General features: G+C 38.5%; 1 protein-coding gene across 6 annotated transcripts; it reads left to right on the plus strand.

Moving 5' to 3' along the window:
* The first annotated feature begins 13,226 nt into the window (after window positions 1-13,226).
* On the plus strand, window positions 13,227-53,106 carry KDM5D (lysine demethylase 5D). Of its 6 annotated transcripts, none has more exons than XR_004181079.1 (27): window positions 13,227-14,122; window positions 14,240-14,408; window positions 15,578-15,655; window positions 16,929-17,051; window positions 17,300-17,470; window positions 19,107-19,241; window positions 23,073-23,202; window positions 23,326-23,471; window positions 26,077-26,235; window positions 26,654-26,773; window positions 26,896-27,054; window positions 37,207-37,388; window positions 37,484-37,646; window positions 41,483-41,602; window positions 41,725-41,919; window positions 42,195-42,376; window positions 42,460-42,584; window positions 42,703-42,850; window positions 48,078-48,174; window positions 48,743-49,101; window positions 49,534-49,672; window positions 50,108-50,287; window positions 50,460-50,597; window positions 50,782-51,381; window positions 51,667-51,736; window positions 51,922-52,089; window positions 52,185-52,263. XR_004181079.1 is itself a non-coding variant. In XM_031661096.1 (27 exons), exons 2-27 carry the CDS (start codon window positions 14,259-14,261, stop codon window positions 52,533-52,535), a joined length of 4,620 nt encoding a protein of 1,539 aa, XP_031516956.1. In that variant the 5' UTR covers window positions 13,227-14,122; window positions 14,240-14,258; the 3' UTR covers window positions 52,536-53,106. The 6 variants fall into 6 exon arrangements, 5 of the variants coding, with proteins under 5 accessions (XP_031516956.1, XP_031516957.1, XP_031516958.1 ...); XM_031661096.1 differs by having other exon boundaries at window positions 51,890-52,089; window positions 52,185-53,106; XM_031661097.1 differs by having other exon boundaries at window positions 19,110-19,241; window positions 51,890-52,089; window positions 52,185-52,535.
* Window positions 53,107-72,089: the final 18,983 nt, after the last annotated feature.

Consider the following 72,089-nt stretch of genomic DNA (forward strand, 5'->3'; position numbering starts at 1 on the left):
ATGTTAGTAGTAAATACACAAGTATAAAATAATGTTATAATCGTGTTGTCCAAACCACTCAAATCTTTACTAGAAAGACAAAGAAGCAATATGTTAAAACTGATGATTACCTTTAAGAGACAGGTAATATACAAACACAACAAAAAGACATAAAGCAGAGGATAATATAAAGTGTAGAGATTTTTAGTTTTCTGTTTTCAAATTTTGATTATACTTGTTTTTATTTAAAATAATTGGTTATAACATGTTATATGTAAGCAAACTAGTAAGCATATACCAAAAACCTACCATTGATAAATAACACATAAAAATAAAAAAATTAAACCCTAGAAGCAGGAAAAAAATCACATATATAAAATGACAGGAAGACAAGAAAAAAAATGACTAATAAAAAAACACACAAATAAATGTCAGTAGTAAGTCCCTGCTCATCTACAATAATGAATGTAAATAAACTTAAATGTTTTAACCAAAAGATGTAGAGTAGCTGAATAAATGAAAAGGGAAGACAACTACATGCTGTCTACAAGATAATTTACCTCACCTTGTAAGGACACAAATATGTGGCAATGGAAACCAAAATAGTGGGGCAGCAGCTATACTTCTATCAGATAAAATAGATTTTGAGATAAAAACAAGGCCATTAAATGATGATAAGGGGATCAATTCAGCAAAAAGATACAACATTTTAAAATTTACATGCACCCAATGCTGGAGAATCAAGATTTATAAAGCAAAGATTATTAAGCTAATGAGAGAGATAGACCCCAATAAAATAATTGTTGACTTCAAAACCCCACTTTAGGCATTTAATGGATCATCTAAATAAATACTTAAACAACAATAACAGCATGAGTAACAAGCGGCCAAGTGAACCGCCTCTAACTAACACAGAGAAATGCTGACTGAATGTGCACCCTGGGAAAAAATGCTTGATGCTTCCCCTAAGGATCTTTGTAACACTCCAGTTAAGAGATCCTCTCCTGATTCCACTTCACCAAGGCCTTGAGTTTCACCTACAGAGCTGTGTGAAGTCTTGGCAGAATAGCTGCTCAGGCATACACAAAGTATCAGGAGAGGTTTGCACACTTTCAGTTCAGGATCACCAGCAAAGGTAGATGCAACTCACCTGAAGGTAAGAGGTGAAATTTTTGTACTAACCTTAAGAAGACGGCTGAACCCAGGAAGTTGTGCAGCACCCTTCTATGTGCCCCACTTTCATGGCACCTCACAGGATAAGACTCACCAGCTTGGAATTCCAGCCAGCCCCTGGCAACAGTGTTGTGCCAAGCTTGAATGGGGTAGAGTTCTTAGGGGAAAGGGCAGGTTGTCGTCCTTGCTGTTTGGATGGCTCAGCTGTTCCAGTCTGTGGGTATAGGAGAGTCCAAACAAAACTCACCAGGGGATGAAAGGGACTCCCTGGCACACCACAGCTGCTCTACCAAAATGTGGCTAGACTGCTTCTTTAAGTGGGACATTGATCTGCTTCTTATCTCTACGGAGGGTCCTCCCAACTGGGGTCTCTAGTCACCCCCACCTATATTCTCCAACAGTTTTGATTTCTCCCTAGGATGGAGGGCCCAGGGGGAGGGGTGGAAAATGATCTTTGTTGTTTGGAAAACTCAGCCCTTCCAGCCTGCTGTCTTAGCAGAGTACAAACCATGCAGGGGCAGACAGTACCCCAGTACAGCACAGTATCTGTACAAAAGCATGGCCAGAATTCTTCTTTAAGCAAGTTCTTGATACGTTCCTCCTTACTTGGCGGGACTTCCCATCCAAGGCCTCCAATCACTCCCACTGATGTTATCTGGCCAAAAGAGGTTTGAAAACTTCCTGGGACAGACTTCCCAGAGAAAGGAGAAGTCGGCTCTCTTTGCTTTTTTGTCAACTTAGCAGTTCCAGCCTGCAGGCTTCACAGGGCCCAACCTGATGGATTCTGCAGAACCCTGCATCAAAACAGAATATACATTCTTCTCATTGTCACATAGCACTTCATCTAAAATTGATAAGATAATTGGAAATAAAATACTCCCTAGCAAATTCAAAACAACTGAAAACATAAAAACAGTCTGTTAGATTACAGCACAAATTAGAACTTAAGACTAAAAAATTCACTCAAAACCACACAATTGCATAGACATTGAATGGCCTGCTTCTGCATGACTTTTGGGTAAATAATGAAATTAAGGCAGAAATCAAAAAATTATTTGAAATTCATGACAACAAAGATACAATGTTCCAGAATCTTTGGGATGCAGCAAAGGCAGTGTTAAGAGGGAAATTTATAGCACTAAATGCCCACTTCAAAAAAAAAAAAAAAGAAAAAAAGAGAAAAGGCTCTCAAGTTAATAACCTAACTTCATAACTAAAGGAACTAGAAAACCAAAAGCCAACAAACCCCAAAATTCGCAGAAGACAAGAACTAACCAAAATCAGAGCTGAACTAAAGCAGATAGACACACACACACACACACACACACACAAAACATGCAAAAGGTCAACAAATACAGAAATTGCTTTTTTTGGAAAAAATTAACAGACTGCTAGCTAGACTAATAAAGAAAAAAAGAGAGAAAAATCAAATAAACACAGTCAGAAATAATAATGAGGATATTATCATTGATCCCACAAAAATACAAACAACCATGAAAGAATACTTTAAACACCTCTATGCGCATGCATTAGAAAACCTAAAATAGATACATTCCTGGTCACATAAACCCTCCAAAGACTGAATCAGAAGGAAGCTGAATCCCGGAACAGACCAAATAATGAGCTCTCAAACTGCAGCAGTAATAAATGGGTTACCAAGAAAAAAAGTCTCAGGACCAGATGGATTAATAGCTGAATTCTATCAGAGGTACAAAGAAGAGCTGGTGCCATTTCTACTGCAGCTATTTTTAAAAATTGGAAGAAAGAATCCCTTCCCTAACCCATTCCATAAGACCAGCGTCATCCCGATACCAAAAGCAGGCAGAGACGCAACCACGACCACCACCACCTCCGGCCAGTACCTTTGATGAACATCTACACAAAAATCCCAAACAAAATACTGACAAATCAAATCCAGCAGCATGCCAAAAAACTTACCTACCACAATCAAGTAGGGCTCAGGCCCAGGATGCAAGGTTGATTCAACATACGGAAATCAATAAATGTGTTTCATTGCATAAATGGAACTAAAGACTCAAACTACATCAATAGATGCTGGAAAGACTAAAGCAGATAGAGACACAAAAAAATTCAGTATCACTCCATGCTAAAAACTCTCAATAAACTAGTTATGGAAGGAATGTTGTAGGAGTTATTAAAAAATTACTTTAAGCAGATAGAGAGGGAAAGGGTCCTTGAGAAGTTTTGTTTCTATTAAGGCAGCTCCAGAAATGTTTCTTGTCTACCTGGATAGCCCCTGCTCAGAGAGCCTGGCAGGAAGTTATGATATGTAAATGCTGGCCATCAGAAACTGGGTCCACCCAAACATAATGATTCCCACCCTTTTCTTCCTTGCCCCTATATGTGCCTGGCAAAATGGCCTCCCCCACATATCCCACATGGGTAGAACATCATGGTACCCTACATTTGCATATTAAAAGGCTAGGGCGGAAAGACCAGGATTTTTCTGGGCTATATGAATGGCATGCCTGGTCAAACCAATCCCCTGAGTCCTATGCAAATCAGACACCACCTCCTCCAGCCTTCCCATATAAGCAGCCACTTTTCTCCGCACACAGGATTTTCTTTGTTGGAATCCCCCCTCCCCAACTCCATCTCTGTAAGGGGACCTGTTTGATTCTTCCTTGCTTCTTTCTTGACTATTAAAGTATCCACTCCTTAAAACCACTCACGTGTGTCCATGTCATTTTATCCAATTCACTGCAAGACTAACGATCCTAGTGCTACTCCACTCATTGGGGTCATATCAGGAACATACCTCAAAATAATGTCATAAAATTCACGTATGACAAACCCACTGCAAACATCATACTGACTAGGCAAAAGCTGGAATCATTTTCCTTGAAAACTGGCACAAGACAAAGATGTCCTCTGTCACCACTTGTATCCAATACAGTATTGAAAGTTCTGGGCAATCAGGCCAGAGAAAGGAACAAAAGACATTGAAATAGGAAGAGAGGAAGTCAAATTATCCCTGTTTGCAAGCAATATGATCCTATATGTACACAAATCCATCATTTCAGCCGCAAAGCTTTTTAAGCCGATAAACAACTCGAGCAAAATCTCAAGATACAAAATCAATGTGCAAAAATCATTAGTGTTCTTATACACTATCAATAGTAAAGCCAAGAGCCAAGTCATGAACAAACTCTCATTTACAGTAGCCACAAAAAGAATAAAATACCTACAAGTACAGCTAACTAGGGAAGTGAAAGACCTGTATAGGAAGAAGTATTAATACAAATCACTGCTCAAATAATTAAGAGATGACACAAACAAATGGAAAACATTCCATACTCACAGATAGGTGGAATCAATATCACTAAATGGCCACTCTGCCCAAAGCAACTTTATAGATCCAATGCTATACCCATTAAATTACCATTAACATTCTTCACAGAACAGAAAAATCTATTTTAAAATTCATGTGAAACCAAAAAAGAGCCAGTATATCCAGGGCAATTTTGAGCAACATAATCAATACTAAATGCATCATGCTACCCACCTTCAAACTATACTACAGAACTACAATAACCCAAACAGCATGGTACTGATAAAAGTACAGACATATAGACCAAAGGCATAGAATAGAAAACCCAAACATAAGACTACACACTTACAACTATCTGATTTTCAAGAAAATTTGCAAAAACAAGCAATGGTGAAAAGACGCCCTATTTAATAAATGGTGCTGATAACTAGATAGCTCTATAGAGAAAATTGAAACTGGAACTTTTTATTATACTATATACAAAAATTAACTCAAGATAGATTAAAGATTTAAATATAAAATCCAAAACTATAAGAATCCTAGAAAGAAATCTAGGCAAAACCATTCAGAACATAGGCACAAGTAAAGATTTCTTGAAGATATCAAAAGTAATTGTGACAAAAGAAAAAATTGACAAATGACATCTAATTAAACTAAAGAGCTTCTGCACTAGCAAATAAACCATCAACAAATTAAACAGACAACATACAGAACGCGAAAAAATTGTAAACTATGCATCTGACAAAGGTCTAACATCTAGCATCCACCAGGAACTTAAACAAATTTACAAAGAAAAAACAAAGAACCTCATTAACAAGTGGGCAAAGGACATGAACAGACAATTCTCAAAAGAAGACATACACATGTAGGCAACAAACATTTTAAAAACCTCAACATCACTGATCCTTACAGAAATGTGCATCAAAACCAAAAATGAGATACTATCCCAAACCTGTCAGAATACCTATTATTAAAAAGTCAAAAAACAACAGAGTCAGGTGAGGTTTTGGATAAACAGAAATTCTTTTACACTGTTTGTGGGAGTGTAAATTAGTTCACTATTATGGAAGACAGTGTGGCAATTCCTCAAAGACCTAAAGATAAGATTATCATTCAACCCCACCAATCCCATTACTGGGTATATAATTCATTCTATTATAAAGAAACATGTATATGTATGTTCACTGCAGGTATTCATAATAGCGTATGTATGTTCACTGCAGCTATTCACAAAAGACAAGACATGGAATCAGCCCAAATGCTCATCAGTGATAGACTGGATAAAGAAAATGTGGTAAATATACACCATAGAACACTATGCAGCCATAAAAAAATGACGGATCATGTCTCCGCAGGAACACAGCTGGGAACCATTATCCTTAGCAAACAAATGCCAGAACCGAAAACCAAATACTGCATGCTTTCATTTATAAGTGGGTGGGTGGTGTCATGTGCATCCGTGTGAAGAGACCACCAAACAGGCTTTGTGTGACCAACAAGGCTGTTTATTTCACCTGGGTGCAGGCAGGCTGAGTCCAAAAAGAGAGTCAGTGAAGGGAGGTGGGGTGGGGCCATTTTAAAACATTTTGGTAGATAAAGGAAAATTACAGTCAAAGGTCATTGTTCTCTGGAGGACAGGGGTTGGGGTCATGAGGTGCTCAGTGGGGAAGCTTTTGAATCAGGATGAGCCAGGAAAGGAATTTCACAAGGTAATGTCATCAGTTAAGGCAGGAACCAGCCATCTGGATGTGTATGTGAAGGTCACACGGGATATGATGGCTTAGCTTTGGCTCAGAGGCCTGACATTCCTGTTTTCTTATATTAATAAGAAAAATAAAACAAAATAGTGTTGAAGTGTTGGGCGGCAAAAATTTGGGGGGGTGGTGTAGTACGGAGAAATAATGGGCGATGTTTCTCAAGACTGCTTTGAGCAGGCTTAGGGGTCGTATGGTAACCTTGAGTTGGAAAGATTAAGCTGAAGAAAGATTTTGTGGTAAGGAGTGATACTGTCGGGTTGTTAGATGAAACATTTATCATACAGAATTATTGGTGATGACCTGGATACAGTTTTGTATGAACTGAAAAACTAAATGGAATAAGAGAAGAAGAAAAACAGGTATTAAAGGACTACGAATTGGGAGGACCCAGGACATCTAATTAGTGTCTAAGGAGGTTCACCATATCCCTGCCAGCAAAGATTATTTATTTACTTTAAAAGGGAGTAAAGAGTGGCAGTTTGGGATAGCACCAGGAGTTATTAGCTGTGATGTCTTGGAGAAACAGTGTAAACTGGCAATGTAAATAAGAGTAAGGCATTTATGAGTAGTTGAGAACAGTAAATAGGAGTATGACTAGAACAGAAGATAGTAGGGCTAAGTTTTTTGAGGCACAGTCCAAGTTGGTCCAGTGTCAGAATGAGACTGGGGCCTAATAAAAAGGAGCATCTATACAGGAACTGAAATGGGCTATACACTGTAGCATTCTGAGGACAGGCCTGAATTCTGAGAAGGCAAGTAATAAAAGTCTTGTCCAGTCCTTTTTAACTTAGTAGCTGAGCTTGGTGAGGTGTGTTTTTAAAAGACTATTAGTCTATTCTACTTTTCTTGAAGATTAAGAACTGTAAGGGGTATGAAAGTTTTACTGAATACTAAGAGCCTGAGAAACCGCTTGCATGATTTAACTAGTAAAGGCTGGTCTGTTACCAGACTGTAGAGAGGTGGGAAGGCCTAACCAAGGAATTATGTCCAACAGAAAGGAAGAAATGACCGCAGTGGTCTTCTCAGACCCTGTGGGAAAGGCCTCTACCCATCCAGTGAAACTGTCTACCTAGACTAAGAGGTATTTTAGTTTTCTGACTCAATTTCTCAGTCCTGGGTAGAGGCAAATCTTCGAGCTTGAAATCTAGGAAAGGGAGGCGGCCTGAACAGTCCCTGAGGGGTAGTAGAATAGGAGATAGAACACTGAAAAGTGATTTCCTTGAGGATAGATTTCCAGGATGGAAAGGAAATGAGAGGTTCTAAGAGACAGGCTAGTGGCTTGTAACCTACATGGAAGAGGTTATGAAATGACGACAGAATAGAATGGGCCTGTGAGGCTGGAAGGAGATATTTTCCTTGATCTAAAACCATTTGCTTTGTGTGGGAAGAGATTGATAGGTGGAAGTTTCAGTCGGGGTAGTAGATGGGAGTGACCAATGTGAAGGAGAAAAACTGGCCATGAAGGCACAGAAGTTGGAATGCTAGCTCCTTGTCTAGCCACCTTATCAGCATAAGCATTGCCTAGAGCAATGGGTTTTGATGCCTTTTGATGACCCTTGCAGTGAATAACTCCAGTTTCCTTTGGAAGTAAAGTTTTTATTAAAGAGTTTTTATTAAAGAGGCATTAATGATGGAGGACTGTTGCATAGTGGGGAAATCTCTTTCGGCCTATATAACAGCATGGTGGTGCAGAACATGGAAGGCATATTTAGAATCAATATAAACATTGACAAGTAGTCCTTTTGCAAGAGTGAGGGCCTGAGTTAAGGCGATTACTTTGGCTTGCTGAGAGGTAGTGGAGGGTGGCAGAAGGGCAGCCTCAATGATAGGTGTGGAAGATACTATAGCATAGCCTGCCTTTGCTGGTGAGTGGGGATTAGGCCTGGTGGAAGTGCCATCAAAAACTGTGTTCAGGGTGAGGAACATGAAAGAACATGGAGTGAATGTTAGGTGGATCATAGAGATACAGTCATAGGGGTCAGGAGTGGCATCAGGAATAATGTGGGAGGCTGGATTGAAGTCCGGGCCAGGAACAATGGTAATTGTGAGAGACTTAACCAGTGAAGGAGCTGGTGAGCAGAAAGCATATGTGTCAGGTGGGAAGAAAATAGATTTTGGAAGTTATGAGAACTGTAGAGAGTGAGTTTAGCACTGTTTGTGATTTTTAGGGCCTCTAAAAGTATTAAGGCAGCAGCAGCTGCTGCACACAGACATGAGGGCTAGGCTAAAACAGTAAAGTCAAGCTGTCTGGACAGAAAGGGATGTGGTCCTGGCTCTTGTGTAAGATTTCTGACCTTACTAACCATGCCTAGGAAGGAAAGGAGTAGTTGTTTTGTAGAAGGGATTGGGGTTTGGGAGATTCGACAAACACAATCAGCAGGCAGAGCATGTGTTTTTATAGAATTATACCGAGATAGGTAACAGATGGGGAAGAAATTTGGACTTGACTGAAGTAATGGGGGCTGTGAAGCCTTGCAGCAGTACAGCCCCGGTAATTTGCTGAGCCTGATGGGTGTCAGAGTCAGTCCAAGTGAGAGTGAAAAGAGGTTGGGATGAAGGGTGCAAAGGAATAGTAAAGAAAGTATGTTTGAGATCCAGAACAGGATAATGGGTTGTGGAGGGAGGTACAGAGGATAGGAGACTATATGGGTTTGGCAGGCACCACAGGGTGGATTGGCAAAACAATTTGGTTGATAAGGCACACATCCTGAACTAACATGTAAGCCTTGTCTGGTTTTAGGACAAGTAAAATGGGGGAACTATAAGGGGAATATACAGGCTTTAAAAGGCCATCCTGTAGCAGGCTATTGATAACAGGCTTTAATCGTTTTAAAGTGTGCTGTGGGATGAGATATTGGCATTGAGTGGGGTAAGGGTGATTAGGTTTTAAGGGGATGGTAAGGGGTGCATGATTTGTCACTAAGGAGGGAGCAGAGGTATCCTATACTTGTGGGTTACGGTGGGGAGATACAAGGGAAGGATGTGAAGGAGGCTTTGAACTGGGGGAAAAGACAGCAATGAGGTATGGCTGTAGCCCAGGAATAGTCAGGGAAGCATATAATTTAGTTAAAATGTCTCAGCCTAATAAGGGAACTGGGCAGCTGGGCATAACTAAAAAGGAGTGCTTAAAAGAGTATTGTCTAAGTTGGCACCAGAGTTGGGGAGTTTTAAGAGGTTTAGAAGCCTGGCTATCAATACTTACAACAGTTATGGAGGCAAGGGAAACAGGCCCTTGAAAAGAAGGTAATGTGGAGTGGGTAGCCTCTGTGTTAAGAAGGGGATGGACTTACCTTCCACTGTGAGAGTCAGCTAAATCATCTGTGATGGTCCTGTAGGCTTCCAAGATGATCAGGCAGTGTCAGTCTTCAGCAGCTAAGCTGAGAAGATCTGGGAAGGAGTCAGTCAGACTTGGGCCATAGTTCCAGGGGCTCTGAGAGTGGCTCCAGGGCAAGTTGAACAGTCCGATTTTTCGTCAGGTCCCGCAGAGATGCGACAAGGCTTAGGAGGAATGCAGGGCTGCAGGCATTCCTTGGCCTAGTGGCCAGATTTCCAGCACTTGAAGCAAGTTCCTGGAACACCTCGCTGCTGGGGTTCAGGCATTTGGAAGTTCTTGTGCGCTGGAGATATGACTGGGGTTTGTCTCAGAAATATGTTGCTACTTGGCTGCCTTTACTCTATTATTACACACCTTGAAGACGAGGTTAATTAGGTCCTGTTATGCAGTTTGAGGGCCAGAATCTAATTTTTGGAGTTTTATTTAATGTTGAGAGTGGATTGGGTAATAAAATGTATATTGAGAATAAGACCACCTTTTGACCTTTTCCGGCCGAGAGCTGTAAAGCGTTTCAGTGTTGATGCCAAATGAGCTAGGAACTTGGCTTGGTTTTTCATATTTGATGAAAAAGAGCCTAAACTAAATGCTAACTAATTTGGGAGAGATCAGATAAAGAAAAAGGAGCATAAACCTTGACTATGTCTTTAGCTCCAGTCACCTTTTTAAGAGGAAATTGCTGGGCAGGTGGGGGAGGGCTCATCAGAGAACGAAACTGCAAGCCAGACCAGGTGTGAGGAGGGGAGGTGATAAAAGGATTATAGGGTGAGGGAGAAGAGGCTGAGAAAAATTGGGACCTAGCTCAGCCTGGCAAGGAGCAGCCTGGAAGGAGGACAGAGGTCAGATGGTTCTGTAGAAAAGGAAGATTAGAAAGACTCAGCGATGCTTGGGGTTGGGACTGAGGGGATAGGTGGGAGGGAAAGAAGGAAGATTTGGGACAAGTTGCATTGCAGACAGAGACTAGAGAGAGACCCACGTGTTAAAGAATGCCTGGACGTCAGGCACGTCAGACTGTTTGCCCATTTTACGACAAGAATTATTTAGATCTTGTACCATGAAAAAATTGAAAGTGCCGTTTTCTGGCTATTTGAAACACTGTCGAGTTTGTACTGGGGTCAAGCAGCATTGTAGAAGAAAATAAGGCATTTAGGTTTTAGGTCAGGTGTGAGTTAAAGAGGTTTTAAGTTCTTGAGAACACAGGCTAAGGGAGAAGAGGGAGGAATGGAGGATGGAAGGTTGCCCATAGTGAAGGAGGCAAGCCCAGAGAAAAGAGAGGGTAGTGACACGGAGAGAAGGGGTCAGTGGGTTCTTGCCCCTCAGAAAAGCAGAGAAGCGGTAGAGACATGGAGAGAAGGGGTCGGGCGTTCTTGCACCCCAGAAAAGTGGAGAAAGGGTAGAGACACGGAGAGAAGGGGTCAGGGTGGTTCTTGCTCCCCAGAAAAGAGAAAGGGTAGAGACACGGAGAGAAAGCAGTGGGGTGTTGGATGTGTATGTGCACGACACAGGGGATATGATGGCTTAGCTTTGGCTCAGAGGCCTGACACGTGCAGCATAGGAGGAAGCAAGACACATAACTAATGGATATTAGGCTTAATATTTGGGTGATGAAATAATCTGTACAACCAACCTTATGACACAGGCTAACTTATAAAATAAACCATCATATCCTGTACATGTACCTCTGAACTTAAAAGTTAAAAATATATATATTACAATAAACAAAGTTAGAAAGGTGGCAGAACACAAGATAAACATACAAAAATCAATCATATTTTTGTACATCACTAACAAACACTTAACGGGAAATATTCAAAAAATTTGATTCATAGTAGCAGAAATAGAATAAAATAAGATGAAGTAAATTAATTTCAAATATATAAATAATATATACATATTAAATACTAACATATATAATATACTAAAAACTATAAAACTTTGTTGCAGGAAACCAAAGACCTAAATAAATTGAAATACATGCTTTGACCATGTATACGAAACTAGACGGAAATATTTCCTAAATTTGTCATGGATTCAACATTTCTGTCTCAATCCCAGCTTGCTAGTCTGTAGAAACCCCAACTTGTTTCTCTGTAGAAATAGGCAAGCTAATAAAAATACAAGAAACAAATAATAGCCAACCAGTCTCAAAAAAAAAAAAAACAAGAACAAAGTTGGATTACTCACTTCCCCCAATTCAAACCTTCTACAAACTACAGCAATACAAACAACATGGCATTAGAATTTATACATACACAAAAATACAGAATGGAATTGAAAATCCAAGAATGAACCCACACATTTATGGCCAATGGAAAGTTATCAGAAGGGCCAAGAATAATTAATGAAGCAATAATAATGTTTCCAACAAATTCTAGGACAACTAGATGGCAACAGGCAAAAATATTGAGTTGGATCATTACTTCACAGTGTTTACAAAAGTTAACCCAAAATGTATCAAAAACGTTAATGTAAAAGCTAATACTATAAAGGTCCCAGAATAGAGTATAAGACTACATCTTTGTGATTTTGGGTTAGACAAAAATCCCCTCAGAGGCAACACTGAAAGTACAAGCGACAACACAAAAAAGTAAACTGGATAAACATCAAACTAAAAACCTTTCTGTTTAAAGTTTACTACTAGGAAACAGAGAAGCCAGCTCACAGAATTAATTATTTTCAAATCAAACATCTGATAAGAGAATCAGATAAGAATAATTACAACTAAACAAAAAAAGGCAAACCAATGTGAAAAGAGCGAAAAATCTTGAATAGACATTTCTCCAAAGAAGGTATATAAAGCACATGAACAAGCCAACAAGCTTACAAAAACATGCTCAACACTATTGTGTCATTAGTAATTCAGGAAGTACAACTCAAAACTCAATGAGACCTCATACACATTGTGATGGTCAAATCAGTAAGTCATGTAATTACAGTATTGGTTAGGATATGGAGAAATTAGAACGGTCTTCCACTTTTGATGGAAATTAAATGATACAGATGCCTCGGAGAAAAAAGTTTAAACCGAAAGTTCCCATATAACCCAATTCTACTAGTAGGTGTGTATACACACAAGAAATGAAACTAAGCATGCACATAAAAACCGGTACACAAATGTTAATACCAACATTATTTATAACAGCTAAATGTAGAAATTGAAATATCTACTTATGAATAAAATATAAATCTGTTTTATAGTGAATTATTTTGAATTGTGAAAAAAATAGATCTAATCATTTGAAATAATACAGGATAAATTATAAGCCTAATTTTATTAAATAGAAAAAAGTGTGTAGATAAAACTGGTAAAATTAGAGCAGAAAATTAAGTAACGTAACTTTCGAAACAGGAATATATATGTAATGCAGGATAATAAAGTAACGAAGCCGATAATCTACATGAAATGGATAAATTGTTTAAAAACAAAAAAGGAAATGCCAAGAATTGTACAATACGAAACAATTACCAAACTGTCAAACTTTAAGGCATTTCCGGCAGTCCCCCTTCAAAATGAGATCCACCAGATAATTTTTAAAACTTACCTTTTGCATATTTTTCAAAAATACACAGAGAACAAGATACTACAATAGTGAATTGATTCTTAAAAAAATAGAATGGCAATGTAGGGTGATTTTTGCTCAACAGGGGTGTAAAATATTGTAAATAAAATTAGAAGCAACGAAGTATAACATTTTGTTTTGAAATAAAACCTCGCAATAAATTGTAACTTCCCTAAAAACAGTATAGATAATTCCACATCAAAAAATAGATCACTAGCAGTGTGCTTCTTTTAATTTATGGTACGTATGGTTAGCGATGTTGAAGGTTTACTGTCATCTGTCCAGGTCTTTGTGATCATTTTAAAATTTAGGGAGATCCTAGGTAATTTTTAAGGGATGTTTATCATGGGCGGTAAAGGTTTTATTTAAAAACATTTAGCACTTCTTTTCCCCGTCCTAAAGTCGAAGCTCGAGTTGGTAAAAAAAAAAAAAATCCAACGACAAATGTGCCCACTTGAAGTGCACTGTTAACGCAAGTTTACAAGAACATAAACATATCGTACCGGGGTCGTGTCTCCTAAACGTCTTACGATAGGAAAGTGCTCCAACAGAGAACCTAGTGAGTCTTCATAAAATGTTAGTAAATCCTTTCACATTAACGGAGATCGCCGGCGGTTTGTATCGGCAGAGAAAAAAAGATGCATTTCTACCAATATTTCCGCAAAGGAGGAATTTTCTCTGAGAAATCCTTCGTTGAACTTCACCAGACCCTTTTACGGTCCTTCCCTGTAATACGCAGGCGTAACTTGCGCAGTGGTCCCATTTTAAAAAAAGATCCGGTTATACTATTTTTATCTTGCTCTTTTGTTCAGTCGGAGTAATGTTTAATATCAGTCCAGCTACTGGTGTGTGGCTGTTTTCTTCTGGTAAAATCGCTCTTGCGTCCTCAGCTTTTATCTAAGGTGCAGAAGATATCACAGGTTTGGAAATAGCGCCGGAAAAATCGATCCGCGGAGTGAGACGGTTCGTACCACACAGCAAGGCTCGGAGGTCAAGATGGTGGTTGTAAAACTAGGGGTCGTGGCGATTGGTAAGCGGCTACGGGATTAAACTAACCCTGAAATTCTCAAGAAAATGAAATTTCCCTAGGCCTTTTAGGAGGAGGAACCAGTTCGTCATTAAAGACAATGTGATTCTTATTTTACAGTTTAGCATTGAGGCCCGACATGGAACCGGGGTGTGACGAGTTCCTGCCGCCGCCTGAGTGCCCGGTTTTTGAGCCTAGCTGGGCTGAATTCCAAGACCCGCTAGGCTACATTGCGAAAATAAGGCCTATAGCTGAAAAGGCTGGTATCTGCAAAATCCGCCCACCCGCGGTAAGTCTTTGAAACAAAACTAGGAGTAGGCAGCTTCGGTTTGAACGTTGGGGCAGTTTACCTTTTGGCGAGGCTTTATTTACGTTTATGACCAGAAACCCTTAGCACCAAATTTCTCATTTAACTTTTCTGACCAGAACAAGTTGGCATCAGAAAATTGGTACCAGATCGCCACATTCCACGGGGTTCTAAAGATCTGACTGCTGTAGGGACAAAAATGTACGATTCATGTATTTTTACGTTGTGCTGTTACTAAATATAGCTTAGACACACACAAGCATTTTTTATACTTAACCGCAAAAAAAAAAAAAAAAAAAAAAAAAAAAAAAAAAGCTTAATCAGAAGTGTTTAATCTATGACAGGAGCAAATTATATAAACTTGTGGTGTTAACCACTTGGACTGGTGTTTTCATTCTTTGATGTGACCTTGGATGTATGTAACAAATACAGCAAAGAATGGGAGTGATGTGGTATTCTTTGCCATCTACGTAAACGTAGACCATCTTGGTTTGCTATACTGAAAACTACTAAATGAACCTTGTAGAAGTTTGACCGAATTAAGAAGGTATACTGAAATGAGCCTGTGCTGTCGTCGTAAACAACTAACAAAATATTGAGAAAAGTCAAAAAGTTTTCTCAGAGCGTACAGCTTTTTTCTCATATATTGAGCCAGGTTGCAACGTTATTTGTATTTAGATGTTTGCACTTATCAGCATTCGCAATGAAACTTTTTCATACTGCTCTGAGTGGGAGGACATAATGGCTTAGGTTTGAAAAGACGAAATAATTTTTTATCTGCGCTACATTTATCTTCTTTTTAGTAAGGAATCAAACCCAAATAGCATAGTGTTTGTTCAGATGTGCGTCATTCTTGGAAGTCGCTTTCTAGGCTTGAGATTATAAAGGTTTTGTGTGTGTGTGTGTGTGTGTGTGTGTGTGTGTGTGTCTATTGCGAAGGACAGATATCAAGGAGAGTTGTGGATTTGCAGTTTTTCCTTTTTTTTTTTTTTTCAGTTAATCTTAATGATGAAGAAGGAATCATTTGAGGCTTTTGTGTACAAAAAATGGTTACCAGAAGACTTTAAAAGAGTGGGAACAAATGATTGTGGTTTTCGCTATCTTCATCCTTAACTGTGCCATAGTTATGAGGTTCTTACACTTTCTTCTAGGACTGGCAGCCTCCCTTTGCAGTAGAAGTTGACAATTTCAGATTTACTCCTCGCATCCAAAGGCTAAATGAACTGGAGGTAAGATTGGGAGGCACACTTTTGTTAAAGGAGTCTGATCTCTAATCTTGCCGTTGTAGTTTCATAACGATGTATAATTTAGGTTTTGAAATCTAATGTGTTAAATTTGAATATTGATCCAGAATATTGATCTTGGAGAAAGTTTTCTATAAAGTACATAATTTGTGTCCACTAAAATGCTGGAACACAAAGAAGGCTTTAAATTTCTGAGGATGAATGATGCATTCTTTTGTTGTACAATAGTTTCAGGTTAGAACTATCAAAATGGCAGTACCTTTCCCATTTTGTCTTCTCATATTCACATAATGACTGAAATTTTTTTTTGAAGCTAAATTTCACCTTCTCCCAGGCTGCAGTGCAGTGGCACGATCTCCACTCACTGCAACCTCCGCCTTCTGGGCTCAGCCTCCCAAGTGCCTGGAATTACAGGTGCACACCAGCACGCCTGGCTAATTTTTGTATTTTTGGTAGAGATGGAGTTTCACCGTTTTGGCCATCCTGGTTTCCAACTCCTGACAGTAGGTGATCTGCCTGCCTTGGCCTCCCAAAGTGCTGGGATTACGGGCATGAGCCACTGCATCCAGTGTGACTAAACTTTTTTTAGTTCTTTAACAGAAGCAGAGTTCAGAGAAGAAATAGGATCTTTTAAATATCCAGCAACAGGCTGATGGTATTACATATGTTCTGCTTTAATAAAATGTCAGAGGCAGAGCTTGCTTTTTAAAGCAGTCAACTCAGTGTTCATAGTTTAGTATTCAATATAGAAAGTATATGAATGATTTGTCATTTTTTTTTACTATTAGAATTTTGACTATGATCAGTAGCTAGAAGCTGCATGTGAGTTAGGGTAAGAAAGCAATAATTCAGAAACTGGTTTCATGTCCAAATTTTTGACATGAACTAGAAAAATATTTTAGTTCTTTCAGTTATATATCAGTACGTTCTAAGTTTACATTAAGACTAATGGTGATACTGAGTCTAAATACTCTTGGAGCCTACATATTTTTGGTCAAGCCACCTTTAAGTCCAGGAATAATTCCTTAAATTTAGATATGATTTCGATTCTAAGACAGCAAATTCATAGCTCCTTGTAGGTTAAAGAATCAGCGAACTTTGTGTGGACACCATTGGTGAGATAAGACAGGGAAGCTGGGGCTCCGGCACATTAGTAGAGAAGTGTAGATAGCATAGAATAATACTTGTTCATTTACTTCATACTCAGTGAAGTCCTATTAAGGAGTATGCCAATCTTACAAGGCCTTCTCTTTCCCAGGCCCAGACTAGAGTGAAATTGAACTATTTGGATCAGATTGCAAAATTCTGGGAAATTCAAGGCTCCTCATTAAAGATTCCCAATGTGGAGCGGAGGATCTTGGACCTTTACAGCCTTAGTAAGGTAAGAGTAGTCTACTTTCTAAAGGAGAAACAAATAAAAAGTGTTACATCAAAGATCTTCTGTGGTAGAAACACTAGGCAGGAAAGGAAAGAACACAGAGCCTGGCAGCATTTCTTGACATAATCTTTGAGTCTTAGAATGATTGGTGTTAGGGGAAGGGCACAGCCCCCTATAGTCAAGTTTCATTGATGTGTTTAGCCCTTTCCAGCCTGTTTACAGTTCATCCATATTGTTTCTTATACTTTCAGATTGTGATGGAGGAAGGTGGGTATGAAGCCATTTGCAAGGATCGTCGGTGGGCTCGAGTTGCCCAGCGTCTCCACTATCCACCAGGCAGAAACATTGGTTCCCTGCTACGATCACATTATGAACGCATTATTTACCCCTATGAAATGTTTCAGTCTGGAGCCAACCATGTGGTGAGGGCCCTTAAATTAGTTCGTGGCCTGATGTCATTTTGTTTTCTTTTGTTATTTTCTCTTTGGATTGGACTTTTCTCCTGAGTAGTCAGGGTCTATAGATTATAAAACTCTGGAGTGAAGATGTTCCAAGAATTGGCCCTGGAACACATTTTGCAGCCTCTTTATGTGGCATAGTTTTATTCCTGCTATACATCAGTAAGAACTAGAGTGACCTTTCTAATGGGTTCCCAAGATTTTTTTATGGAGAAGATCTTAAACTAGAAGTTAGAGGTAACCATTTCCTACCTTTAAGTATCTTACATGAAAAAGATAATCTTTTTTTTTTTTTGAAACGGAGTCTTGCTTTGTTGCCCAGGCACAATCTCGGCTCACTGCAAGCTCCTCCCGGGTTCACGCCATTCTCCTTCCTCAACTTCCCCAGTAGCTGGAACTACAGGTGCCCACCACCACGCCTGGCTAATTTTTTTGTATTTTTAGTAAAGACAGGGTTTCACTGTGTTAGCCAGGATGGTCTTGATCTCCTGACCTCATGATCTGCCTGCCTTGGCCTCCAAAAGTGCTGGGGTTACAGGCATGAGCCACCATGCCTGGCTGAAAAAGATAATCTTAATGAAGTTCCTAAGTTTTCATGAGGCTGGGTAACTTAAAGACAGTTTAGGTTAAAAGCTTGGTATGACTTAGATTTAACTCAGGGTGGGGGAACTGATTTATCAGGGTGTTTTTATGTAATAAGTTTTTAATTTTTTTTTTTTTTTTTGAGGCAGTGTCTCAGTCTCCAGGCAGGAGTGCAATCTCGGCTCATTGCAGCCTCCACCTCCTAGGTTCAAGTGATTCTCCTGCCTCAGCCTCCCAAGTAGCTGGGAGTACAGGGGAGTGACCATGCCCAGCTAATTTTTGTTTTTTTCGTAGAGATGGTGTTTGTCCATGTTAGCCAGGATGGTCTCAATCCTTTGACCTCGTGATCCGCCTGCCTCAGCCTCCCAAAATGTTGGGATTACAGGCGTGTGCCACCACGACTGGCCAGTTTTTAGGTTTTATTATCCATAAAACTTTAAAATGTTTTATAAAAACTGTGTATTTATGTTTATAAACACGTTTCACTTAGTGTACATAATTCTGCTAAAGATTCAGTATTTTTATTTTGTTTTGTTTTGTTTTTTGAGACGGTGTCTCACTCTGTCATTCAGGCTCTACTAATTTTTGTGTTTTACTGAGATAGGGATTCACCATTTGGCCAGAATGGTCTTGGTCTCTTGACCCCATGATTCACCTGCCTCGACCTCCCAAAGTTCTGGGATTACAGGTTTGAGCCACCACACCCAGCCTGATTGAGTATTTTTGTTACTCATTTTTCATCCGGGAGATTCAAGCACAAGGAGAGAAGTTCAGTATGTTTGCTGAAAGTGTTAAAACCCAGATTGATATCAAGACAGTCCAAAGACCATGTTCTTTCATGTTCTGTGCTGCTCATTCCTAAGCAAAGGCATGGGAATTTTTAGGGTATGTGTTCTATCCAAAGAACAAGAGTGGACCTGTGTAATTTAGAAAGAACTACAGCTTTATTTGCTGGAGTTGTAATTGAAGGCATCACTAATTACTGTCAATTTCTGATTCTACATTTTTTTCTCTCTAGCAGTGTAACACACACCCGTTTGACAATGAGGTAAAAGATAAGGAATACAAGCCCCACAGCATCCCCCTTAGACAGTCTGTGCAGCCTTCAAAGTTCAGCAGCTATAGTCGACGGGCAAAAAGACTACAGACTGATGTGAGTGACTGTTATTCCTCTTATTCTTTCTATAGCTGAGAAGTTTCATCTAGACCTTGATGTTGGGGAAAATTCATTACTAAAAGCATTGTTTTGTATGTGCCTGGTTCAAGATTAATTGAAATGAATTATGGGTTATTTTGTTGAAAGATACGATTTATAATGTTTTATCTTTGTAGTTTTGCTTTTATATGCTTTGAAAGAAAATGTATTGCTATTGTTTTAAGCGATGGGGTCTTGCTGTGTTGCCAAGCTGGTCTTGAACTTCCAGGCTTAAATGATTCTGCCTCCACAGCCTTTGGAGTAACTGGGGTTATAGAGGTTAGCCACTATGCCAGCTTATAAGGTATTGTTAATTTCTATGAACCTTGGAATGATTTTTGCAAAGCATACCATACAAGTTAGTTATTGTTAACCGTTTGTTTTATCCTATGGTCTTCCATGTGGTGGTTAGTAGCTATGACCACAGAGACTCAGGAAAGCAAAGTTTATTATCATCACAGGCCTTAGTGAGGTAGTCACTATATGCTACACAGTGGTAGAGGGGAAAACCCATCTTGGACATGCAGAAGTAGCAGGAACAAGGAAAGAACCTAGGCCATAGCCTATATTGAGTTTACCAAGGGAAAGGCAAGACAGAGCAGGATAAGCAGTATAGAATTGGCTAGTTTGAATACTTTTGGCAGTCTCTAGGCTACAGCAGTATTCCCTAGTTGCCTGACCCTAGAATTAAGGCGGAGGAACTTTGCCTTCTTAATTGTATGGGCTGAATTGATGAAGATTAGCTTTGGATTTGTCAGTGAACATATTAAAGACACATTAAGGCATACTCCTGGGTGAGCCGTTGGGTATTTGCAGGAGTAGCTAACCCTGGGAGGGCAGTCTCTCCTAGCCGGAAATATTTAAGATATTAAAACATTATAATATTCAGAAAATGAAAAATATAAACTATACTTTTAATAACTTCTAAGTAAGTCTGTTTTTACTGCTCCATATTCAAGATTTTCATAACATTTGGATATTTTTATTTCTGAAGTACCTTAAAATAAATTAAGACAATGTTGTGTACCCCTGGGTGCTTTCTGGATAATTCTAACAATATTTAAATTTTGAGATACCGTAATATTAGATACTAGACCGAAGTGAGAAATTTTATCTAGTTAAGATTATTGAAATGCAGATGGATTCTGTATTAGTACTTTAGTTCTTTATAGTAAGAACTATGTCTGGAAAAAAACTGAATAAGAAAAATGAACATGTAATAACTAGGAAACCGGTAAAATTTGTTTCAAGTTGTAAGTACCAGCAAAGGGTCTAAAAATTTTTCCAGATAAAATGGATCCTTAGACACTTTTTTGGCAGAGGGAGTTCATTGTCCACTTTGCAGGAAAGGTTTTAAAAATTGTTGGGCCAGGCACAGCGGCTCATGCCTATAATCGCAGAATTTTGGGAGGCTGGAGTGGGTGGATTACCTGAGGTCTGTAGTTCGAGACCAGCCTGGCCAATGTGGTGAAACCCCATCTCTACTAAAAATAGGAAAATTAGGTGGGTGTGGTGGCAGGCAATTGTAATCCTAGCTTCTTGGGAGACTGAGACATGAGAATCACTTGAGCCTGGAAGACAGAGGTTGGAGTGAGCCAAAATCATGCCACTGCCCTCCAGCCTGGGTGACTGAGCAAGACTCTCTCAAAAACAAAACAAAACAAACAAAAATTGAAAACTGTATGGTTTACAAAAATTGGTAGTATTTCCAAAATATAAAGAAAAAAAGTTACAAATTCTGCATAAAGCAAGGAAGGAGACATGAGAACTAACACATCTTTTCCATTTAATGTGTGTTTGTAATTCAAGAACCGGTAGTAGACTGTCCGAAATGTACAGTAGTGTGGTATTACTTTATTCTAAAACAAGCAGATATTAATTCTTTTAAAAAGTATTTACTGGCTAGAAATAATTTATGTAACATTAATGTAAAATATATAATGTATATTAGCTCTTTTAAAGAGTGATGATTAGAAATTATGTAACATTAATGTAAAATATATAATGTACATAATATAATATTTTGTGTGTAAACTTACATATTGCGTCTATAAGTTGTAGAAGCACAAAACTGATGGACTCTTTATTTTTTATCATAGCTTATGTTCAAGTTTCCTTTTCTAGCGGCCATGATGAATAATAAATCCAAAGTGTTTCACCTTACTTACAAATTGAAAATATACGAAGTAACCACATATCCCTTTCACATAACTGGTTAGGAAAAGGTCAAAATGTGTCAAGGATATGAGGAACTAGGCATTATGTGCACTGTTTGTAGTAGTGAAGGATTTTATTAAAATTAAAATTTGAAGTTACTAAAATTTTAAATGTTTATGTCCTCCTGCTTAACTTCTGTTAATTATCTTTTGAGAAGAATAATGCAGCAAGTACATGAGTACTAATGATTTGTGCCTGAGTCTTAATTTATAGACGTGATTCAGTAACAATGAGATGGAGAGGTCAATGCTAAAAATTTAACGCTGCTGACTGTTTCTTTCCAAATGAGATGTATGGCATACCACACAGAGCCGCAGTAGTCAGTCAGGAGGTGAAAGGTAAGGTGAAAGGCACAGATCACAGCCTTTGTTTGTATTTCTGTGAGACAGGCAAGGCAGGGCAGTGTAAATGTCAGAATTGGCTAGCTTATTGGAATAATTCCAGTGCTCTGTGGGGCACAGTGGATGCCAGTAGGTTTCTGGTACACGGCTCTGAGTTGGTTTACAGCAGGGGCAATACTGGCTGTATATGATACTTAAATAAAGCAAATAGTTAGAGGTTTGGACTTGGGATAGTTTGGTGTGTATGGTAAAGTTACGGTTTAGTTTAGCCAGCTCTGAAAGAGCTGGGCTCCCTAGCCAACAGTGTCCCCCAGAAATGTCAAAACAATGTAAGGTGTATAAAATAAAAGTTAGATTAATACAGTTAGTTACTTAGCTCTTCAGAAGGTCAAAAAGTTGGAAATGGCCTCAATGTATAATTAAATGATTTCTGGAACAGTATTTTAATAAGCTATGTATACTCATAGACATAACACAATATACGTTTCTACTTGCAGAAATTGCTGTGGGAATAAAAGAAAAGCATAAAATACGTTACTGTGTCTCTCTGTGTGTATATATGTGTGTGTTTATATAAATAGAAGAAAAGTAATCTCTATATAGAAGAAAATTTGTAAGAGTAAAGCTTTAAAATAAATGGAAAATGTAATTGAGCCCAATTTCAAAATATAACAAACTATTTTAAACATTCATAAAACATATTTTACAGTGTCATCTAAGAAAAATGCTGAAAATGGTATATAATATATATATAGCATATGATTTGTATTTTGATACTTACTTGGTTTCCATTTTCCTAGGTTTGTGATTACATTGTGGTCCGAAAGCCGTTATGGTTCTAATGATACCAGCCTAAATGGAATAGAATTTTTCCTCTCGTACTGTTTGCATCTTCAACTCAGTTGGAGAGGGGGGCTTATTTATAATTACATTCTTTACTATAAGGTATAAATTTCTGACATTTAAGCTTCACTAGCCTTGCAAGCCCAGGAGTAGTCATTTTTTTCCTAACATGAAAAAAGTTGAGAAACTTCATTACTTTCCAGATTTGTCCATTTGCTCCTACCTGACCATACCGTACTCACAGTAAAAATGTGATTAATAACCATTCAAAATTGGGTAAAGGCTGTTAGTTGATTTTAGTCCATGTGACTTGTCTAGACTTCGCCTGTAAAGTATTTATGCCTGTATAGGTAAAACTAACTTCATTGTTTGAATCTTCTTTGAACAGCCAGAGCCTACAGAGGAGGACATTGAGAAGAATCCAGAGCTAAAGAAGTTACAGATCTATGGGCCAGGTCCCAAAATGATGGGCTTGGGCCTTATGGCTAAGGATAAGGATAAGACTGTGCGTAAGAAAGGTGAGGAACTTTAATAGGCTGGGTAAGTGAGAGGGGTAAAATAGCAAAGTTTCATGTGAGAAGTAGTTTGGTAATCTTGATGCAGGAGAGAATTGTTTTCAGAGTTGTTTTTCACGTCCCTAGTCACATGCACCCCGGCTGTTACGGTGAAGGACCAGCGAAGTGGAGATGGGAACATGTCATCAGCATTGCTCAAGCAGCACTATAGCCTAGAGCCCTGCACTAAGACGACCATGCAGCTACGAAAGAATCACAGCAGTGCCCAGTTTGTAAGGACTCATGATTTTGTAATACTCTACTTTGAACTGTCAAGATTAGATTGAACCTAAAATTATTTCATCATACTTTTCTTTTTTCTTTCCTTCTTTCTACTTGTTTATGAGCCCTTTTATCTGAAGAGACAGGTGACTAGAAAGGGGAGGAAACTTATTCAAGATACTGAAGTCAAAAGCAAATTTTTTATCTTTTTAGATAAAACTTTTCACAAAACTATATTCTGTTTTTCAACTCTATCAGCATTTTCTGAACTTCTACAGCTTAATATAGGAGATAACGTGATCGGGTATAAATTATGTCAAAGAGCTATTTGTTTATGGCGAATTCCTCCAGACTCTCAAAGCGTCACATTTCATACAGCAGTGACAGTTTTCTATTATCTTGTTTTACTTTTGTCCCTTGTATGTTTACATCTTCTTTTACTCTTTCTACATCTCACTTGGAAGATTTTTATAATGTCTTACATATTTAGATCTGCACTACAAGAAAAAAAAAAAAGACTAAAATTCCTACCTTCCTCCTTACTCTTTAACTAATTTCACCGTTTTGATAATTTTTGTTTGCCTTTCCTTTATGTAAATGCTGTTTTCAGAAATTTTGTTCTCAGACTTCTGTTTTGAGCTGCAAATTCTTGTGTTTCTTTTAGTCATTTCCACCGAATGATTGGGAGATCATCTTTACCACCCCTGTCCTATTCCTACTTGTCTCTCTATTTTTCATTTTATGGACACAAGGTAGACCTATCATCAAGATTGAAGTCTGGGAGTTTTTGATCACTGCTTTCTAACCCTTACAGCTAGTTGTTCACTTAGTTCTATTGCTTTTGTTTTTATTTTGGTATATCACGCATACACAAAAATATCTGGGTTAGTTTTCCTTGTTTGTGTACTTTTAATTACCCCTTTTATATTGACTTCTTCGTTCAGTGGTTCAAAAAATTCGTTTGTGTGGTTCTATTAATATTCACTCTTGTATTCTATTAAGTGTAATTTTGTTAGGCATAGCTTTTTTTCCATCTGTTTTACCATTCAACTTTTGGTAGTTACCAATTTTTGGCTATTTCAAATAATTCTGTGAATATTAAAGTATATGTTTCTAGGTAGCATATGTAGACATTTCTGTTAACTAGATACACAGGATTGAATTGCTGTGATTGAGACTGTATATTTTCAGTATTGGATTATTGTCAGACTATTTTTAAAAATAGTTGACTAGTTATCAGCTAGTATTGGATACCAGTTCTGGTTACATGTCCTCACTAACACTTAAAATTGACAGTTTTGTTTTCATTTCAGCCATTCTGGAAGATGTCTAGTATTTCATTGTAATTTTTATTTGCATTTCCCTGGTTTACAATTTTTTATATTGAGCATCTTTCATAAGTTTAAAAGTTTTTTATTTTATGAAATCTTTTCCTGATAATTCTGTTGAATTTTCTTTTTTTTTTTTTTTTGAGACGGAGTCTCACCGTCACCCAGGCTGAAGTGCACTGGCACGCTCTCAGCTCACTGCAACCTCCGCCTCCAGGGTTCAAGCAATTCTTCTGCCTCAGCCTCCCAAGTAACTGGGACTATAGGTGCACACCGGCACACACTGCTAATTTTTTTTTTATTTTAGTAGAGATGAGGTTTTACCTTGTTGCCCAGGCTGGTCATGAACTCCTGAGCTCTGGCAGTCCTCCTGCCTTGGCCTCCCAAAGTGCTGGGATTACAAGCCTGAGCCACCCCACCTGGTCTCTCATATTTATAAATATTCTGATTTGTAATATGCGTGTGTGTAGATGCATGCATATATATGTGTATATATGCATGTGTATATACACATATATAATTTGTGTGTGTATGTTTATGTGTATGTATTTAAAAATATATACTTTCATAGTTTCTTCTGCTCTTGAGTTATCTTTATTTTCTCTTTATTGATCAGTTTACCTCTAGATTCTTGTTGAAAAGCCCATCCTACTTGTTGAAGGTAATTTTTGCAAAATACGACTGTACCCTGCTAAAAACTTTTTCACTGCATTTTCTTTTTAAACTGTTAATTATTACTATTTTTTTTTCAATTGTATCTAAGAATCTAGTTATTTAGCCTTTGCTTCATGTTTCTCTTCTGTGACATACTACTTGGGTGGCTATTTAATTCATCACCTAATCTAAGATACCGTTTAGAATGAAAGTAGACATCTCCCAAACTTTTCACGAGAGGAACAAGTGTAACTGGATACTCGGTCAGTTGACCTTTTTATGTTCCACTTGCCCTCTGTGCCAGTCAAATTTTTAACTGTATGTAATTCTTTGAATTACATACAATTCAATTACATACAATACATACAATCAATGCTGCTTTATACCTTTATGATTTTTGTTTATGCCATTGAACCTGTATAAAAAGTCTACTTTGCACCCGTGGTTTCTTTGTTAACTTACTGTGTTACACTGTAATTGTTTCTTGTCATAGTTTGCACTAGGTAGTAAACTCATAAATACAACATTGTATAGTTACTGACTAATGATATGTGTTCATCAATGGTCTAGAAACCTGGGATAAGGTATCATAGAACAAGCAACTAATCTTTTTACTTTCCTATTTTTTTGGTAGATTGACTCGTATATTTGCCAGATATGCTCCCGTGGGGATGAAGATGATAAGCTGCTTTTCTGTGATGGCTGCGATGACAATTACCACATCTTCTGCTTGTTGCCACCCCTTCCTGAAATCCCCAGAGGCATCTGGAGGTGCCCAAAATGTATCTTGGCGGTAAGATCTGTCTGTCACTGATGATTCATTTTTGGTTCTTGGTGATTTTCTGCAGTGTAACCTTCTGGATCTTAGGGAGGTAGTTTCTACCCTTTTAGAAGTTAATACTTTTGTTAGGTTTTGATTAAGCTATCAGTGAGCTACTATGCAAGAATGATTGGACACACTAACTGTAGAATGATATAGACTTGAGTGAACCAGAGGCAAGGGGACATAATCCAAATGGCATGAAATATATTAGGAAAGATTAGGAAATAATGTTTAATACCTACTGATGAAACAAACCTATTTGGAAATAGGAAAATGAGGAATTATCACTTGAGATATTGAATGTAACATGAAAAATTTATCTCTCCTTAGCTTTCTGTTTTTTTGGATCTTTATTCCCTTTGACTTGCTGAAATATATTTTATTTCAGGAGTGTAAACAGCCTCCTGAAGCTTTCGGATTTGAACAGGCTACCCAGGAGTACACTTTGCAGAGTTTTGGTGAAATGGCTGATTCCTTCAAGTCTGACTACTTCAACATGCCTGTACATGTATGTGATCTGAGGGCTGGACTGTAGCGATTCTGTTGTGATGGTCTTAGTTCTCTGGCTCGTGGAGACATGGGTCCAAAGTATAGGGGGGCTATGATAATCTTTTGCACTTGTTTTCACAGATGGTGCCTACAGAACTTGTAGAGAAGGAATTCTGGAGGCTGGTGAGCAGCATTGATGAGGATGTGACAGTTGAATATGGAGCTGATATTCATTCCAAGGAATTTGGCAGTGGCTTTCCGGTCAGCAATAGCAAACGAAATTTATCTCCTGAGGAGAAGGTAATACTGTTGGTAGTTCATGTTAACATTAACTAGGGAAATTCATTTTGGCATATCAAAGTGCTTTCATAGGTTCTCCCACACAGTGTTGTGTTCACATGTTTGGGATAATGATGAGGTTTGATGATATTGAATGATCTGTCAGTGAACCAGAATATGGACAGTCATCTTTTTTTTTTTCTTAAAACTCTGATGGGGATAGATAAAAGGAACAGTGTAAATCTTGATATTATCAATGAAGAGCTATAGTGTTCCTCTGTCTTTCCTTAAGTCTAATTGTTGGAAACTTACCACCTTTATACGAAAAACAAGTACTATGACCAGCTTATTTTGAAATATTTGGAAGGGCAGAAAGAGGTGCCTCTGTTAAGTGTATCAGTTTGTGTTCATATCAAACACATGGAGCAATGCAGAAACCACTGATTTCATTCTTTATTACACGGTAGTTTCTTGTATTAATCAAAGAAACCCATACTGCCATCCTAAATTCTGGCTCATCACATTTGCATTTCTCCCATAGTGGAGACCCAAACAAAATAACGCCTGAAGTAATATAATTTGGGGAGATGTAACCGTCTAAAAGCTAAAATGTCACCATCCTTATGCATTATTTGAACATTGAGAAATTAATCCTATTATAACTGCTGTTTTACCATGTTGGCCCGAACCAAAAGAATTAGTATTTGGCATTGTATATAGATTAGTCTAACAAGAGGGTTGATCTAGACAGAAAAAATAGTAGTTTGAGGGTAAACTTAGCTAATAGCTGTGACTAACATTTTTAGGAAGCCTTACTTTGATTTTTATGTATATATACTGTTTATTTATGGAGACGTCTGTATCCATATAAGTGCTATTACATAGCATATGCTGCATAACAGTTTCAGTTTAACAAAGGAGCAATACTGTACTTTCACTATATCTTTTCTGTTTAAAGGCATAGATACTTAAACCTTTGTGTTATATGGCCTACAATATTCAGTACAATAATGTCGCACTAATTTGTAACCTAGGAGCAATAGTTATATACTATATAGTGTAGGTATGTAGTGGATTGTTTCTTCTTGGTTTGTGTGAGTATACTCTATGATGTTCACATAAGGACAAAATTGCCTAGGGACATATTTTTCAGATGTCCTTTTGTTAGGAGATGTGTAGCTGAGCATGATAGTACTTAAAAGTCTTTCTTACAGATACTTTGTTTATAGTTTTTAAAATAGAAGTAAGTTAAAATTACTGAAGATTGAAACTATAAGTAATTAGAAGGGAATCACCTATAGCATCCATTGGTGACATTGGTCTTTTTCTAATTCCCTTTTTGAAACAACCCAAAAAAACTGTGGTATTTTGAAGCCACAGACAAGTCCTTTTGTCAGTATAAAGCATGGTATTGAGTAATATCCATGAACTAACTTTTGAACAGAAGAACTGAAGTTTTATGATATAATATCTCTCTACAGGCTTTTCTGCAAGTCATACCTCCCTCTTTCTCTCCACTAACACCCAAATGTTCCACTGTCATGGGTTTATCATAATAAAAAAAAGAGTGTAGTGTTTGATTACATATGTATGTATTTTTACAAAGGGTATTAATTTTCAAGCTTTGTTAATGTTGTGTGTTCTCTGATTTTTTTCTGTCAGTATTGTGTTACAAAAATTCATTTATATTGTTGCTCATAGCTTTAAGTTATCTGTTTTCTCACTATTATGTAATATTGCATGCTGGGATTGCATCTCATTTATCTTTTCTTTCTGTTGGATTGCTTCCGGCGTTTAGCTATTATAGTGTATGAGCATTATTTTACAGGTCTCCTAAAGCAACAATTTCTAGGTTCTATGTTTAGAAGTGGAATGGAAAGATACTCTGAATTGTTTTACAAAAGAATTCTGATAGGTTACACTGAAACCAATGGGGGAACTAATCATCCATATATTTAACAAAGCACTTCATACTGTTACCTAATTTTGTGGGTATGATATGTTCCCACGTAGCACTACTTTGTATTTCATTGATTACTAAGGCCAAACGCTTTCCAATAGCTTATTCCAATTGCAAGCCTTTAAGAGCATCAGTTTTTACTGTCTGCTAAATTATTGGAGGTGCCATTTATACTTATCTAAAACATATATGTGTATATAGACATTTGAGTAGATGCAGAATGTGTGTATTAACCCCTCTCATGATGAGCTTGTACTGCTATTAATTTTTTAACTTTTATAAAGCAAATAAATACCTTGGTCTCTCTCTCCTGCCGGTTGGTCCCATTCCTGCTAGTTTCCTTTGGCTCCTAGATTTAGTTTATCTTTCTGTATACATAGACTTTAAATGTTTAACTTGTAAATAATGCACAATTAATTTTTTTAATCCAGTGAGTTTTTATTTTTTAATTAATTTTCATTTATTATGACTGATGATTACATCCATTTTTTGCTATCTTGTTTTGAACTTAGTTTCTGCTGCCTTTTCTGTTTTTTTTTTTTTTTTTTTTTTTTTGCCTCTTATTCCATTTTAGCCACTTCTAAGTTTAGCAACTTGTATATGCTAGTTTTAATACTTTATTTTAAAGATAAGCTAACATTTAATTTTTTTACTTCTCTCAAGTATTATCTCAGTTCTATTCTGACCCATGAAATTTTTGTGCGAGTTTTTAAAGCTTTTTCATCAACAAAATGCTTATTATTTTTGTTTTCATACTGACTACAGATTTATCCACACTTGGTTTTTTCTTTTGATTATTTGCCATTCTTGCAACCATTTTTCTTCGTTTCTGAAGTAAATTCTTTAGAAATTTCTTAAACAGGCTGGACGCAGTGGCTCACGCCTGTAATCTCAGCACTTTGGGAGGCCAAGGCAGGTGGATCATGAGGTCAGGAGATTGAGACCATCCTGGCTAACACGGTGAAACCCTGTCTCTATTAAAAATACACAAAATTAGCCGGGCATCATGGCGGGCGCCTCTAGTCCCAGCTACTCGGGAGGCTGAGGTGGAAGAATGGCATGAACCTGGGAGGCGGAGCTTACAGTGAGCTGAGATTGCACCGCTGCATTCCAGCCTGGGTGACACAGGGAATCTCTGCCCAGAAAAAAAAAAAAAAAAATTCTTAAACAGAGGCATTTGTAAATTTTTCTTTGAGTTGTTAAATATGTGTTTTACCTTTATTCTTATAAAGGTATTTCTCTGTATATATACGAATGTGGTTTGAGAATTGTCTTTTATCAGTACATTAAAAATCTGTTTTGGCTTTTGAGAAGTCAATTCTGAATCTTACATTAGTGTGTAGTAGTGTATTCTGTTTTTTTCTGTTTGACTGCTATAATACCTCTTTGTTTTAGTGTATTGCAGGTTTTCTTGATGTGTGAAATGTGACCTTTTTACTTAATATTTCTGGGAATACATAGGAATTCTCAAACTTGAGAATTCAGCTTTTACCACTTCTGAAAAATTCTTGGTCATCAACTTTTGCAGTCTATAATTTCTTTATCCCATTAGCTGGAACTTTATTAGTCCAGTCTCTTCTATATGTTTTTCCACCTGTGTTTCAATTTTTTTTTATTCTTTTGCTGCTATTGTTTTTTAAGTAACTTACTTAAAAGAACTTAAAAATGCACCAGTTTTTAAAATACCTAATCTATTAAACCACTTAGTTTATAATTTTTAATGTTACATTTTTTTCTTTAGAATTTCTGATTATTTTTCAGACTTTCCTAGTTAATATTGAAAACCTTTTTCTTCATATTTCTTTTATCCTCTTATTAAATTAAACTGATTTTACCTTCAGCACCTAATTATTATAGCATATTCTGAGAACTAATGACAGCTTGTTTTCTCAACAAATTTTTACTCATTTTACAACTCCCCTTCCATATTTAATGACTTTGATTTAATTAGTGTTTTTTGTTGTTTTTATTTTTTGATGAGCTTGTGTTTCTTTGAACCATATATATGGGATTTTTTTCAGAAACCTAGATTTTAATGTCCAGCTACAGAATAGACTGTTTCTGTTAAATGTCAAGGATTCTCCTAAGACTGTATAAAAAATTTTTAGCTTTGCATTTTCAAGTAAAAATGAATACTTGTGTTTTCAAGTAAATATGAATTCTTGTGTGGATGGCTGCCAGGTAAGAACTCTTAGGAGTATCTTTCCTTTTCTTCTTGTGGAAGCAGTACCAAGATAGGGAAAATATTTAATATCTATTTCTTCAAGATGTTTTCCACCTCCGTCAGTTTTACAGCTCAAAGGATGATAGAAATGTCACAGTTTTATGTTAAAGACCCTAATATGACCTTTTTTGGAAGCTCCAAATTTTGTCTTTTATGGTTGACCCAGATTGTCATCAGTTTCAGAACTTTTATTTGTACATGTTATTTCTTAGTTTTATCCTCTGAAGATTTTCCTTATTTTCTAAGCAGCTGAACCAAAACATTTAAAAAATACGTTTTCTTATCTAGCATGTTGAGGTACTTTGTGATTCCTCAATATCTAACCACAATGTAGTTGAAAAGTGAAATTGTATATATTAAACTTGTAATTCAGAAGTTTTTGAAACGGTATTGTTTTATAATACTGCAGATAAGTATAATCATATAATTTTCTTAGCTTATATATTCAGCTTTTTTTTTGGATTTTTTTTCAAATATATTCCTGGGTCATGTTAATTATTTCAAATAATAAACATATTGAACTTATGATACTTTTATTAAGAGAAATATGATGTGGCCTTTTATTTGACCGGAAACTCTCCTATTATTCTGTAGTTTATTTACGTTTTAATTATACTTTTAAGTTCTGGGTACGTGTGCAGAACATGCAGGCTTGTTACATAGGTATACACGTGCCATGGTGGTTTCCTGCACCTGTAAATCCATGATCTACCTACCTTAAGTGTTTCCCTGTTGCTCTCCTTCCCCTAGTCCCCCAGCCCTGACAGTCCCCAGTGTGTGATGTTCCTTGCCCTGTGTTCATGTGTTCTCATTGTTTAACTCCCACTTAGGAGTGAGAACATGTGGTATTTGGCCTTCTGTTCTTGTGTTAGTTTGTGGAGAATGCTGTTTCTGGCTTCATCCATGTCCCTGCAAAGGTCATGGACTCATCCTTTTTTATGACTGCATAGTATTTTATGGTGTGTATGTGCCACATTGTTTTAATCCAGTCTATCATTGATGGGCATTTGGGTTCATTCCAAGTCTTTGCTGTTGTGAACAGTGCTGCATTAAACATGCATTTGCATGTGTCTTTATAGTAGAATGATTTATAATCCTCTGGGTATATACCCAGTAATGGGATTGCTGGATTAAATGGTATTTCTAGTTCTAGATCCTTGAAGAATCGCCATACTGTCTTCCACAATAGTCGAACTAATTTATACTCTCACCAACAGTGTAAAAGCGATCCGGTTTCTCTACATCCTGTCCTGCGTCTGTTGTCTTTGACTGTAATGATTGCCATTCTAACTGGCATGAGATGGTATCTCATTATGGTTTTGATTTGCATTTCTCTAATGACCAGTGATGATGAACTTTCTAAAAATATATTTGTTGGCTGCATAAATGTCTTCTTTTCAGAAGTGTCTGTTCATAACTTTTGGTCACTTTTTGATGGGGTTGTTTTCGTCTTGTAAATTTGTTTAAGTTCTTTGTAGATTCTGTATATTAGCCCTTAGTCACATGGACAGACTGCAAACATTTTCTCCCATTCTGTAGGTTGCCTTTTCACTCTAATGATAGTTTCTTTTGCTGTGCAGAAGCTCTTTAGTTTAATTAGATCCCATGTATCAATTTTGGCTTTTGTTGCCATTGCTTTGGTGTTTTAGTCCTGAAGTCTTTGTCCTTGCCTGTCTCCTAAATGGTATTGTCTAGGTTTTCTTCTAGGGTTTTTATGGTTTTAAGTCTCATGTTTAAGTCTTTAGTCCATCTTGAGTTAATTTTTGTATAAGGTGTAAGGAAGGGATCCAGTTTTAGCTTTCTGCGTATGGCTAGCCAGTTTTCCCAGCACCATTTATTAAATAGGGAATCCTTTCTCCATTGCTTGTTTGTGTCAGGTGTATTAAAGATCAGATGGTTGTAGATGGGTGGTGTTATTTCTGAGGCCTCTGTTCTGTTCAGTTGGTCTGTATATCTGTTTTGGTACCAGTACCATGCTATTTATCTTACTGTAGCCTGGTAGTATAGTTTGAAGTCAGGTAGCGTGATGCCTCAAACTTCATTCCTTTTGCTTAGGATTGTCTCTTTGCTACGTGGGCTCTTTTTTGGTTCCATATGAAACTGAAAGTAGTTTTTTCCAGTTTGGTGAAGAAAGTCAATGGTAGCTTGATGGGTGTAGCATTGAATCTGTAAGTTACTTCGGGTGGTATGGCCATTTTCACGATATTGATTCTTCCCGTTCATCAGCATGGAATGTTTTTCCATTTGTGTCCTCTCTGATTTCCTTGAGCAGTGGTTTGTAGTACTCCTTGAGTTGGTACTTCACATCCCTTGTAAGTTGGAATCCTAGGTTTATTCTCTTTATAGCAATTGTGAATGGGAGTTCACTCATGATTTGGCTCTCTGTTTGTTATTGGTGTATAGGGATGCTTGTGATTTTTTTCACTTTGATTTTGTATGCTGATAAAGTTGCTTATCAGCTTAAGGAAATTTTGGGCTGAGACGATGGGGTTTTCTAAATCTACAACCATGGCATCTGCAAACAGAGACAGTTTGACTTCCTGTCTTCCTAATTGAATACCCTTTATTTCTTTCTCTTGCCTGACTCCCCTGGCCAGAGCTTTCAATACTATGTTGAATAAGAGTAGTGAGAGAGGGCATCCTTGTCTTGTGCTGGTTTTCAAAGGGAATGCTTCCAGTTTTTGCCCATTCAGTATGACATTGACTGTGGGTTTGTTATATTAGCTGTTACTGTTTTGAGATATGTTCCATCAGTACGTAGTTAATTGAGAGTTTTAGCATGACGGGGTGTTGAATTTTGTTGCAGGCTTTTTCTGAATCTATTGCGATAATCATGTGGTTTTTGTCATTGGTTCTGCTTATGTGATGGATTGTGTTTATTGGTTTGGTTATGTTGAACCAGCTGTGTCTCCCAGGGATGATGCTGACTTGACCATGGTGGATAAGCTTTTAAGTTCAGGGGTACAAGTGTAGTTTTATTACACAGGTAAACTTGTATCATGGGGATTTGTTGTACAGATTATTTTATCACTCAGGTATTAAGTCTGGAACCCATTAGTTATTTTTCCTGATCTGTCCCTCTCCCCACCTCCCAACCTCCAAAAATCCCAGTGTCTGTTGTTCCCCTCTATGTCTACGTATTCTCTCATCATCTAGCTCCTACTCGTAAGAGAGAACATACAGTATTTGGTTTTCTGTTCCTGTGTTAGCTTGCTAAGGACGATGGCCTCCAGCTGTATCCATGTCTCAGCAAAGGACATGATCTTTTTATATGCACGTTGGCCACTTGTATATATTCTTAAGAGGAGTGTCTGCTGATGTCCTTTGCCCATTTTTAATGGGGTGATTTGTTTTTTGTTCGTTGATTTGTATAAATTTGCTATAGTTTGTGAATATTTGGCTTTTGTCAGATGTATAGCAAATATCTTCTTCATTCTGTAGGTTGTTTATTCTGTTGACAGTTTCTTTTGCTGTGGGAAGCTGTTTCACTTAATTAGGTCCCACTTACCTATTTTTGTTGCATTTACTTTTGGGGGCTTAGCCAGAAATTCTTTGCCAAGGACACTGTCAAGAAGACTATTTCCCTAGGATTACTCTAGTTTGAGGTTTTACATTTAAATAAATCTTTGGTTCATTCCACATTAATTTCTTTTGAGACACAATTTCTCTGTCACACGTGCTGGTGTGCAGTAGCACAGTCATGACTCACCTCACTGTAGCCAAGATCTTCTGGGCTTAAACAACCCTCACACTTAAGCCTTCCTAGTAGCTGGGAGCTACTGCAAAAAAAAAAAAAAATTATAAGAATAGAAATTTTTACAAGGTTACTATTTTTTATATTAATAGCTATTACACTTGGCTAATATTTTTAAAAAATTTTTGTAGAGACAAGAGTCTCACTGTGTTGACCAGGCTGATCTCAAACTTCTGGGCTCTAGCTGTTCTCCTACCTTGACCTCCCACAGTGTTGGGATTACAGGTGTAAGCCTGGCCTTGAGTTAATTTTTGCACATGGTGAAGTGCAGGTGTCCAGCTTCAGTCTTCAGCATATAGCTAGTCAGTTACTCCAGCACCATTTATTGAATGGGAAGCTATTTCCCATTGTTTGTTTTTGTTGGCCTTGTCAAATAACAGATGGTAGTACATGTCTGGCTTTATTTCTGAGTTTTCTATTCTGTTCCATTTGTTTTTTGTTGGTCTTTGTTACAGTACCATGCTGTTTTAGTTACTATCGCTTCAGATTATAGTTCAAAATTTGGATAGTGTGATGTCTATATCTTTGTCTTTTGGCTTAGGTTTGCTTTGGCTAGTTGGGGCTCTTTTTTTAGTTCCAAATAAATTTTAGAATTTTTTTCAAGTTCTGTGAAGAATGATGTTGGTAGTTTGATAGAAATAGCATTGAATCTGTAAATTGCTTTGAGTGGTATGGCCATTTTAATGTAACTGGTTCTTTCAATATATGGGTGTGGAATGGTTTTCCATTTACTTGTGTTATCTCTGATCTTTTTTAGCAATGTTTTGTGGATTTCCTTGTAGAAGTTTTTCACCTACTTGGTTAGCTGTATTTTAAGATACTTCCTTTTCTTTATCTTCTGCTCATTTTGAATTAGTTTTTTTTTTTTTTTCTTCCTGTTGTATTTGTGCAGTTTCTTACTTTTTGGATCTTGACCTTTTATTGGACCCACAGTTTGCAAATATATTCTTCCATTCTGTAGGTCGTCTCTTTATTCTGTTGATGTTTCCTTCATTGTGCAGAAGCTTTTTAGCTTAATGTAATACCATTTGTCTGTTTTTACTTTAGTTGCTTATGCTTTTGAGGTCTTAATCCAGAAAATTCTTGCCAAGATCAATGTCATGGAGCTTTCCTCTTATGTCTTCTTTTAGTAGTTTCATACTTTTGGATTTTACATTTAAGTTTTTACTTCCTTTGGGGGTTGATTTTTGTACATGCTGAAAGACGGGTAACGTTTCATCCTTCTCTGCATGTGGATATCCAGGTTTTCCAACAATAGATGCTGAAGAGACTGTCCTTTCCTCTGTGTTCTTGGTGTCTTTGTGGAACTTCTTTCGACTAAAAATGCAGAGATTTATTTCTGAGCTTATTTTCCTTGTATCTGTGTGTTTTGTTTTTATTGGTAGTACTAAGCCCTTTTAGTTACCGTAGCTGTGTGATATAAAATTAGTGTGAATACTCTCAGCTTTTTTGTTTATTGTTTTGTTTCACATACTGCTTTGGATATTTTGAGTCTTTGGGATTCCATATCACTTGCTTTTTCTAAAATTTCTGTTAAGGATGCTGTTGTTGGTTTTTGACGGGGATTAAATTGAATTTCTAGATCAGTTTGGATATTATGGACATTTTAGCAATATTAATTCTTCTAGTCTGTGAGGACAAGGTAGCTTAAAATTTATTTGTGTCTTCTTCGGTTTCCTTCATCATTATTTGTATAGTTTTCACTGTAGTGATTTTTTTACCTCCTAGCAAATTTATTGCTAGGGATTTTTTTTTCAGCTGTAAGAAATGGAGTTTTTATTTTATTTTTCTTTCAGATAATTTTCTACTAATGTATGGAAACACAACTGATTTTTATATTGATTTTGTATCCTGCAAATTTACTGAATTTGTTAGTTCTAACAGCGTTTTTATGGAGGCCTTAGCATCCTCTTAAAAAAGAAGTGTTTTCTTTAAGACTTCCTTACAAATCTTCAAACAGGGATAACATAACTTTTTCTTTTCCAATTTGAATGCTTTTTAAATTTCTTTTCCTGCCTCATTGCTCTGGCTAGGACCTCCGGCATTTTGTTAGTTGATAGTGGCAAAACAGGGTATTATATCTGAGTTTACAACATGGACCTCTTGAATGACCAGGCATACCAGTAGGCAGCACGCTCTAAGACGCAGTTGTCTTCTTATATATGTTTTGCTCAGTTTGCCTTTCCTCACCCTATCCTACTCCCTACTCACTCTGGCAAATCTCTGACCCAACAGGAATATGCGACCAGTGGTTGGAACCTGAATGTGATGCCGGTGCTAGATCAGTCTGTTCTCTGTCACATCAATGCAGACATCTCAGGCATGAAGGTGCCCTGGCTGTACGTGGGCATGGTTTTCTCAGCATTTTGTTGGCATATTGAGGATCACTGGAGTTACTCTATTAACTATCTGCACTGGTGAGCATGACCCCAAAGGCTGGCATGGATATCAAGACTGCCTTCATATGCAAGGATGTGTATAGACTTGATGTGTTTTCTCTCTGCCTGAGCAGGGGTGAACCAAAGACCTGGTATGGTGTACCCTCCCTGGCAGCAGAGCATTTGGAAGAGGTGATGAAGAGGCTGACACCTGAGCTGTTTGATAGCCAGCCTGACCTCCTACACCAGCTTGTCACTCTCATGAATCCCAACACTTTGATGTCCCATGGTGTGCCAGTGAGTAACAAGGATCAAAACAATTTTAATTTTATTCCCTGGGGTGAGAAGGGAATGAGAAAGAACTTAGTTTTGGAAGAAATAAAACCGTATCTATTTTGCTGTGGAGATTAGGCTTAGCATCACACCTCTTTGCCTACCCTTGCTGACATCAGGTTGCAGATCGCTACCATTAGCTGGGACACCTAAGAGAACAATTAAAAGAGAGATTAGATAATTACTTAGCAGAATGGAAATTAAAACTTGGATCTTGGCCTTTTTATCTGCCTTCTAATCTAGGATTGGTATTCTCTTAATTTTTCTGAATATAATTCTTATTTTGCAAAACCCACATGAGGATGAGGGACTGGTTTCAGAGTTTTGGGTGTTTCTAGGATTGAATTATATCAGCTCCTTTTGCTAAAAAATAAGTAAGCAATGTGTATGTGGTACACGGACTGGGTCACTGTCTTGTAACATGCTGTGCCTTTTCTCCTTTGAAATTCTGTAAGCTTTGAGTTAACCACTTTATAAGCTTTTATAACTTTTATGGCCATCTTCCTCCGTTTTCTCATCTGAACAAAATACACTTTGTGTCTCCAGAAGCCCCCTTCCTTTCCTGACATTTTATACATTTTATGAATTATAACTTGTACCTTTTTTTTTCTAGTATTCCTCTTGTCTGACAAGAAAAAGATATTGATGATAATGAGCTCATCAAGCAATCTAATTACATGATTTGTCTTGCTTTCTGATTCTAGTTCCGAACTATATTTTTTGTCTCTCATGTGCTATATATGTAATACTGACTTTTATATATTTTTTTTTATGGGTGCCTTTCCTAGGCGTATTGCTTTCTTTATAAAGCTCTGAATTACTCGGTAATATCCTTTCATGTCAGCCTGAAGGAGTCCTTCTGTATTCCCTGTAGGCGTGTCTTTTGGAGACATATTTCCACAATTTTTAATTCTTTTTATTTATTTATTTGTTTTTTCCATTATGTGACTTTAAACATGTCATCCAACTGGCCTCTGGCCTCCATTACTTCTTATGAGAAATCTGTTGATAATTCTGTTAAGCATCCATTATATGTGAAGAATCATGTCTGTCATGCTGCTTTCAAACCCCATCTTGGTGTCTTACCTTTTGATGGTTCGACTATATTGTGTCTCCTAGAGTTTATCTAGTTGGAGTGCCCTGAGCTTCTTGGTGGTAGACTTTCAGGGCTTTCCACAAATTCGGAAATTGTTTAACCATTTTTGTTTAAACTGTTAGACCTTTTTCTTTTTCTCTTCTTATGAAACTCCCATTCTGCATATATGGGTGCACTTGGTAGGATCTGATTAATATTCTTCTCTTTTTGACCCCTGCTGATTTGATTATTTCAGTTGACATGTTTTACAGTTTTCTGATTCTTTCTTTTGCCTGCTCAAAGCTCCTGTTGAAAACATCTTGTGAGTTTTTCACTTTTTCTATGGGACTGGGAGCCTCAGAATTTTGACTTGTTTCATTTTTGTAATTTTAATGCCTTTCTTGGAACTCTTATTTGGAGGGATATTATTCTTCTGATACCCGTTAGTCCTTTGTGCATTGCTTCTTACGCCATTTAAGCCTGTTAGAGAGTTGATAGACTTTAGTAAGTACGTAAGCCTGGGCTATCTCAGAGCTTTTTTCTTTTAACTGAAGGGCTATACTTTCTGGTTTCTTTGTATGCCTCCTGTGTTTTAAACTGAACACTTTTGGTATTGCTTCAACTCTGAAAATCATGCTATCCCCTTGTCTTCTCAAAAAATTTTTTGTTGTTGTTGCTTTTATGTACAATAGTAGTTGTTTGATTACTGAATTTTCTGAACTAGTATTTTTGGGGCATATGTTTTAAAGGTGAAATTCACATAATACAAAGCAAACTATCTTAAATTGAACAATTTGGTATCATTTAGTACATTCACAGTGTTCTGCATCCACCATGTCTATTAAATTCTAAAATATTTTTATTATTCCAGAAAAGTCTCAAAACAATTATGTTATTTCTCATTCACCCATGTTTCTCTCCTTGGACCACAATTTTACTTTCTGTTTCTATGAATTTATTCTGCATATTTCCTATAAATGGAATCATACAACATGTGATCTTTTGTATCAGATTTCTCAAAGTTCATCTGTGCTATGGCATGTGTCAGAGTTTCATTCCTTTTCCATGGCTGAATAATACTGCATTGTATGAACAGACCACATTGTACTTATCCATGCATCTGTTAAAGCACGTTTGTGTTGTTTCCACCACTTAGCTATTGTGCATATTTCTGCTGTGAACATTTGTGTGCAAATATTTGTTCAGGTTATTTCTTTTAGAGTTTTGGGTGTATACTGATAAGTGGTATTGGACAGTCATATGGTAGTTCTCTGTTTTAATTTTTTGAGGAACTTAGTTACTGTTTTCCATAGCAGTTTCATAGCCATTTTGCATTCTTACCAGCCATGCACAAGGGTTCCAATATGTCTGCATTCTTGTCAACTGTGTTATTTTCCGCCTCTTTTTGTATGGCAAGAAATAGTATCTTTTGTGGCAAGAAATAGTATCTTGTGGTTTTGATTTGCATTTTCCTAACATAAACATGGTGAGCAACTCTTTGTATACTTGAGTAATCTTTTAATTTTATATTCTTTTTCTGCTTTCTATTAGCCTGGTGGTCATCTACCAACCTAACAAACCCTTTCTTAAGCCAAAATAATAATGATAATAACTGATAATAATATTAACCACCCAGTCTTTGCAGATTGTGTCTGATTGGGGAAACTTCTTCAAGGCTGTTTTAAAAACTGTTTTAGACTCCACCTTCTGCTTAGGAAGAGCATGAAAGTCAGACAGAAGTGAGCTTAGAGTCTTAGATCTTTTCTGAGCATGCATCTTGCCCTGGACGTTAATGTGGCTTTCTCAGTTCTCAAATACTATGTGGAAGCTTTTCTCGAGTCCCTTTTTCCCCAAATATCTCATTCTCTAGGATTTTCCTCCCAGGCAGTTAAAATTATCTGTTGTTTTTCTAGTCTCTTTCTCTCTGTCTCTGTATCTCCTCCCTACCATCATCACCCCCATTTTAAAGCCAGAGGTGGATATGGCTAATATCTTTGCTTTTTTATACTTGCAAAAAACACAGCCTGGGAAGTCGTCTCTCTTCTTAGCGAACTGTCAGGCAGGTGAAAGAAATTCAGGCCCTTGATGTAGTCCTCCACCAGATAGGTCAAAACACACCACTTTAGTTTTTTGGGAAAAAGGTTCACATCATGGTTCCTGGCACCAGCCAGCTGCACCAGAATCTCAGGTTGCTTTCCCAAGGTAGTTGCTGAGATAGGAGTTGGGGCAAGTGTGTATGAAGGCAAGTTACTACATTACAGCAGTCTCGTACTGAATTTTAGAAGCTTGTAAAAATTAAGTGTTCTCCTGATTTGGGTTTTTTTTTGTTTGTTTTTTGTTTTATTACACTGCTCTGAAAATTTCAGCACTAGATCATTGTTTGGGTAGAGGGAAAAAGTTGTGGAGTTTCTAATTCCATCATTTTTGGTGACTGAACTCCATGACTTTAAAAATTTACATTTCTTTGATTATCGAAGCAAAGAATTTTTTTACTTGTTTGTGGAACCCTCTATATTTGTTTCCTGAATTACACATTTTTTGAGTACTTTTCTCTGAATACCACTTTTAAATGTCACAATGTTATTTTTCTTTTAGGGCACATACTTGACGATAGAGCCTTTCCACTCTTCCTACATCCATTACAGCATCTAGGAGCATTTTTGAGTTCACATCTTACCCATTAGTTCTGACCCACACCTCTTTCCGTTTTTCTTCTCCTTTTTAGGTTGTCCGCACAAACCAATGTGCAGGGGAATTTGTCATCACTTTTCCTCGTGCTTACCACAGTGGTTTTAACCAAGGATACAATTTTGCTGAAGCTGTCAACTTTTGCACTGCTGACTGGGTGAGTGGGCATGCAGTGGGCCTGCAGGTAGAAAGTATAAAGAATATGGGTAAGGATTATTGTGGATAAGCTAAGCATTGTGGTCTCCAGATAGCCACACACAGTCTTGAACGCACTTGCAGCTACCTGCTGGACGCCAGTGCATTGAACACTACCGCCGGCTCCGGCGCTATTGTGTCTTCTCCCATGAGGAGCTCATCTGCAAGATGGCTGCCTTCCCAGAGACGTTGGATCTCAATCTAGCAGTGGCTGTGCACAAGGAGATGTTCATTATGGTTCAGGAGGAGCGACGTCTACGAAAGGCCCTTTTGGAGAAGGTGGGTGGTCAAGAGCAGGGCTTAGGGATTTAGTCACATATACCACGTTACAGAGACACAGACCAACATTGAGTAACCACTGTGTGCCTAAACTTTTAAGTCATGCATTTTGAAATGGAAAGACAGAGCCTGTATGTGTTTATATTTTTTCTTCCAATTTCTCTGCAGCTGTCCTTACAAGGTTGAGTCCACATCAGGGCTCAGTGTTGGCTGAGGTGGGGTGTCCACAGCCCTACTCCTAGTCTTTACAGTATATGTGGGTTGAACACCCCCAGGGCGTCACGGAGGCTGAGCGAGAGGCTTTTGAGCTGCTCCCAGATGATGAACGCCAGTGCATCAAGTGTAAGACCACATGCTTCTTGTCAGCCCTGGCCTGCTATGACTGCCCAGATGGCCTTGTATGCCTTTCCCACATCAATGACCTCTGCAAGTGCTCTAGTAGCCGACAGTACCTACGGTGAGCATGGGAACACTGTGGGGATGTGGAGGAGGTTACAGAGCTGTGCCAGATGTGTACCCTTCCTGGTTTTCTTCCTTTAGGTATCGGTACACCTTGGATGAGCTCCCCACCATGCTGCATAAGCTGAAGATTCGAGCTGAGTCTTTTGACACCTGGGCCAACAAAGTACGAGTAGCCTTGGAGGTGGAGGATGGCCGTAAGCGCAGTGAGTGACGGGGAAACGGAAGGAACCCTTGTATAAACTTTATTTCTTTCTTTTGGGTATTCACAATCTTCCTTTTCTGCTAACACTGCCTACCTGTTGCAACTTATGCTGTCTCTAGGCTTTGAAGAGCTAAGGGCACTGGAGTCTGAAGCTCGTGAGAGGAGGTTTCCTAATAGTGAGCTGCTTCAGCGACTGAAGAACTGCCTGAGTGAGGTGGAGGCATGTATATCTCAAGTCCTGGGGCTGGTCAGTGGTCAGGTGGCCAGGTATGTGAGAGGAGAAGGCAAAGAAGGGTGTGAGTATGTGAAAATGAATAACAAAAATGGATAGACTATGAACACACAATCCCATTTGAGACTGAGGCAGGAGAATTGTTTGAACCCAAGAGGCAGAAGTTGCAGTGAGCCGAGATGGTGTCATTGCACTCCAGCCTGGGCGGCAAGAGCCTAACTCCATCTCAAAACAACAATAACAAAAAAAGAAAAGAAGCACAGACTCAGCACTTGTCAAGTTTTACCAAGAAAGGGTAGATAACACATGGACAAAAACCTGTATAATATGAACTAGAAGTTACTGAAGTAAACAGTTTCTAACAAAATAATGTGGCAATAAATAAATATATACTAGCAAAATTGCAATCTTTTCCTACTTCTTAGGAAATCTCATAACATTATGGAGACATCAGAATTTCCACAAAATTTACTTTTGGCTGTGTAATTAGGCAAAACTTTAGAAGTTAAAGTAATCCTAGGTATTTATTTAACTGTTAGTTTCCAAATGTATACGACAATAGATACATATACTTTTTACATTGAAAAATCAAGTAAATGATTACGTACAGTCAGGCATCACTTAATGATGGAGATGTGTTTGGAGAAAAGTGTCATTAGGCAATTTTGTCATTGTTGCATATGCACCATCTACTTACATAAACCTGTATGCTGTGACCTCCTACATACCTAGGCTGTGTAGAGCCTGTTGTTCCTAGGCAGCAAACCTGCACAACGTGATACTGTACTGAATATTGTTGGCAGTTGTAACACAATGGTGAGTATTTGTGTATCAAAATATCCAAACATATAATTAATACAATAAACGAACTGTGGAGGACATAAAATATGGGACACTTACCATGAATGAAACTTGCAGGACAGGAAGTTTTTCAGGGTGAGGAACTGACTGGTAAGAGAATGTGAAGGTATCTTTCTTTAATGGTAAACTAGCCACTGCTACTGTAAATTTTTTTTAAAACTTTTTTTCAGGGTACATGTGTGGGTTTGTTACATACGTACACTTGTGTCATGGGAGTTTGTTAACACAGTTTGTCACCCAGGTATTAAGTCCAGTACCCCTTAGTTATTTCTCCTGGTCCTCTCCCCCCTCCCACCCTCCACCTTCTGGTAGTCCCCAGTATGTGCTGTTTCCTCTGTGCATATATCCATGTGTTCTCATATGTGTTCTCATAGCCTCCACATACCAGTGAGAACGTGGTATTTGATTTTCTCTCCCTGTGCTAGTTTGCTAAGGATAATGGCCTCCAGCTTCATCCATGTTTCTTTGGAGGTCATGATCCTGTTTTTATAATATCTGCATGGTAATTCCATGGTGGATATGTACCACTTTTTCTTTATCCAGTCTATCATTAATGGCCATTTAGATTGATTTCATGTCTTTGCTCTTGTGAGTGGTGCTGCAGTGAACATAACACCTGCATATGTCTTCATGATAGAACAATTTATATACCTTTGGGTATATACCCAGTAATGGGATAGCTGGGTCAAATGGTATTTCTGCCTCTGGATCTTTGAGGAATTGCCACACTGTCTTCCACAGTGGTTGAACTAATTTTACACTCCCAGCAACCCTGTGTAGGAGTTACTGTTTCTCCACAACCTCGTCAACACCTGCTGTTTCCTGACTTTTTCATGATTGCCATTCTGAATGGTCTTGTCAGGTGGTACCTCACTGTGATTTTGTTTTGCATTTCTCTAATGATCACTGATGCTGAGCTTTTTTTCATATATCTGTTGGCTGCATGTATGTCTCCATTTGAAAAGGGTCTGTTTATGTCTTTTGCCCACTTTGTAATGGGGTTGTTTTCTTCTTGTAAATTTGGTTAGATTCCTTTATAGATGCTGGATATTAGACCCTCGTCAGATGCATAGTTTGCAAAAACTGTCTCCCATTCTGTAGGTTGTCCGTTTACCCTGTGTGTAGACAGTTTCTTTGTGCAAGAGCTCTTTAATTCGGACTCATCAATTTTTGCTATTTTCGCAGTTGCTTTTGACATCTTCATAATGAAATCTTTACTCATGCCTATGTCTGGAATGGCATTGCCCAGATTGTCTTCCAGGGCGTTTATGGTTTCAGGTTTTTAATTTATGTCTTTAATCCATCTTGAACTGATACTTGTATCAGGGGTCCTGTTTGGGTTTTCTGCATATGACTCAGCCAGTTACCTCAACAGGATGTACTGAATAGGGAGTCCTTTCCCCATTGCTTGTGTTTGTCAGCTTTGTCAAAGATCAGATGGTTGTAGGTGTGCAGCCTCATTTCTGGGCTTTCTATCTGTTTCATTGGTCTTTGAGTCTGTTTTGTAAATTGTTTATTTCAAAACATTTAATTTCTATTTGAATGTTTTACTGTTTTCTAATAACAGCTTAAAACACAAATGCATCGTAGAGTTGTACAAAAATATTTTCTTTCCTCACGTAGTTCTGTAAACTTTTCTATATAAACAATTTTTAAGTTTGTTTTCCATTTTAAACATTTTTGCTAAAATCTAAGATGTAAAGACACACATTGGCCTATGCCTACACAGAGTCAGATTCTAAGTATCACCGTCTTCTCCCATCTGTATCTTATTCTAGTGGAAGGTCTTCAGGGTACTGATATTCTAGTGGAAGATCTTCAGGGTACTGACACATGTAGAAAGGTATCTGTTATGATAACCGTGCCTCCTCCTGGAATACTAATACCTTTAGGGCTGCCTGACAGTTAGCTTTTGTTTCTAGTAGGAGTATATTCTAAAATAATAGCTAAAAAAAATGTGATGTCAAGCATTAACCAATATATGGCTGTTAGTTATCATTATCAGGTATTATATTATGTGATGCATGTGCTAGATAGACTCTTACATGACCGGCAGTACAGTGGGTTGTTTACGCCAGTATCACCACAGAGACATGAGGAATGTGTTGCTACTTTACAACTGCTACAGTGTCAGCAGGTGATAAGAATGTTTCAGTACTATTATAATCTTACAGGCCCACTATCGTGTATGCGGTTTGTCACTGAAATGTTATGTGGTGCATGACAATGTTAAATCATGTATTTTAAAAAACTCTATTAAAAAAAAATAAAGCTGCGTTAGTAGGAAGGAATTTTAGATAAAGTAGGGGTTTTTTTGTAATTAGGTTTAAGGGTCAGAATAAAGGGATCAAGACCATAAAGCAAAGGTATACATTTGAACCAGTTTCTACTTGAGAATATATGTAATTTTTTCAATAAACTTTAAGAAAATATAGAAAGATTTGAAAGTGGTGAAGTACATAGCAAAATAGATATTTTAAATGTATTATTTTGGGGCTATTTGAAGGATCAGCCCCACAGGATGTGGCATGGTCTGATTGAAATTAAATAACTGATGAGGAAGCTTTTAAATAGTCTGTCACATAATTATTGTCCTGAGCTATAATTGAGATGCTAGATTGCCTCTTAGGCTTTTCTGTGCCACCTAGATACTCAATGACCCATACGTACTCAGCTTAATTTCTTGTGTTTTGTCTTCATTCTTATGGCCATCATATTTTAGAGACATATTATTTCAAATATTCTTTTTTTTTTCTTTTTTTTTCTTTTCTTTTTTTTTGAGATGGAGTCTCACTCTGTCACCCAGGCTGGAGTGCAGTGGTGCAATCTCAGCTCATTGCAAGCTCTGCCTCCCAGCTGGGTTCAAGCCATTCTCCTGCCTCAGCCTCCCATGTAGCTGGGACTACAGGTGCATGCCACCACACCTGGCTAATTTTTTTATATTTTAAGTAGAGATGGGGTTTCACCATGTTAGCCAGGATGGTGTTGATCTCCTGACCTCGTGATGCGCCTGCGTTAGCCTCCCAAAGTGCTGGAATTACAGGTCTATGAGTCTGTTTTTGTAAATTGTTTATTTCATAAACATTTAATTTCTATTTGAATGTTTTACTCTTTTCTAATAACAGTTAGCCTAAAACACAAATGCATCATAGAGTTGTACAAAAATATTTTCTTTCCTCCTATTGTCATTCTATAAACTTTTTGTGTAAACAATATTTAGGTTTGTTTTCCATTTTAAACATTTTTGTTAAAATCTAAAATGTAAAGACACACATTGGCCTATGCCTACACAGAGTCAGATTCTAAATATCACCATCTTCCCCCATCTATATCTTATTCTAGTGGAAGGTCTTCAGGGTACTGACACATGTAGAAAGGTATCTGTTATGATAACCGTGTCTCCTCCTGGAATACTTCCTGAAGTATCTTTGGGGCTGCCTGACCATTATTTCAAATATTCTTAAATAGTCCTACTTGTTCTTAATCTCTTTTCTCATTGCTGCCTTTCTTTAAACCATGGAAACTTAAAATTTTAGAGGAAATTTCACTTTTATGGATAACTCCTTTCGCTACTCAGCCTCAAGAGAAATAAGGCTTTTCCAGGTTGAATCCATGATACCCATATAACATGCCTTGGGTTTCCACTTTAATCTGTCTCAAGTTTTCCTCATGCATTTAAACTTCCTGGCCTCGTCAGTTTTCTTTGTCTTGTAGACAGTTGGAACCAAAGAGTAAGTCTTAAAAGTTCTTATCATGTTCTTATCATGTGGTACTGTTTCGCTTCTAATGTAATGAACTCTCATTTCTTGTCTAGAGTAGATTTATTACTCTGACCATTCTTATCATCACTTAGCCCTCCTTCCTTCTTAATCTTTCCATTGCATTTGTACTTCAGTTTCTGGCTTAATAGATGTTTTGTGTCACGGTGGAAGCTACTACTTCTGAATCCTATTGGCTATTTGTTTTTACATCTCTTCCTCATTCTTTAACTCTTAACTGGATGACTAATGAAAATGTAACTTAAACTATGTGGGGGCCATTCAAATGTCTGTTTTCTCTTGCCACGTATTTGTATTTATTTCTATTCTTCTATCGAATAGTGCTAGCCATCTAGTAACATGGTGGCATGGTATTAAGTAGCCATAGTGTTGGCAGATAAATACTGTTAACATTTTCTCAGGAAGCTGGACTCTCTCACTTTGATATCTGTAGTTAGTCTCTATTAACTGCTGTCAAAAGCCTACAGGTGTTTTTTCAAATCTTAACTTACTGGTCAGTATCACTGAACTTAGAAAAAAACCTTTGTGGATATTACTGAAATACAAAAGGGAAGGAAGTATGTTAAAATTCTGTAAGTTTTTGAAATGTGGCCTTACAAGGTGTTCCTTCTGGTTCCTACAGGATGGACACTCCACAGCTGACCTTGACTGAACTCCGGGTCCTTCTTGAGCAGATGGGCAGCCTGCCCTGTGCCATGCATCAGATTGGAGATGTCAAGGTGAGGAGGGGCCTGGCAAGATAGAATTTTTGTTAACAGCAAATACTCAGGAAGTCTGACATGTCAGGAAAGCTTGAGAACCTAGGTATTCTAAACAACCTTCTCATAACAACAGGTTCTTTCCTGAAAGTGATGGAGATGAGTGTTCCCATACCATCTCTGTCTTTACAGCATGTAAGGAAATACCCTTCCAGACTGAAATAATTAAAAACTCTAAACAGGAGCCTACATAAGACACTGGCTCTTGGGAATGGGATGGAGAGGACTGATTGATTGATTGCTTGATTTCCCTCCACACAGTAGAGTCTTAGAAAGCTTATTAGAGGGATAAGATTATATTAAAGTGGGCTTGGAAAAAGAAATTTTAGGTAATTAAAGGAGAAAAGTGTCATTCTAGGTAAACAGAGGGCCTTTGTTATTATCAAGTAGATCATGTTTTAGGATGTGATTGAGAATAAGTGTTAAGCAACAGGAAATGCCTATAAGAGAAGATGAGAAGTGGAGCAAATCTAGGTTGTTGAGTATTTATGTGGCTAAAGAATCTGCATTTTATGCTATGTCTTTGCAGGATGTCTTGGAACAGGTGGAGGCCTACCAAGCTGAGGCTCGTGAGGCCCTGGCCACATTGCCGTCTAGTCCAGGGCTATTGCAGTCCTTGTTGGAGAGGGGGCAGCAGCTGGGTGTAGAGGTGCCTGAAGCCCATCAGCTTCAGCAGCAGGTGGAGCAGGCACAATGGCTAGATGAAGTGAAGCAGGCTTTGGCCCCTTCAGCCCACAGGGGCTCTCTGGTCATCATGCAGGGGCTTTTGGTTATGGGTGCCAAGATAGCCTCCAGCCCTTCTGTGGACAAGGCCCGGGCTGAACTGCAAGAACTGCTGACCATTGCAGAGCGCTGGGAAGAAAAGGCCCATTTCTGCCTGGAGGCCAGGTGGGGTGTAGTCTCTCCCTGTCTGTATTTTGACTGTAATCCTCTGAGTTTTGGGGTGACCGTAAGTATTTCTATGGGTGCCCTTGGGCAGCAGACTCCCAGTTGGGCATCCACTAAACTCTGAAGGACTGGCATGACGTACCATCTAGTCCCATCTATATGACATGTCATGTTGATGTTTCACTGTTGTAAAGGCAACAGTTGGGGAAATATTCCTTGGGTGACTTATTTCTCAGGTGAATGGATGCAGCCTGTGACTTACAAGAGACCTACATGCCCCCTGCAGTGTTACAGAGTTCCTCAGTGTGGCTCCCTTACTCTGTCACACTTTTTGTTTCTTGTGTTTTTAGCAAGGAAACATAGGACTTAAAAAAGGGGCACGTATGCCTGTAACATGTAGTAATAGATTTCTGTTTTTCAAAAAAATTTTAGGCAAAAGCATCCACCAGCCACACTGGAAGCCATAATTCGTGAGACAGAAAACATCCCTGTTCACCTGCCTAACATCCAGACTCTCAAAGAAGCTCTGACTAAGGCACAAGCTTGGATTGCTGATGTGGATGAGATCCAAGTGAGGATCAGTATTTTTGCTTTGCTATGTCAGGCCAGCAACTAGAAGAGATAGTTTTTGCTCAGTTGGATTGTGCTAGAAAGTGAAGGTGGGAAGTTTGGAGTATTCTTTGAGAGACCTGAGCATATCAGAATAGGAATGGAAGGAAAAGAAGTATGAATATGGGTGTAGAGCTAAGCAGAGACTATTGATATGTAGAAGTGGACAGAAGAAGCAGGATACAACAGAGTTACTTGCCCATGTGTAATTTTTGGTCAGAGCCAATGAAAGTAGGAGTTCTGAGAGAAAAGAGTTTCTATCCCATTTTTCCCTTGCAGAAAACACAGATTTTTGGCCCTGTGATTATGCAGTACAATACCCAGTATTACTCAGGACAAATTTAGACACAATATTGTTGACATAATTTAAATGAACTTTCTTTTTCTCTTGTCCCAGAATGGTGACCACTACCCCTGTCTGGATGACTTGGAGGGCCTGGTGGCCGTGGGCCGGGACCTGCCCGTAGGGCTGGAAGAACTGAGACAGCTAGAGCTGCAGGTATTGACAGCACATTCCTGGAGAGAGAAGGCCGCCAAGACCTTTCTCAAGAAGAATTCTTGCTACACACTGTTGGAGGTGAGGTCTGGGACCCTGACCCACAGCCCTCTTCTGCATCTGGCCTGGCTGCTGTGAGATGGCGCGTATGATGAGAACATAGGTTTTTTAGGGGGCACCTGGGTAGGAAGGAAAGGGTGTGGGAGGTGAGGGAAGCCTGGGCATTTCCTCTCTGTCTGCCTACCTGCCTTAGGTGCTCTGCCCATGTGCAGACGCTGGCTCAGACAGCACCAAGCGTAGCCGATGGATGGAGAAGGCGCTGGGGTTGTACCAGTGTGACACAGAGCTGCTGGGGCTGTCTGCTCAGGACCTCAGAGACCCAGGCTCTGTGGTAAGCAGCATGGCCCAGATGGGGAGAAGACGGATTCTGGGTATCTCCCTGAAAAGAGGAGAGCCGGTGATGATAGGGTGTCTGAGCCCTGTTAAAGTTCTGGTTTGGGAGCTGGGTATTAGGATGCCAGACAAGGGCGAGGGTGGACTGCTGACCTACTTTCCCCCTCTTCTGGACGTGATAGATTGTGGCCTTCAAGGAAGGGGAACAGAAGGAAAAGGAAGGTATCCTGCAGCTGCGTCGCACCAACTCAGCCAAGCCCAGTCCACTGACACCATCCCTCATGGCCTCCTCTGCGACTTCTATGTGTGTGTGTGGCCAGGTGCCAGCCGGGGTGGGAGCTCTGCAGTGTGACCTCTGTCAGGACTGGTTCCATGGGCAATGTGTGTCAGTGCCCCGTCTCCTCACCTCTCCAAGGCCCAGTCTCACGTCATCTCCACTGCTGGCCTGGTGGGAATGGGACACAAAATTCCTGTGTCCACTGTGTATGCGCTCACGACGGCCACGCCTAGAGACAATCCTAGCCTTGCTAGTTGCCCTGCAGAGACTGCCTGTGCGGCTGCCTGAAGGTGAGGCTCTTCAGTGTCTCACAGAGAGGGCCATTGGCTGGCAAGACCGTGCCAGAAAGGCTCTGGCTTCTGAGGATGTGACTGCTCTGTTGCAACAGCTGGCTGAGCTTCGTCAACAGCTACAGGCCAAACCTAGATCAGAGGAGGCCTCGGTCTACACTTTAGCCACTGCCTGTGACCCTATCAGAGGAGGCAGTGGGAACACTGTTTCTAAGGTGAGCTTTCCAGGCTGGCCATTGTCCTCACATTTAGGTCTTCTAGTCCCTGTCCTCCTCTTGTCTCCAATTTTGTCCCTGTTCCCTGATTTTCAGTCTCCTTTGGCCTAGCCTCTTTGCCCCATTCTAAACCTATCCAGATCCCTAGATTCTGCTCCCTGTTGGAAGCCTGTGTCTACTATCATTCAGGAGGTAGAGGCTCCCAAGTTTTGGGGTTGTGGGAGGAAAGATAGGACCTGGTCCATCAGCTCATTTATCGTTACCCATTCTTTTTTTCCCTGATAGGTGCAAGGGCTGCTGGAGAACGGAGACAGTGTGACCACTCCTGAGAACATAGCTCCAGCAAAGGGCTCTGGTAAGACTGGTGTGGTTTGGGTAGGCTCTTGGGTACACATAACCGAGTGACCCATGTATTTGTCAGCTCTGTTGTGGCCATGGAGGATAAGACCAAGAGTGACCTCTAACCCAGTCTGTCCCTGCACCCCTAACCCCACCGCCTTCCGCCCAGACCTGGAGCTACTGTCCTCACTGTTGCCGCAGTTGACTGGCCCTGTGTTGAAGCTGCCTGAGGCAATCCGGGCTCCCCTGGAGGAGCTCATGATGGAAGGGGACCTGCTTGAGGTGACTCTGGATGAAAACCACAGCATCTGGCAGCTGCTGCAGGCTGGACAGCCTCCAGACCTGGACAGAATTCGCACACTTCTGGAAGTAGGAAGGGGGTCACGGGCAGGGCAGGAGATCAGGTTTCAGCAGGCAGAGATCCCAGTACTGACCTTTTTCTGCTTATGTGGGTATGATTGCAGCTGGAAAAGCTTGAACATCAAGGGAGTCGGACAAGGAGCCGGGCTCTGGAGAGGCGACGGCGGCGGCAGAAGGTGGATCAAGGTGGAAAGTTTGAGGATCTTGTTCAGCAGGAGCTGCAGTCAAAAAGGGCTCGGAGCTCAGGGATTACGTCTCAGGAGGGCCAAAAAAAAGAACATTTTCAGGAGAAAGCAGACCGTGAAAATACATTCCTGACACCTTCCACAGACAACAGCCCTTTCTTGAAAAGAAACCAAAATAACTTACAACACAAGGATTCAGGCTCCTCAGCTGCTTGTCCTTCTTTAATGCCTTTGCTACAACTCTCCTGCCATGATGAGCAAGAGTTGTGACAGTGGCACCAAAGGTCATTTGTGGTAGTTTTTGTTTGTTTCATAAATCGTACTGTCTCCTGGCCTGGACCTCAGAAAGAACTTCTTGCCTGTTGATAATTTTTCACTGCCAATATTTGGTATCCTCACTCCTAGAGAGTTATTGTTTAAAGGTTGGTTATTCAAGTCCAGACCCCGATGCCCAGAAATGTCTTGCCAGCCACATTCCTGCTGGCATACAGGAGTGATTTTGTAAGCCAGTTTCATTCTAATCTGAATAGAGACAGACAAATCTTGAGGAAGCCCAAGTGCACCCCTTTTTTTTTCCCCCACCACCCTCTTTTCAATTTTTGTTTGTTTTTTGTTTTTTTGTCCCTGTCATAAAATATTTTGGTGCTTCAAAACTTGTACTTTCATCGTACCCCCTTTCCTTTTCTCTCCTTGGGTCTTATTGTAAAAGAAAACTGTATGGTGTAATTACTTGTAAAGACCAACAAGAATAGAGAAAAAAGAATTTCATGACTCTACCTGTGGTCTATTTTTAATTTCATTTCTTAAAAATAAAACATTAAGTGTGTTTGGAGACTGTGAATATGATTTGAACTTCTTAAAGTGTAAGACTGAAGGACTGAGGTTAGGAAACAACAGTAGCATGGGTCAACGTAATTTTTAATTTTTTGGGGGGAGTGGGGAAGGGTAGATTTTACTTAGAAAACATATGTTTTTACTTAGAAAACATACATGAGACTTAGTCCAAAGTTAATGTTTTCTCAAAGGATGTCCAGTTGACCCAACACCAGCAATAGAAAACTTACCTGTTCTACACTTAATTGCTTTGTGCTTTTTATTGAAAATCTGTTTGCTTGACTTGGGTGTGCCAATATCCGAGTTATTTGTTGTGTTGCATTGTTGAACTATGTGTCTGTTCCCTGTAGCCAGATCACAATGTCTTGGTTGCAGTCGCTTTACAGTAAGTCTTGCAATAGAGTAGACAGATTTGTCTCAGTTTATTCTTTTTCAGATTGTTTTAGCAAATTAAGCCCCCAGCTCTCTTTTTTCAGTATGTAGTTGCTTTTGTGTCCTAAATCTGATTGACTTGCACTGACAAAAGTTATCTCCCTCAGTATTTTCTGTTCTTTCAAATGGTGAATATAACAGCTAATCTAAATCATTTGTTGTAAGAATTCAGTGGGATTGATGTGTAAATATTTCAGGTGAAACCACTATATCAGTGTACCACTAAATCTTCATGGTTCTTGTTTTGTGTCTCTCTTGGTAATCTAATAATATAGACTGTATTATACTTCTCTTAATCCCTTTTAGTGAACACATTCTGTCATCCTGGATTGAATCTCTTGCTTTTCCACCTGTTCCTTCTGACCTCAGTCAGTGTAGATCACATGATTTTCCATAGCAATTTCTCATGCCTGTAATCATACCTACCTTCCTTATTGTCTACTCTTTTCACCTCTTTCTTTGATACTGTCATAGGTAACTATAATTAGCTTTCCCAGTAACAAAGCTGTGCTTGATGATGACCTAGTAGAGTAGAAATTTCTTCACTTGTCTAAACAGAATGTACTATACCTTACCACACCGTAGGGACCAGATAAAATAAATAGAAAATCCTAAGATAATTTATCTAAATAGGAGAATTGTCTTCTAAACTTATTTTTTCTTCTCATCCATAAATAGAAACAGTCATGATTCTCAAGCCATTACAGAATCTCTGACACTTATTAAAGGAAAATTCTGATGAGGCATTGTTAAGAACTTCTCCCTACAAAAATCTCACTAAAGTTCTGAGTCACAAATTGTTCACATACTTCACAGTGAACAGGCAATCCAAAGTCAGGACAGTTGTACAACTTTCTTAGGTTGCCTCCACCAATTGGGGCTGTATTTGACTTGAGGGGCCAGTTCTGACACTTTTAAAACCATACACAAGGATGCAGCACAAAGTTTTTGCACATAGACGAGAATTTACCTTGTGATTAGAGGTTACATGTTCATTAAGAAACATGATCAAATCTGCAACAAAAACTGATTTTCACAGGGCATTCAGTGTTCTCTGAGATAATTCTAATTCAGAAAAAAAGAATTTAATCTTCGTCTAAAAAAATTGTAATAAAACTTTACCACTGGTAAGCCAGCTGTGTTAGGCTCTTCTGCGAGAAAAAATAGACTGGGCAATTTATAAATTTAATGTATTGCTCACAGTTCACATCGTAAACGTATACAGCACAAACCTGTGCCATACCTGGGCCCATTTCAGCCACAGCTGACAGAGCCAAGGAGCGCTGCTCCAAAAATCAGGAAATCAAGGTTTGGAGTAGTACTTCACAGTGAGCCCCAGGTCCAAAGGCACCCTGGGCCTCCCCTTTAAAACTCACTGCTTTCAAGATACTAACACCCTGGGCCTGTGATGGGTATGACATTACCAAAGAACTCCAAAATGTCTTATGATAATTCTTGTTATGATGAATAGCATCCGACTCCCTTATGTCTGCTAATCTTACGAAATGTTCCTGTTTTCTCCTGAACACACTTACTTGTTCTTAACATGGCCCAGCTGAGACTTTTCCAAATCTAAATTACAAATTTCATCTTTAATTTGTTTCTCCTCATATTTTACTGTAAGCAATCAAGAGAACCATGCCACACCCTTAACCGTTTGCTTAGTTACTTCTTCCACATGTCTTAGTTTCATCACTGTTCGTTTCTGCCTTTCAGAAGCACTGGAACACAAAACTCAGCCAAGTTCATTGCCACTTTATAACAAGGGTGGCCTTTTTCTAGTTTCCAGTAAGATAATCTTTATTCATCTAACTGGCCATCAGATTTTTTTCTTCACCAGTTTTTTATTTTGAAAAGTTTCAAGATTTCATAATTTGAACAGGACAGTGAACATCTCTCTGTCCTTCACATAGCTATACCAGTTAATATTCTGTGCCACATTGACTGTCTCCTCTCTATATATCTCTCGCATGCACACACACACACATATACACACGTATTTTTGATAAACCCTTTGTAAGGAAGTTCCCAAACCAATGTAATTCACTCCTAACTTCTTAATTATTTCCTAAGAAGGACATTCTCCTACCTGTTTTCATTCATCCTTAAGATAATGATACACATCTCGCAGTTGCTATGATTCTCATAAGCCAGTAAGAAAAATGGTGCCTGTTTTTCCTGTAACACAGGATTCACTCAATGGAACTGATAAATTCTACTCTACCTACTTCACAAGGTGCATTGCCAGAGGTATGCTCTCTGTAAGCTTCTCAAAGAATAGGAAGTATTGCTGCCCTCCAAAAGTTTACAGTGCTGTAGCAAATGTTGGCAAATCACATGCAATAATACATATGCAAGTACTTAAATTTTATCAACTTTTAGTGCCATGATACATATGAAAGATACTATTTTTCTCTCTTGGTTAATTCCTTTTCTCAAAGAAAATGGGATTTAGGAAAACGGGAAAGCGTGAAAAAACACCAAAGGGATTGTAGTAGCATTTGGAAAACAATGACAGTTTTTTAAAGATGTTTGAAGGCATAGTGACTATGTCTTAAAACTATTTTTTTTTTTCTTATCAGAGGAATATATTGTGATTGTACTGCCTTGTAATTTCAAGTATTGTGCACCCTATTAACCGGTTTTCTTTTTTAAAAAAAATTATCTGCACATAACCTTCCTTTTTTCCTTCAACTTTTAAGTTCTAGGGTACACGCGTAGGTTGTGCACGTTTGTTACATAGGTAAACCTATGCCATGGTGGTTTGCAGCACACATCATTCCATCACCTAGGTATTAAAGCCTGCATGCATTAGCCATTCTTCCTAATGCTCTCCCTCTCTGATACCAGAACCCCTTGCCACTGACAGGTCCCCATGCGTGTTATTCCCGCCTCCCCGCCCATGTGTTCTTACCATTCACCTCCCACTTGTGAGAACATGCAGTGTTCGGTTTTCTGTTCCTGCATTCGTTTTGCTGGGGAAAACGGCTTCCAAGTCTATCCGTGTCCCTGTAAAGGATGTGATCTTCTACTTTTTATGGCTGCATAGTATTCCGTGGTGTATATGTACCATATTTTATTTATTCTATCCTTGATGGGCTTTTGGGTTACCACGTCTTTGCTATTGTGAGTAGTGCTGCAATGAACATACATGTGCATGTATCTGTATAAAAGAATAATTTATATTCCTTGGGGTATATGCCCAGTAGGAATCATGGTCCTGACTCTTCCAATCCATGAGCATGGAATGTTTTTCCATTTGTGTGCTCTCTGATTTCCTTGAGCAGTGGCTTGTGTTCTCCTTGAAGAGGTCCTTCACTTCCCTTGTTAGCCATTTTCCTAGACATTTTACTCTCTTTTTAGCATTTGTGAATGGGAGTTCATTAATGATTTGGCTCTAGGTTTGCCTGTTGGTGTATAGGAACGCTTGTGATTTTCACATTGATTTTGTATCCTGAGACTTTGCTGAAGTTACTTATCAGTTTAAGTGACTTTTGGCCTGAGATTTGAGACAATTTGACTTCCTGACTCTTCCTAATTGAACACTTCATTTCTTTCTCTTGCCTGATTGCCCTGGCCAGAACTTCCCAAATTGTTAAACAGGAGTTGGTGAGAGAGGGCATCCTCGCCTTGTGCAGGTTTTCAAACTTTGATACTGGCTGTGGAATTGTCTTAGTTATTACTGTTTTGAGGTATGTTTCTTCAATACCTACTTTATTGAGTTTTTAATATGAAAGGATGTTGAATTTTATTGAAGGCCTTTTCTGTGTCGAGGTAATCCTGTGTTTTTTGCCTTTGATTCTATTTATGTGATGAATTACATTTTTGATTTGCATATGTTGAATCAACCTGGGATCCTGGGAATGAAGCTGACTTGGTTGTGGTGGTTAAGCCTTTTGGTATGCTGCTGTATTTGGTTTGCCAATATTTTATTGAGGATTTTTGTGTCTATGTTCATCAGGGATGTTGGCCTGAGTTTTTTTATTGTACCTCTGACAGGATTTGGTATCAGCATGATGCTGGCACTGGCTGTATTTCTACCAGACTTCCAGTCACAACCATTTACATAACGTGTAAGAAGACTGAGGCTGTGTCTACAGCTCTTTTTCTGAGTCCTCATGAGAGTCATCCTCATGGTCTGTTCATGACAAAATAGGCTTTCTGCAACATGTTCCTTTATATTTTTCCAGTCTCTTCTCCATAACTCCTTTTGAAGATATTTCCATATTTTCAGGTGTTTCATATAGCAGCACCTCACTCTGCTTACCAATATCTGCCTACGTCTCTTCCTGCTGCTATAACAAATTGTCTTACATAGAGTCATCTATAAACAGCATTAGTTTAATAGTGACAGCTGAGACTGGAAAGTCCAAGATCAACGCACAACAGCTGGTTGGTCTGGTGAAGGGTGCTCTCTCCTTTCACAACAGTGCATTGAATGCTGTGTCCTCACCTGGCTGGTGGATGGACAAGAGGACTAGCAAGTTTGTTCCCTTCACCACTTGTATAAGGTGGTTAATACTTTTATGAAGGCTCCACCCTGATGACCTGGTCATCTACCACTTAATATTGTGATATTGAGTTTCGAGTCTCAAAATGAATGCTATCAAACTGTATGGTAGGGTAAGTGGGATATTTCAACTGCTATTTTGATGAAATTTTATGGAATGGATAATGTTTAGGTTGATAAAAGTAAGTAAAGTTCACAATTTATGCTATTGTTACAGAAACATGTTATGCTCAAATATTTTCTGCATAGTACCTGCAGATAACTGAAATACAGTGAATAACTATTGACTTTAAACATCACATATTTTCACATGGCTTGTAAAATGTCTGTGTTATACACCTATTTTTGCTACAATTTCTAGCTCATCTTAGCATACTCCAGATTTGTTTTCTCAGCTTCTTTAAAAATATTATCTCCTGCTATAGATTAAATATTTATGTACCCCTAAAATTCATATGCTGAAGCCTAATCCTTAATTTGATGGCATTCTGGTAGTGGGACCATTGGGAGGTGGTGAGGTCATAAGGGCAGAACCCTTGTGAATGGAATTTGTACCCTTATAATATGACACCCCAGAGAGTTCCCTGTCCCTTCCACTGTGTGAGAACACAGCAAGATCCACTGTGAACCAGGAAGTTCATACTCCACAGATAACCAAGTTTATCACCTCCTTGCAGTTGCCAGCATTTGGAGCTATGAGAAATAAATGCAGCATCTACAACTGTGAAAAATAAATGTCTTTTGCTTATAGCCTACATAGTCGAAGGTAAGCTTTTATAACAGCCCAAGTGGTCTAGGATGTTGCCTATTAATGTTTCATACAAAGCATACAAGACTAATTCTATAGTTACTTCCAGCTTTACAATGGTTTCCTAAAATGCAAAAATGAGCACTACTACTACTATCTGTCAACTTAAGAGTGAAGGAAATTCATTTGCCATTATTTATTTTGTGTTCATTGCATTTCTCAGTGTTTTCAACTCTTCAATCCACTGTTTTTTCCAAAACACTAATTGTCTTTATTTTCTCAGGACACAGTTCGTAAGCTGCTGCAATCAAACACAGTGTAATAGATTCAATATTGGTAAATTTCCATGCCTCCTTGGCCACCACGTCGACTATTTGGAAACATACTTTTAGTTCCATCCTAATACTCATTTTATATTTTTGTGAATAAATTCTGCTGTGATAAGACACAAATTTTCTGCTTTTTCTAATCACAGCTTTCCTATGAATTGGAAATATGAATGTTTAGTTAGTGCCCTCTTTTCTTCTTTTGAGTGCTTCTCTTTTATTTCTTTCCTTTTTTTTTTTTTTTTTTTGCCCTACCTACTATACTTGCATTCCTGTATTTACAATATCTTATTTATTACAATTCCCATTTTGCACAAAGTTTACTAAAACTAAATGCATCTGTTTAAAACTTTGTCCCATGTTGATCAACATATTTCTTTATTCCTACTCCCCCTCCACCCACCCTTTGCCCTCTGGTAACCATCAATCAGCTCTTTACTTATATGAGTTGAACTTTCTTAGATTTCATGTATAAGTGAGATATTGTGACATTGGTTTTTCTGTGTCTGGCTTATTTCACTTAACATAACATCCTCCAGGTTTATTCTCATCCCAAATGAGAGAATCTGCCTCTGCCCCCTATTTTAAGAGTAACTAATAATTTCATTGCAAATACTATTACATAATATTATTTCATTACCATTAGGAATACGTAAGTGTCCACCATCAGATGAATGGTTTTCTAACAGTGGACACTTATAGTAACCTCCATATCTTAGCTATTGTAAATAGTGCAGCAATGAACATGGGAGCACAGCTGTATCTCCAACATAACCGATTTCATTGTTTCCACATATACCCAGAAATGGCATTGCTGAATTATTTGGTAATCCTATTTGTAATTTTTAGGAACTTTAATGCTGTTTTTCATAGTGGCTGTATTAACTTCCATTCCCACAAATAGCACACAAGAGTTCCCTTTGCTCCACACCTTCACCAACACTTCTTATCCTTTGTCTTTTTTATAACCATTCTATCAGGGATGTATGGTAATAACCCCCTGTGGTTTTGACTTGCATTTCTGTAACAGTTATGATGAGCATTTTGTCATTTACCTGTTGGCCATTTCTATGGCTTTGTGGAGAAGTGTCCATTTTTGTCCTTTGCCCATATTTTGACTGGCTTATTTATTTTCTTGGCATTAAAGATGTTTCAGTTTTTCATACATTTTGCATAGCAGCCTCATATCAGATGTATGGCTTAGAAATATTTTCTTTCAGTTGATGGGTGATCTCTTTAGCCTGTTGTTTTCTTTACTGTGCAGAAGCCATTTTGTTTGTTTATTTTTGCTTTTGTTCTCTGTGCTTTGAGGTCATCTCCAAGAAATGCTTTCCCAGAGCAATTGTTGTGGAGCATTTCTTCTCTGTTTCCCTTCAGTGCTTTCACGGTTTCATGTCTTACGTTTAAAAGCCTTTAATCCATGTTCCATTGATTTTTCTTTATGGTATGAGGTAAGCTTACGTCCAGTGCCAGTCTTCTGCTCATGGGAATCAGGTTCTCCCAACACAGTTTCTTTAAGAGACAGTGCTTTTCTCATTTTGTGGTCTTGACATGTCAAAAGTCACTCCATCATAAATGCTTGGGTTTATTTCTGGGCTCTACATATGTCTGTATTATACCAATATCTTGAGGTTTAGTTAACCATTCCTTTGTAATCATTTTTGAAATCAGGTGGTGTGATTCCTCCGGCTTTGCTGTTTTTGCTCTTGATCGTTTTTACTGAGGTCTATTGTTGTGCCATGCAAATTTGGGGCTTATTCTATCGCTGCAAATAAAGACATTGGAATTTTGATAGGGGTTGCATTGTGTCTGAAGACCTCTCAGGATACTATGGACATGTTTCTTCTTCTTTTTTTCTTTTTTTTTGAGATGGAGTTTCGCTCTTGTTGCCCAGTCTGGAGTGCAGTGGTGCAATCACGGCTCACTACAACTTCTGCCTTCCAGTTTCAAGCGATTCTCCTGCCTCAGCCTCTCAAGTAGCTGGGTTTAAAGGCACCCACCACCGTGCCTGACTGATTTTTGTACTTTTAGTAGAGATGGGGTTTCATCATGTTGGCCAGGCTGGTCTTGAACTCCTGACCTCGTGATCGCCCACCTCGGCCTCCCAAAGTGCTGGGATTACAAGTGTGAGCCACTGCACCCAGGTGATAGTATGGACATTTTAACAGTACTTTTTCCTGACCGTAAAAGGGGTATGTTGTATATTTGTATTGTCTACCACTTCTCTTTTCAATGTTTTATAGTTTTCAGTATGTACCTTCTTGGTTAAATTTACTGCTAGGTATTTTTTAAGATGATACTATTATTCAAGTTGTTTCTTAATTTTTTTAAAAAATATTTATTACTGTGCAGAAATGCTGCTGATTTTTATGTATAGATTTTGAACCCTGCAACTTTACTGCATTCATTTATCAGTTTCAACAGTTGTTTAGTGGAGGCCTTAGGGATTGCTATACACAAGATTATGTCATTGTCAGAGACCATTCTAATTTTTCCTTTTCTATCTGAATGTCTTCTATTCCTTACTTTTGTTGGTGGTGGTTGTAGTGAGTGTCTAATTGCTGTGATTAGATCTTCCAGTAAGGTGTTCAACACAGTACCACCATGTCTATTCAACACATCAGAATGCAAGTGATGAGAATGGGTATCTTTGTTTTGTTGTTGATCTTCCAGAAAAACACCCTGTTTCACTGTTGAATATTATGATGAGTAAGCTGTGGGTTTTGTATTTGTATGTTCCTAGTTTATTGAGAATTTATATTTTGAAAATATGAGGAATTTGTTGGAATGCTTTCTTTGCATCTAATGAGATGATTGTATGGTTTTTTTGTTCTTCATTATGTTAAAATGGCATATCAGGTTTTTTCTTTGCATATGTTGAACCAGTATTTGCATCCCAGGGATGAATCCCACTTGATCATGGTGAATAACCATATCAGTGTACTGTTCAATTCATTTTTCTAGTATATTCTTGAGGATGTTTACATCAAACTTTTTCAGAGATACTGGCCTACAATTTACTTTTCTTGTAGTGTCCTTCTTGCCTTTTGTATCAGACTGGTATCTAGCCTCATAAAAATCAATGAAAAAGTCTTTCTTCAGTTTTTTTGGAAAACCTTAAAAAAGATTGGTTTAAGTGAGAGACAGGACTAGCTGGATTTCCTAGGCCAACTAAGAATTCCTAAGCCTAGCTGGGGAAGTTGACTGCACCTGCCTTTAAACATGGGGCTTGTAACACAGCTCATACCCAACCAATCAGTTAGTAAAGAGGGCTCATTAAAATACAAATGAGGCTACAAGCAGGAGTTTAAGAAATAGTCAAATCATATATCGCCTGAGAGCACGGGTGGAGGGACAATGATCGGGATATAAACCCAGGCATTTGAGCAGGGAGTGGGCAACCCCCTTTGGGTCCCCTCCCATTGTGTGAGAACTCTATTTTCACTCTGTTAAAGCTTACAACTGCACACTCTTCTGGTCCATGTTTGTTCAGGCTCAAACTTAGCTTTCACTTTCTGTCCAGCACTGCTGAATGCCACTATCGCAGACCTGCTGTTGACTCCCACCCCTCCAGATCTGGCAGGGTGTCTGCTGCGAGGTGCCCGTTGCCGCTCCTGATTAGGCTAAAGGCTCGCCATTGTTCCTGCATGGCTAAGTGCCAGGTTCGTCCTAATCAAACTGAACACTGGTCGCAGGGTTCCACAGTTCTCTTTCGTGACCCATGCCATCTAACAGAGCTATAACACCCACCGCATGGCCCAAGGTTCCATTCTTTGGAATCTGAGAGGCCAAGAACCCCAGGTCGGAGAACAAAAGGCTTGCCGCCATCTTGGGAGCTCTAAGAACAGAGACGCACCCATGACATTAGGTCCTCATTAAATGTTTGGTAAAATTTACTCATGAACTCACCAGGCTTTGCTTCAGTGGAAGACTTGTACAGCTAATTCCATCTCCTTATGTATACGATCTGTTCAGATTTTCTGTTTTTTTCTGATTCACTTGGTAGATTCTGCTTGTGTATGCATTTACCCATTTCTTGAGGGTTTTCCAATTTGGGAACAATAATTGTTCATAGTAGTCTCTTAGGAGTCTTTGTATTTTTGTGGTATCAGTTGTAATGTCTTCTCTTTTGAACTGTATTCATTTGACTCATCTTTTTCATCTTTTTAAGTTAGTCTGGCTAACGTATGCTGTTTTACCACCTTAGTGAACCAATGCTTAGTTGCTTAATTGCATTGATCTTTTCCATTGTATTTCTGCTCCCTATTTGTGTATTTCTGCACTTTCTTATTTTCTTCCTTCTGCTGATTTTCACTTGTTTTGATTGTTCTTTTTTATATTCTTGAGATATAGCCATAAGTTATCTATTTGATATCATTTTGGATGTGGGCATTTATTGCTATAGACTTCCCTTTTGGAACTGCTTTTTCTTCATTGTTTAAATTCTGATGTATTGTGGTTTTATTTTTATTCATCTCATAAGACTTACCTTTTACAGTTAAAATGCTCTAATTTAAGCTGAGAGTACCTTAATTTTATACCTCATGAAGACTTTTTGTTTCATATTTTCTATATTCTGCTGTTGAAGGGAAAATTCTATTATTATCTGGTAGGTATATCTAGTCTAAAGTATTGTTCAAATCCACTAATTCAATAGAACTGTTGGTTCTATTGAAATCTCTCATTGTTACTAAATTGCAGTTTGTAGAATCTTTCCAATCTATTACATCCTTTATATATGTAGGAACACTGATGAAAGGAGTGGGGATTTTTACAGTTGGTACAGCATTTTAATTAAATGACCCCTTTATCACAATAATATTCCCCCACTATCTTTACAGCTTTTGACTGAAAGTCTTTTTTCCTGATGTAAGTATAGCAGCATCTGCTCTTTCATGATCAACTTTTACTTGGAATAACTTTTTAATCTACTTTTGAGGCCGGGTCTGGCTCTGTCACCACCCAGGCTGGAGTGCAGTGGCGGGATCTCAGTTCACTGCAAGCGCTCAGCCTCCCGGTTTCCCGCCATTCTCCTGCCTCAGCCTCCCGTGCTTCTGGGACTACGTGTCACTACTTGGCTAGTTTTTTGTATTTTAGTAGAATGAGGTTTCACCGTGTGCCTTCAGGATGGTCTCGATCTCCTGACCTCGTGATCCGCCCGTCTCGGCCTCCCAAATGCTGGGATTACAGGCTTGAGCCGCAGCCCGGCCTTAATCTCTTTACTCTAACATTGATATAACACAACTAATCAGAAAACAAAGACTGCAAGTGTAGAAGAGAACAAAACAGTCAAAAATTAACAAAATGCCAAGTAGTAAGTTCTTAACTATATGGATTCTTCAATCAAAGACACAGAAAGGCAAGTTAGATTTAAAAAAATAAAAAAAATAAACAATATGGTGCCACTAACCACGCGAGCTTAGCAGACTTAATAACTTACACAGAGTACTCTCACTCTCTGTGTGTTGTTAAAATCTAAGTTAAATCTAAGATAATGATTCAAAACAACTCACTAATATTTATTTTTTTTTAAATCTAACTTGCCTTTCTGTGTCTTTTGATTGAAGAATCCATATAGTTAAGAACTTACTACGAGCATTTTGTTAATTTTTGACTGTTTTGTTCTCTTCTACACTTGCAGTCTTTGTTTTTGATTAGTTGTGTTATATCAATGTTACATTTTTGTCTCTTGTGTAACTACTAGAGATACGTTTTCAATTACCTAGCATGGTTTTTGTGTAAAACATCTTGTATTGTTCTCATTTAAGCTGATAGTACGTTAGTTTTATTACTATATGAAGACTCTACCTTTTCATTTCCCACCTTTTATGCTACTAATGTTATACTATGCAACTATTTGTACTGGGTATCCACTAAGGAGTTGTGTATCGTATAGTTGTTATTAATACATTTGCTTTTTATATTTGTATACTAATGTTAATAGTAATTTAAACATTACTTTTAGAGTAGGAGAGTATACTGTATTGACTGTTCATTTACCTTTACTGGAGAGCCATATGTTTTGTTATTGTTATTTATCATGCTTTTGTTTCACATGGAAGAACCCTTTAGACATTTCTTGTAAGTCTTGTCTCATGGTGACAAACTTTCTCAGATTTTGTTTGTGTTAAAATATACTTACCTCTTTTTTATTGCTGAAATGCAGCTTTGCAGTTTAGAGTATTTTTAATAGCTTTTTTAAAATTTCATTTTAGCCCTTTCAGAATGTCATCCCACTTTCTCCTCACTTGCAAGTACTTTGTTAAGAAGTTTCCTGATAGTCTTACTGAGACTATCAAAGGATAAACCCTTTGAGTTTATCCTCTTGCTCCTTTCAAGATTCTTTTCATCTTTGATTTTTACAATTTGATTAATGCATCTTGGAGTATTCCTTTTAAAATTAATCCTAATTGTGACATTTTGAATTTCTTGAGTTCGTATCCCTCCTAGAATTTGGGAAATGTTTATACAGTACATATTTAAGCTTCCTGCTCTTCTGTCTCTCTTCTTTTGGGTACACTCATAATTGTTATATTTATGCATGGATGTGGTGCCACAGAAAACTTTTTTTTCTTTTTTTTTTTCCCAATCTTTCTGTTGTTGTTGTTGTTCCTCTAATTGGCTAATTTCATCTGACTGCTGTTGGAGTTTGTTAGTTCTTTCTTCTGCATGATCAGCTATGCTATTGTAACTACTGAAATTTTAAATCCAATATTAAATTGTAAATATTAAACTTATTTCATTGCATTTATATAGGTGTAGGGGTCCTGGTTAGTTCTTTTTTTAAAAACCTCTTTCTTAATTTTTAAATTGTACTTATACATTCTTAATAAACTTTTTTTTCTCTTTTGAGATGAGTCTCTGTCATCCATGCTGTAGTGCAGTGGTGCAACCTCAGCTCACTGCATCACTGCAACCTCCACCTCCTAGGTTCAAGTGATTCTCCTGCCTCAGCCTCCTGAGCAGGTGGGACTACAGATGTGGTCCACCACTTCTGTCTAATTTTGCGGGGGGGTTTGTTTGTTTCTTTTTAGTAGAGATGCGACTTCGCCATTGGGACTTATTAGACAGTGGGTGCAGCCCATGGAGGGTGAGCCAAAGCAGGGTGGAGCATTGCCTCACCTGGAAAGCAAAAGGGGTCAGGGAACTCCCTCCACCAGCAAAGGGAAAACGTGAGGGACTGTGCAGTGAGGAACAGTGCACTCCAACCCAGATACTATGCTTTTCCCATGGTCTTCCTTACCCACAGACCAGGAGATTCCCTTTGGTGCCTACACCACCAGGCCACTGGGATTTCAGCACAAAATTGGGCAGCTATTTGGGTGGACACTGAGCTAGCTGCAGGAGTTATTTGTCATACCCCAGTGGTGCCTGGAATGCCAGCAAATCAGAACTTTTCTCTCCCCTAGAAAGGGGTCTGAAGACAGGGAGCCAAGTTGTCTAGCTCAGTGGATCCCATCCCCACTGAGCCTAAAAATCTAAGATCTACTGGCTTCAAAATCTTGTTGCCAGCATGGCAGTCTGAATTGGACCTGGGATGCTCAAGCTTGGAAGGGGAGGAGTATTCGCCATTACTGAGGCTTGAGTAGGTGGTTTTCCCCTCACGGTGTCAACAAAACCATGGGGAGGTTTCAACTAAGTGGAGCCCTCCGCAGCTCAGCAAAGCTGTTGTAGCCAGACTGCCCCTACACAGTCCTCCTCTGTAGGCAGGGCATCTCTGGGGGAAAAAAAAAAAAAAGGCAGCAGCCCCAGTCAGAGTCTTATAGATAAAGCCCCCATCTCCACAGGACAGAACACCTGGGGGAAGGGGCAACTGTGGGCACAGCTTCAGCAGACTTAAACATCCCTACCTGCCATCTCTGAAGAGAGCAGCAGATCTCCCAGCACAGCATTTAAGCTCTGCCAAGGGTAAAACTGCCTCCTCAAGAGAGTCCATGAATCCCATGTATCCTGACTGGGAGACACCTCCCAGCAGAGGTCGACAGACCCCTCTGGCTGACATCTGGTGGGTGTCCCTCTGGGAAGAAGCTTCCAGAGGAAGGAACAGGAAGCAATCTATGCTGTTCTGCAGCCTTCACTAGTGATACCCTTGCAAACAGGATCTGCAGTAGACCTCTAGCAAACTCCAGCAGACCTGCAGCAGAGTGGCCTGTTAGAAGGAAAACTAACAAACAGAAAGGAATAGAATCAATATCAACAAAAAGGACATTCACTTAGAAGCCCCATTTGAAGGCCACCAACATCAAAGACCAAAGGCAGATAAGTCCATGAAGATGAGGAGAAACCAGTGCAAAAAGGCTGAAAATTCCAAAAACCAGAATGCCTCTTCTCCAAAGAATCACAACTCTTCACCAACAAGGGGACAAAACTTGATAGAGAATGAGTTTGATGAATTGACAGAAGTTGGTTTCAGAATGTGGGTGAGAACAAACTCCTCCAAGCTAAAGGAGCATGTTCTACCCCAATGCAAGGAAGCTAAGAAGCTAAGAACCTTGAAAAAGGGTTAGAGGAATTGCTAACTAGAATACCCAGTTTAGAGAAGAACATAAATGACCTGATGGAGCTGAAAAGCAGCAGGAGAACTTCATGAAGCATATACAAGTATAAGTAACTGAATAGATCAAGCGGAAGAAAGGATATCAGAGATTTGAGATCAACTTAGTGAAATAAAGTGTGAAGAAAATATTAGAGGAAAAAGAAGAACAAGGAATGAACAAAGCCTCCAAGAAATATGGGACTATCTGAAAAGACCCAAACTGTGTTTGATTAGTGTACCTGAAAGTGACAAGGAAAACGGAACAAAATTGGAAAACAATCTTCAATGTATTATCCAGGAGAACCTCCCCAACCTAGCAAGACAGGCCAACTTTCAAATTCGGAAAATATGGAGGACACAACAAAGATACTCAACAAAGGAAAGCACAACAGACTAACAGTGAATCTTCTGCAGAAACCCTCCAAGCCAGAAGAGAATGGGGGCCAATATTCAACATTTGTAAAGAAAAGAATTTTCAACCCAGAGTTTCATATGTAGCCAAACTAAGCTTCATAAGTGAAGGAGAAATAAAATCCCTTACAGACAAGTAATTGCTGAGAGATTTTGTCACCACCAGGCCTGCCCTACAAGGTCTCCTGAAGGAAGCACTAAACATGGAAAGGAACAACTGGTACCAGCCACTGCAAACACAGACCAAATTGTGAAGCCTGTCGACACTATGAAGAAACTGCATCAACTAATGGGCAAAATAACCAGCTAACATCATAATGACAGAACCAAATTCACACATAACAGTATTAACCTTAAATGTAAACGGACTGAATTTCCCAATTAATAGACACAGACAGGCAAATTGGATAAGAAGTCAAGACACATCCATCATTGTGCTGTATCCAGTAGACCCGTCTCACATGCAGAGACACACATAGGCTGAAAATAAAGAAATGGAGGAATTTTTATCAAGAAATAGAAAGACAAAAAAAAAAAAAAAATCCTAGTCTGACAAAACAGACATTAAACCAACAAAGATCAAAAGAGATGAAGAAGGGCATTCCATAATGGGAAAAGGATCAATTCATGAGGAATAACTAACTATCCTAAATATATATGCACCCAATACAGGAGCACCCAGATTCATAAAGCAAGTTCTTAGAGACCTACAGAGAGATTTAGACTCCCACACAATAATAGTGGGAGATATTAACACCCTACTGTCAATATTAGACACATCAGTGAGACAGAAAATTAACAAGATTATTAAGGTCTTGAACTCAGCTCTGGACTAATGATCATCTACAGAACTCTCCACCCCAAATCAACAGAGTATACATTATTCTCAGCACCACATCACACTTACGCTAAAATTGACCACGTAATTGGAAGTAAAACACTCCTCAGCAAATGCAAAAGAACTGAATTCGTAACAACGGTCTCTCAGCGCAGTGCAATCAAATTAGTGCAATCAAATTAGAATGCAGTATTAAGAAACTCATTCAAAACTGCACAACTACATGGAAACTGAACAACCTGATCCTAAGGATTACTGTGTAAATAATGAAATGAAGGGAGAAATAAAGATGTTCTTTGAAACCAATGACAGCAAGGGCACAGTGTACGAGGATGTCTGGGAATCCAAGAGCTTGTTTTTTGAAAAGATCAACAAAATAGATACACCTCTGGCCAGACTAATAAAGAAGAAAAGAGAGAACAATCAAATAGATGCAATAAAAAATGATATAGGGGATATCATCACTGATCCCACAGAAATATAAACTACCATGAGAGAATACCATAAACACCTCTATGCAAATAAACTAAAAAATCTAGAAGAAATTGACAAATTCTGGGACACATACACCCTCCAAGTCTAAACCAGGAAGAAGTCAAATCCCTGAATAGTCCAGTAATGAGTTCTGAAATTGAAGAGTAATTAATAGCCTCCCAACCAAAAAAACTCTAGGACCGGATAGATTCACAGTTGAATTCTCCCAGAGGTACAAAGAGGAGCTGGTATCATTCCTTCTGAAATTATTCCAAACAATAGAAAAAGAGGGACTCCTCCCTAACTTATTTTATGAGGTCAGCATCATCATAATACAAAAACTTGGCAGAGACACAACAAGAAAAGTTTAGGCCAATATCCCTGATGAATATCAATTCAAAAATTCTCAATAAAATACTGGCAAACCTAATTCAACAGAACATCAAAAAGCTAACCACCATGATCGAGTCAGCTTCATACCTGGGATGCAAGGCTGGTTCAAGCATACTCAAATCAATAAACGTAATCCATCACATAAACAGAATCAATGACAAAAGCCGTGTGTTTATCTCAATAGATGCAGAACAGTCCTTCGAAAAATTCAATGCCACTTCATGCTAAAAATTCTCAATAAACTGAATATTGATGGAATGCATCTCAAAATAATCAGGGCCATTTATGGCAGACTTACAGCCAATATTATACAGAATGGACAATAGCTGGAAGCATTCTCTTTGAAAACCAGCATAAGACAAAGCATAAGAAAAGAGAGTATTGGAAGTTCTGGCCAGAGCAGTCAGGCAAGAGAAAGAAATAAAGGGTATTAAAATAGTAAGAGAGGAAGTCAAATTGTCTCTTTTTGCAGATGACATGATTGTATGTTTAGAAAACCTCATCATCTCAGCCCAAAATCTCTTTAAGCTGATAAGTAACTTTATCAAAGTCTCAGGATATGAAATCAATGTGCAAAAATCACAAGCATTCTTATAAACCAATAACAAACAGTCAAATGATGAGTGAATTCCCATTTACAATTGCTACAAAAAGAATAAAATACCCAGGAATATAACTTATGAGTGATGTGAATGACCTATTCAAGGAGGACTACACATCACTGCTCAATGAAATAAGAGAGGACACAAACAAATGGAAAAACATTCCATGCTCATGGATTGGAAGAACCAATATTGTGAAAATGGCCATACTTCCCAAAGTAATTTATAGGTTCAATACTATTCCCATCAAGCTACCATTGACTTTTTTTCATAGAATTAGAAAAAGCTACTTTAAAGTTTATATGGAACCAAAAAAAAGAGTCCACATGGCCAAGACAATCCTAAGCAAAAAGAACAAAGCTGGAGGCATGATGCTACCTGACCTCAAACTATACTACAAGGCTACAGTATCAAAAACAGTATGATACTGGTACCAAAACAGACATATAGAACATGTAACAGAACAGAGGTCTCAGAAATAATGCCACACATCTATAACCATCTGATCTTTCAAAAACTTGACAGAAACAAGCAATGGGGAAAGAATTTCCTATTTAATAAATGGTGTTGGGAAAACTGGTTAGCTATATGCACAAAACTGAAACTGGACCCCTTTCTTACACCTTATACAAAAATTAACTTAAGATGGATTAAAGACTTACATATGACCTGAAACTATAAAACTCTAGAGGAAAACCTAGGCAGTACCATTCAGGACATTGGCATGGGCAAAGACTTCATGACTAAAATACTAAAAGCAATGGCAACAAAAGTCAAAATTGACAGATAGGACCTAATTAAACTAATGATCTTCCACATAGCAAAAATAAACTATCATCAGAGTGAAAAGGCAACCTACACAATAGGAGGAAATTTTTGCAATCTACCCATCTGACATGAGCTAATATCCACAATCTACAAAGAACTTAACCAAATTGACAAAAACAAAAAAACTCTATCAACAAGTTGGTGAAGAATATAAACGGACACTTCTCAAAAGAAGACATTTTTGCAGCCAACAAACATGCAAAAAAGCTTATCGCTGGTCAGTAGAGAAATGCAAACCAATACCACAATGAGATATCATCTCATGCCAGTTAGAATCACAGTCATTAAAAAGCCAGGAAACAACAGATGCTGGAGAGGATGTGGAGAAATAGGAACACTTTTACACTGTTGGTGGGATTGTAAACTAGTTCAACCATTGTGGATGACTGTGGTGATTCATCAAGGGTCCAGAACCAGAAATACCATTTGACTCAGCAATCCTATTACTGGGTATATACCCAAAGCAGTATAAATCATTCTACTATAAAAAGACACATGCACACTTATGTTTATTGTGGCACTGTTTACAATAGCAAAGACTTGGAACCAACCCAAATGCCAGTCAATGATAGATTGCATAAAAAAATGTGGTACATATACACGATGGAATACTATGCTGTCTTAAGAAAGGATGAGTTCATGACCTTAGCAGGGACATGGATGAAGCTGGAAACCATCATTCTCAGCAAACTTACACAAGAACAGATAACCAAACACTGCATGTTCTCAGGCATAATTGGAATTTGAACAATGAGAACACGTGGACACAGGGAGGGGAACATCACACACTGGGGCCTGTCGGGACATGGGTGGCTGGGGGAAGGATAGCATTAGGAGAAAAACCTAATGTAGATGACGAAATGATGGGTGGAGAAGACGACCATGGCACATG

Source organism: Papio anubis, chromosome Y (assembly GCF_008728515.1).
Source record: "Papio anubis isolate 15944 chromosome Y, Panubis1.0, whole genome shotgun sequence".
Lineage (NCBI taxonomy): Eukaryota > Metazoa > Chordata > Mammalia > Primates > Cercopithecidae > Papio > Papio anubis.

What these genes read in the sequence shown, in the direction of transcription:
- KDM5D (XM_031661096.1), top strand. Translation starts at nt 14,259, where the DNA reads ATGGAACCGGGGTGTGACGAGTTCCTGCCGCCGCCTGAGTGCCCGGTT. An exon ending in AAAGGCTAAATGAACTGGAG is followed by an intron (nt 15,656 to 16,928) that starts GTAAGATTGGGA and finishes TCTCTTTCCCAG; the next exon opens with GCCCAGACTAGAGTGAAATT. An exon ending in ATCAGATTGGAGATGTCAAG is followed by an intron (nt 48,175 to 48,742) that starts GTGAGGAGGGGC and finishes ATGTCTTTGCAG; the next exon opens with GATGTCTTGGAACAGGTGGA.